At 38.1% G+C, this 72,089-nt stretch overlaps 1 protein-coding gene and 1 long non-coding RNA gene across 5 annotated transcripts; one reads left to right on the forward strand and one right to left on the reverse strand.

Moving 5' to 3' along the window:
* The first annotated feature begins 6,260 nt into the window (after nucleotides 1-6,260).
* LOC132791560 (uncharacterized) lies at nucleotides 6,261-50,066 on the forward strand. Of its 4 annotated transcripts, XR_009632911.1 has the most exons (8): nucleotides 6,261-7,440; nucleotides 31,862-32,517; nucleotides 44,804-44,905; nucleotides 44,978-45,086; nucleotides 46,507-46,683; nucleotides 46,781-46,894; nucleotides 48,320-49,671; nucleotides 49,739-50,066. XR_009632911.1 is itself a non-coding variant. In XM_060800525.1 (7 exons), exons 1-7 carry the CDS (start codon nucleotides 7,329-7,331, stop codon nucleotides 48,457-48,459), a joined length of 1,407 nt encoding a protein of 468 aa, XP_060656508.1. In that variant the 5' UTR covers nucleotides 6,261-7,328; the 3' UTR covers nucleotides 48,460-50,066. The 4 variants fall into 4 exon arrangements, 3 of the variants coding, with proteins under 3 accessions (XP_060656508.1, XP_060656507.1, XP_060656509.1); XM_060800525.1 differs by having other exon boundaries at nucleotides 46,510-46,683; nucleotides 48,320-50,066; XM_060800524.1 differs by having other exon boundaries at nucleotides 48,320-50,065.
* On the reverse strand, nucleotides 19,235-19,655 carry LOC132791561 (uncharacterized). Its single transcript, XR_009632912.1, has 3 exons — nucleotides 19,610-19,655; nucleotides 19,450-19,527; nucleotides 19,235-19,356 (listed from the first exon to the last, which is right to left on the reverse strand). It is a non-coding gene; the product is annotated as an uncharacterized LOC132791561 (long non-coding RNA).
* Nucleotides 50,067-72,089: the final 22,023 nt, after the last annotated feature.

Raw genomic sequence — 72,089 nt, forward strand, 5'->3', positions numbered from 1 at the left:
CAGCCTGGCAGGCTGGCAGGCGTTGGCAGCATTTTAAATTAAATCACAGAATTATGGCCCATAATTGGCCGTCAGGCGGGACTCAGACACAGGCACACACACACAAACACACACTGTAGATATTGTGTGTGTGTAAAAATAATTAACGACATTGCACTGAAATGGATTTCACGTAAAAGTGAAAAAGGAATCAATGCAATGGATCGGCGACAGAGGAGGCGAAACAACAAGAGCAGACGAACGATCAAGGAAAGCGAGCCATTGTTATACCTTTTGTTGACGTTGCGTATACGCAACGTTGACCAAATGGCAATACCACAACCTGACATTTACACTTGCAATTACGTTCGTGTAATGGCAAAACGATTTTAATTTGTGATTTAAAAACGCCCCACAAACTTACAGCCATTACGTGCTCCAACAAAAGGGGGAGGAAGAAGTGGTCGAAGGATTCTTCCTACTTTATTAGAGTTTAATCTTTTGCGCTCTGATTTGGCAACTTATTACTTAAGTTTTTTCGGGCTAAATATTTCAATAAACTTTGCGGCCACGCCAAACTTGGCTATCTACTTAACTTCGAATAGGGAATGGGCGATGGGCAGCTGCTAAAAAAACACACAAATGAACAAGAGAGAAAGTAGCAGAAGAAGGGAAAAAATAAAAAGGAAAATCGATGCCAAATGCCGTTCGGCGAAAAGAATCTAATTTCATTGTTTTGAGTCAGACCACGACTGCCTTTCAATATAAATAATCGACAAAAATTACAATAAAAATCAATTTCCATATTCAATTTGGCTAAGTGGCGCCCACACACACACACAAAGCCACGCACTCTAGAATATCCAGAGCGGGATAGAACAAACTTTGACAACGGCTGAAAAATGAAAATGAGCAACGACTGTTTGAGTGCGAGTGTGGAAAAAAGTACGGAAAAGTGCTTCGCTGCTATTTTCAGCTGGTCATTTGATCTGTGGGAGGAGTAAAAGAAGAAAATGAGAAGGAGGGAAAGGGAGGCAGCACCACACTCTATAAATAATACGCAGATTTTGGTGTGTTTGTCCGAAATGAAGTTAAACTATTGCCAGTTCGTCAACGTCAGCAATTTAGAAGCCATAGCCATGCAATTTCACTTGACTGTAGCTCATTTATGTGTTTAGCACATTTTTTGGCTAGAGCGGGGAAACTCTGCCAACGACATCGTGTGACACATTTCCCTCTTCTTTTCGGTTTTTCTTTTTGTTTGAGTGTGGAAGTAAGAGAATGGTGAACACATTTCTTCATTCTTTGCTTTTGCTGTTGTGCTTTTTATTTACTGCGGCAACAACGACAACAAAGCCGAAACGAAAGTGAAAAGTGAAAAGCAGCAGCAACAGCAGCAGAGAATGTTTACCAGAAAATAGTGCAAGTTTTTCCTTGATGATGCTTTTTTTTCTTCTTCGTCGTTGTTGTTGTTGTGTTCGTCTGTTTCTTTCGCACTCATTTTGTTTTGTTTGAGTGAAAAATACCAGCACGTTAAATTGAATTTAACGTGAAATGCAATGAAACGTAATGAAATTTTCGCTGTCAGTCAGTCAGTCAGCGGCTCAGAGTCAGTCTCTCTCAGTTTGGAGGCCAAATGTTTCGCAAAATTATGCTTAGCTCAGTGCTTCAGTGCTAAGAGTGCGAGAGACGAACGAGTCAAATTATAATACAACCTTTTGCTTGCGAAAATACTGCAAATATCCGGAATTTACTTCGTACATTTCAGCTTCAAGGATTCGATTTGAATCGAATCGAATCGCATCGAATATTTATTACCTTTATTAGCGAGTCGATTGAAAAATTTACTGCGTTCGAAATTCTATCTGGAACGCTTCAATTCACTTGCTGCTGCCGCTTGCTCTCTGACACTGAGTCTCTGCCTCTGAGTCTGCCTCTGACTCTTCCTCTGACTGTTGGCGTTGCCTCCATGGCTCGTCAGACATCGACATCGACATCGATATGGTGGAAGTGTGAGTCTTTCAGTCTTCTTCAAGACGCCCAACAATTCATCTTCCAGCGAGCGAGCGAGCGAGAAAATTTCTCAGGAAGCGGAGCAGCGTCTTTCGCTCGCTTTTATTTTCATCTTGGCAATTTTTGGCATGCAGCTCGCTAAAGGTGGCACAAGTATGAAATTCATTCAATTGCCATTTGTTGGCTGCTACTGCTGCAGCTATCAGCTTCCAGTGTACTTCCCATTTTCACTTTTCACTTTTTTCCACTTTCACATCCACATTCAATTGCCACGCAATTTACCGTCATGCTGTTATTCTTGTTAAGCATTTTGTTATTGTTTGCTTTACATTGGCCTTTGTGTTGTATTTGTTTTCAATTTCAACAGCAGCAGCAGCAGTTCGGTTCACTATAAAAAATGTTTTTATCATGTGATGTCAGCGTGCCATTAGCTCAGGTACAGCTTGAACTTTAACAACGCATCGACCTCGACCATGCACTGCGCTCTGTGCTGAGCAATTGTACCACATGGCGTATGAGTAATCAGCCAATTTTCAATTTGCAGCTGCAGTTTCGCTTTTATATCCTGTAAATGTGAGAGCTGGGGTATTCCCACATTTAATGTTCACTAATGTTGTGTTGACTGAGTAACTCGAAGTTGTTCACATAACTTACTGAAGTTATCTATTGAGATATTTTCACCACGTATTTTCGCGCTATTTCGCATCAAATGCAATTTGCGCAGCCATAAGTCGCAAATAATTGCCAGCTCTTGCTCTTGCTCTTGCCCTTTGTTTGGCTCAATAAACTTCGTGGTATTCCGTTTTCCACCAAATATTTTCAACTAATGTTAATTCTATTGATTTTCTGTTGTGCCAATTTGTTGCTATTTTCGTTGTTCCTGTTGTTGTTGTTGATGTTGCTCTCTGTGTCAAGAGCAATTAAGCGAAAGAGAAAAAGCAGAACCCTGACCCATTGTAAACTCATGAATTGCAATAACAACCACAATTAAACGATGTTATACACAATGTGCTACAACAATAAACAAAAGGGGAACAACAATTTTCGTATATTGCACATAACGAGCTTGAAATACACTTTGCTTTCAATTGCTGCTTTATTCAGGGTGATCGATTTTTCCTTTTGGCTTTAAAGTGGCGCAAAACTAATTAAGTTACTTTAAGGGTTTCCTTTTAAGTGGTTTTAGTAAATTCATTAGAATATTTTTTTTTGAATATTTTATGATTTTCATTTATTATTTAAGCCTTTCTTTAATTTCTAAACTAATTTCTTGGTAAGGTTTCTTTTGTCAGAAATTTGCGCAAATTTAAAATCATCAAACATTTGAAGGATATTCTTTTAAGCACTTTTAGTAATTTTAGTAATAATATATTTTTAAATATTTTATAATTTGCATTTATTTTGCAAACCTTTTTTCTCATATATAATGAGAATTTCTTGGAATGTAATTTTAGTAATTTTATTAAAATATTTTATTATATATTATGTCATTTGCATTGACATAACCCTTTCCCATTCCTAACTAATTTTATTGCAGATTTATACTTTCCAAATTTATTAAAAATTTTTAAGGATTTTCGATTGAGAGATTTAATTTATTTCATAATTTACATTTATTATGTAAACCTTTTTTAATTTCAACTAATTTCTTGGTAAGATTAAATCCTTTATTATGTTTTCAAACAAATTTCATGGCAAGGTTTCAATTCTCAGAAATTTGTGCAAATTTAAAAAGACTTTAAACATAATATAGCTCTGCTTTTATAAGAGTATTAAAAGTTCAGTAACAGCTACGTCCAGGCGAAGGAAATATGTACACATTAACAAGCCGACTGGCAGCTGGCAGACAAATAAACTTGAGCCGCCGCCAGACACATGAGAGCAGCAGACAACAACAGTTTGTGTGCAAGCCACGCCCTTTAATGCCCACGCCCCCTCGAATCCAAACAACTCGTTACCTCTAGCCGCAATTGTAGTTGTTGTTGTCTCACATGCACATTGTAATACTATGTCATAAGAGACATTAGCATGAGCTCGTAAAGAATACTTTGTGTCTGAGTGTGTGTGTGTGTGTGGAAAAATGTCCTTTCGTTGAGCTTTGAGCTGCATACGCAAACTGTCTGCGTATTTCCGGCCTCACTCTTTCTCTCTCTGTCTCAGTGTATGTGTGTGTGTGTGTTTACCTAATTACATTCCGGAAATAAAACGTTGACTGATTGTGCCAATAAATGAAAATAATGACGTAGCATTGACTGACTGCAAACTGGCCAAAGTGACGGAAGCAACAAAACTGAGCAAACGCTTGGCGTCAGCAGCCCAGCAAACTTTTACCCGCACAATGGCTGCCCGTCCGTCCGTCTGTCTATATGTCACTGCGTCCGTCTCTCTGTCTCCATGTCCTTCACACTCTCTTGTGTCGCTCCTCCAGCGTAACTTTTATTCTGCCGCATGCTCTTTGGCCTGGACTGAAACTCTTGACGAGTTTATTTCCTACGCAGCGTTAACTGATTGTCTGTGATTTTCTTGTTTTTAGATAATGAAAGCACACACACACACACACACCCAGAGAGAACGAGGGAGATTATTTGAGGCTAGCATGTAACTTTTTATGTGCTTTGGCTCTGAAATTGTGGCCCATTTATTTGGCAATGGGCAAAAAATTAACGTTCTTCGAAATTGAGCTGCTGGTTTTAGGCCGAGCGAAAAGGCAAAAAGCAATAAGAAAATTAATGTTGTATCAGGCATGCAGGAGATTTATAAAAACTTTGTTGCTCCAAATTCGTGGTCCGTTCGATCTTCTGTTTGGCTAACGCATTGCCTGCCAGCCACGTCTAAACAGTGTCAATTTATTTTGCGCCAATGCAATGCAGCTGCAGGTTTTTGCCATCCCAAAAAGTGGAAAAGTGGAATGCTAAACATTCGGCTATTTACCTAAATCTTCAGACTATGCGTGTTACACAGGTAACACAAGGGAGGCGCAGATTGTTGGTGCAGTGCACGAGGATGGCCAAGCAAAGAAAAACTTGGCCCTTTACTAATTTCAGCACAATAACCCAAATTAAAGCGGTTTTTGGGGTTTGTTTGCAGCTGCCTCGAAACACGAGGCGAACAAACGCAAACGACACGCGACACGAGAGCGAACCGGAAACGAGTGATAAAACTGAGCAACATTTATGGCAAGTTACAGTGCGCAAAAGCGAAGCAGAGAGCGTTGGAAGAGAGTGAGAACAGAGTCAGAGAGAACTTCAAATGTTTGCTATAAAAAAGGGAAACAGCTGTTTGTATTGTACTCAAACAGCACAGCATCAATTAAGTGCACAAAAGCAAACTGAAAGACAGCTTGTTAATAATATTACTAGACACTTTGGCTTTTTCCCTATCGATAAGGCCAATTAAGAAGATATTAAGAACAAAAGCTAATAAGGATTTATGAATATATAGCATTCAATATTAAACTTAAAGTGGAAAGGAAATTTTGCATAATTAAAATATAAATGAAAGAAAGGAAAATGAATTTGATATTTAATATTCCTTTCTTTCTAGAAATATAATGCAACAATATTATATTATAAAATTTGTTTGAATAATAAGAAATAGTTTAACTTTTTAGTTTAATAACAAATTTATACAATTTAAGCAAAATAAAAAAATAAGAATAGCTCTTCAAACTCGAGCATATTACTGACAAAGTTATTTGCTTATAAATAAGAAATAAATACAAAATATTATTTTTCTTAAATTTAATGTAGGGAAATATAAAACTTTACCATTCAATACGAGTAAATGCACGAAAACACAACTTTAATGATGACGAAAAATGTATGGCAAGATAATGCGAAGCAACTTTATGCGTAGTTGATATTGGCATGGTAAAGTTTTCGTAATTATAAATAATAAAGTAAAGTTCATTTTGGCGACAGACCGCCAAATAAGTAAGTGGAACGTGGCTTATCACGATGCTTGTCAACGTTATCCTCCGTGGACCAATTTCACGCACTTCGAGCGCAACGAAGTGGAGCTGCTGCCATAAATCGAGAGAGAACAACAAACAAACAAGCCGAGAGCGGCGAGAATGAGAGTGAGAGAACAAAAACGAGAGAGCGAGCGCTGTTGACGTCGACGTCGCTGTCTGTGCAGACGCAGACCATGACGTTTGCTGCCGACGACGCTACTGCTGCTGTCGCTGCTGCTGCTGCTGCGTCGGCAGTGACCGTGTCCTCGCCAACGCCAACGCCAGTCGCCATCGCCAGTCGCTTGCGAAAGCGTAAAGTAAACAGACAAGCGTCGTCCGAGCAGCAGAAGCGCGCCGAAGTTTGAAAACGTCGCCAACGACAACCACAACACAGCAGCAGCAGCAACAACAAGCCGGAACAGCAGCAGCAACTCCGCTGGCAGTAAAAGTGACGCAGCTGCTGGCAGCGACGCAAACAGCGCCGCCTTTAATCGGTTGCCCGACTGCCAGCTGCCTGGCTCTGGCTGGCTGCTGCCTGCTTGCCACATCCTTTGACGCCGCATGCAGTCAGTTAATTTCTGACCACAGCGGCAAACGCGTTGCGTGCGCTCTGACTGAATTGTCTCTCGTTTATCTCTGTGTGTATATTGTTGCCCCTTTTGGTAATCGAACTGAAACTGAATGTACGAACTGTGTAATCTTTGGCGGCATTTAACGCGCGTCGTAAACGCAATGTGAAATTTTTACAATCTCGACTGGTCACGTGAAATATGAGTGTTGTCGGGGTTATGCGGCAAATGTTGCAAGTGGCATATGGCAGCTGCCTCGTGCAACTCGTGCGGAAAGCGAGAGCCAAATAAACTGGCAATGTGACAGCCAAAAAAAAGTACCCTAAAAAAAGAGAAAATACACAAAAGTTATACAAAAGATAAATGAAATAGAAGGCTACTAAAACCAAGTGCAAAACTGTCGCCAAAAGTTAAAAGAGAAGAGCACAATGCGGCACATTGTGTGTATGTGTGTGTGTCATAGTGTGTGGGCATATTAAATGAGATTAAATTGAAACAGAATTGGCAATTAATCAATTCACAAACGACTCAATCAATTAACAACAATTACCGCAGCAAAATAAGTGAATTATTTAGAAAACATTTCAATTACACTTAAATCAATAAAGATATATTTAAATACCAAGAAAAAGTGAACAAGTTAAGCATACGCCGCGTGGGCTTGTCAAGTGAGAATATGGGAGAATTAAATTAAACATTGTTCAAATTGATTTACATATGCAAAACAATTGAAAGCAATTGAGTTTAAAAATAAAAACACCAACAACAAAAACCATAACAAACATCAGCGGCAGAGGCAGCAGCGAGACAACAAAATGCCGGCATCAAGTGGATTATATCGCATCAAGCACGGGCGTGTCCTTCGCACTCTGCAAAAAACCTCGGCATTCATTTTTATAGCATACATTGCGGCATGCAGCACTTGCGGTAAATATGACACGTCCTCAAACTCCTTTCTGTGTCTCAATAAATCGAAAAATAAAACCAACAAATGCCACAAGAAACTCAACAGCGAAAAAAAACTTCTCTGTACAATTTATATTCATGACAATTATGACATATCAAATTTTCATTGCGGTTTCCCATTGTCCCACGAGCGGGAAATGCATACGGATAATTAAATTCCGAATGATTCGCCAAAACTGTCAAAGGCACGCATTCTGCTGAATGATAAAACTAATTTAATCGGTATAAATATGTTTTTTTGTCTCACTAGAATGCATAAACTTAAAACGAGTTGCTTTTAGTTTTAAACATGTTTAGTAACAATTTAACTTAGAAAGATAAACAGTAATCAAATAAGGGTCAAATGATTAATTAAAAATCACATTGCTTTTAGGTTATTTAGCGTTTTCTTTCATTCGCCTTTCGTCGTTAATTTAAAGTTCATTTGTATCAGTCTGTGTCTGGCTTAATGTTTTCTTGAGCTTTACTTCTCCAGCTGCTGCTTATTCTTTCAACAGCTTAGCTCGCTAACTGATTCCTACTCGATGCTTCTGGCTGCTCTTGAGTTGTTCTTTTCTTCATCTGGATTGTAGCAGTTCGCTTTGATTTTTTTTTATTGTTGCTTTGTTTGTTTAGTCGGAAACCTTTGAATAGTTCATGCACTACCAAGGCAGACAGTAGAAGCTCTTTCTTCACTGAAGTAATTGAAATGCATTGCACATTCTTCTGCAATCATAATGAATTTTATATATGAAGGCATTCACGCCTTAGCTGTCAGTGGAACAGAGAATGTTGCTAATCGAAAATAGTTAATATAATGCATATTTGCACGTTGAATAAACTCGTTTTTGTTGAGGTACTTGCAGTAAAAAAGCAAACTAAAGCAATGTGAGGTAGGGCATCGTAAATGTGTTGTATTTTATTGGCAATGTCGCTTACTGACAGGTCAACGATGGCGCGGAAATCGTGCATCACTTGTCAGTGACTGACAGAGCAACAACGGCAACAACATGAAAAAGACAAAGCACAACATGAACAACTACAAAACGAACAAGAATGCGAACACTTGTCTGCAGGGCAAACTGTATGCTGCTGCTGCTGCTCCAGAGCCGCGCCGCCGTCGCTGCTGTTGGCAATTTGTCAAGCAATCAACAAAGCCAGAAATTGCCCTCAGCTTATGCGCAGAGGGGGCGTGGCAACGAGGGCGAGAGACTACGGATAAGGGATGAGGGACGAGCGATGAGGTGTAGAATAGCCCCAAGGTGGCAGCGCTTGAGCTATGCGAATGTTTGTTGCCAAATCATTGAAACAAATAAAAGCAAAGTATAGAAAACAAAAAGAACGAGCAAAACCGATCAAAGAACTGACATCAGTATTTGTGTTAGTGTGTCTGTGTTGCGTGTGTGTGTGGTTTTTGCTGGCCCTCAGAATAACTGGAGCACTTGGGTTTGGCGTTGGCGCATCTACTACTCGTTGAGCGCTGAGCTTTCTCTCACTCTATGTATGTGTGTGTGTGTGTGTGTGGCACATTTGTGCGTGCAACACAACACGACACACAGTCAACGTCGCCGTTGCCGTCGACGCCCTTGCCGTACTCCCTTGGGCCACAAAACGGTCTGTAAAATCGTCAAATAAACCGACCCAGTTGCTGGCCCTGGAGCTGTGCACTTCTGGCACATCTAGCACATCCATTGTTGCATGTTATGCCAACTTATGTAGCCTGCTTCTCTTTTTTTTTTGGGCTCACACACACAATCTCACTTCAACTGTCACTGTCAATGTTGTAATGAAAAATTCACTGAGCAACAAAAAACAAAAACGAGAGAAAAAAAAGAAATATATATGAAAGAATAAAACTGCATAGAGGCGCACAATAACAAAGCAAACAAGGGCTTACTTTTTAAATAAAAACAATTTTGTGCCATGTTCATTGCTTTTTCTCTTTCTGTTTCTCTTTCTGTTTCTGCTACTGCCGTATTCTTTCGTGTTTCTCGTTTTTATTCTTCATTTTTTCGTATTCAGAGCACATTAATATTTAGCTAGCGAACATGCTCACAAATCAATATTTATGCATGTCACACAGCTTTGGGGAATTGAAGGACAACAAGAAACAACTGAGCATACCCCTCATATTTTCTCATTTAAATGCATTTGCATTCAGCTCCAAATCTGCAGCAGATCAATGCAAACATTCACCTGATTTCGATGCGACAACTGCAAAATGTATAAATGCTATAAATAAATATCTGCACACAAAAATAAAAATACTGAAAATTGTCATAGAGCATGCAAGATAGAGTTTTAATTTATACCCTGGCAAACTGTTTACAAAATATGCTTATTTATATATGAAATGTGATATCCAAATACATTTTTATTTAGTATTTAAAACAACTTTGTAGTTTTTATTTAATTTGAGTGTGATTTTTTTAATGTTATGCACTTTATTGTGCCTTTTAAATATTCAGCTTGTTAAATTCTTGCATATATAAATTTTCTTTTTTATGTTTAATAATAGCTTTTAACATATTTCGTATTTTTTACTATAGGCGCGAAATTCCCATAAATTAAATAATTTATAAAAGCTGTTTGTAAAACACATCTATGCTTTTTTAACCTTAACCTTTCATCCGAACCAGGAAGTCGATTAACCCGCTTCAACTGTCTTAGTATGATTACATTTTAAATTTCGAATTTATTGTTTTCATACTAAAGATTGTAGCTAAACTGGCAAATAAAAAAGCAAAGAAGATATTTTATATAATTTGTATTGCTTATCCTTTTTTTCTTCATAGAACGGTCGATTAACCGGATTAAACTGATTTTTAAATGGCATTAATGGTTTTATTTAAACATGTCATAATTAAATAATTGTCATAAATATAATTGTTTTAATACTGAATATTTAAGCTAAGTAATAGGAAAATAAAAATGCGAATAAATTAAATAAAAATATTACATAATTTTATATTTACTGCACGAATAATTTATAACAATGTAATATAGCAGGTACTTGCCTCGTCTATCATATCCCACGCTAAAATGTGTATATAGACAATTACCTAAGCGACAGTCACAGGTGTTGTGGCAGCTACGTGCAGACATTTTGATACATTGACAGCAGCTTGGCGTCAATATGCAACCTGCATAACATGCAGATAAACAAATCCTCTCGCTGTCTCCCTTTCAATGTCTGTCACTGCGAACGTGTGGTAAACTGTCAAAAAAAGGTTGGAATGAAAAAAGCAGACAAAATCCTCTATTTGATGTATGTAACATATACGTATCTATATGTGTGTGAACAACGATTAGTTTGTTCAATTTGGTGGGGAAAATGCAGCTAATTGGGCACGTGAAAAGGCTGCAGCGCAAATCGAGCCCATTTGATTGGCCTGCTCCGCTGCAATGTGTTGCTAATTGCCAAGATCGAGTGTGCCCTTGGGGCGGATACTTAATGTACGCGAAGGCTGCGAATTTAATTGAAACTGTCAAATAAATGGGGGAGAAAAGAAGCAATTGCGTAAGAGTATTAACTGCACAGCATAGGGGGAATGCCACACACATGCTCACTGGTTGCACGTACTTCAATATTTCTTCATCTCAAGCGTAATAATTTTAAATAAACTCAAGTCCGCCTGTCAGCGATGCATTCAGGTAATGGTTACTGCAAAAGGGGGCGACCAAAGCGGTTGGGGTTAAGCCCTTGCACGGGTCAAGGCCTACAAGCAGAGCAAAGCAAAGAGTAAAGAGAGAGCAGAGCAGGGTGAAGCAGCTCAGAGCAGAGCATACTGAAGCAGAGCACACATAACTTACGAGCACGCTCACTTACAACCGATATGCGCGTTGGCAAGCATAATTTAATAGCAACATACCCACGCACACACACTCACACACACACACACACAGTTGCATTCACTGTTGGCAACTGCAACAGAGCCATAAAGTTCACCTGTTACAAATGCAACGACACGTGGGCGTCGCTGCCGACCATGACAGCCATAATAATCAGCACAAAAACTAATGGTCGCACACACACATATACGCGGAGCACACACACACTCATCACCTTCTCCACATGTGTGTGCTGGATGTGTCTTCGAGCTGAGCCTGCACTTTGGCATGCATTTTGCTGGCGCTGAAAGCACGTAAATTCAACATAATTCAGCATCGAGCGGCGCAGGCGAAAACGAAGGCGACGCCGCTATTTTGGGTGAAATCTGAATTGTGGGATGCGAATGCGGATGATGCGAGTAGTGGAAACGGGATTGGGATTGAGATTGAGATTGCGGATACGTTCATGTGCCATAAAAGTATATTATAAGCTTACAATTCACGCAGCGCAAACGCAAGTCTTTAATGCACGCTCGATTTGCAAAGGTATTCGCTGTTAAACATTCTTGTCTGCCTCTTTGATCCTTGCAAATATTTGCGCGAGAATTATTAACATAAATTGTTGATACATTGCCTACGAGTTCAAGTCAAACTTTAATGTACATTTTCAACAAGAATTAAATGCTAAATACCTTTAAAAGGATTTGTGATTAAAGGTAGAAGTTGAATTAAAAGTTAAAATCATGCAAATTTATTGACAAGTAAAGAGAAATTGTCCAAATTTAATGAACATTTTAAACTTAAATTAATGGCTGAATACATTTCACAGATTTTATATTAAAGGTAGCCAGGCATTTGTCAAATTACCTAAAATAGAAAGAATTTAAAATGCAAAATAAAAGATAGTCATCTTAGCTTAATAACGATTATTTCAGAGAGTACGTATGATCGACTGCTATCTATTTTAATTAAATCAAAATAGAATGAAAATATACCAGAAATATTATTAATATACCGAAATGAGCGAAATTAAATAGAGCAGTATTATTTTCAAAATATATCAGTACTCATATCTGTCACCGCTCTACCCCATAATTAGCTGGTATAAAAATATGGTCTATAAATAAATATGTATAATGGGTTGGTTGATGTTAAAATTGAAGACGAAATAAAATCATGCAAATTTATGAACAAGCAAAGCTTTGTCTATTTTTATTATAACACAGCTGAAAGTATTAAGACAACTTTCTGCAGCATGTTTTCCAATTTATAACTGATCTTATTAAGAATATGATGGCACAAGTATTAAGTGCTAAGTCGCTTAGTTGGCGATGCATTTCTTGCTATTTCTTCCCACTCTCGACTTGAGAATGTCGTCGAATTTATTTTGGTTGGCTTCAGCAGCGAGAACTGAACTTTTGTGGTTTTTTGTTCGTTCGTTCTTTTGGTTTCGTTTTTTTTTTTTTTTTTTTCTTTTACGAATCATGCAAATCCATTAAAGACAAGTAAAGAGTCAACTTACCTGCCTGACAGGCACTTCAACTTTGCCTGCTTATCGTATATGCAAATGATTTTCTGATTTACCTAACATCCTGCCAGTTACAGAGAGCAGAGCAGAGCGTCTATTTCGTTGTCGTCTTCGTCGTCCACTTTTGTACTTCGAGACTTCTTTCTTTCTTCTGCTTTTTTGCGAGTTTGCGAGTATTTTTTTTTTTTGGGTCAAACTTTCAGTCGAACCGCCAAAGTTGCGCATCATCGCTGATGTGGATGTTGATGATGATGGTGATGATGATGACGACGGTGATGATGATGAAGATGCTGTGCATAGTAGTTAAATGGGTTTGGCCAAAAACCCTTTTGGACTCTAACGAGCTGTTGTTGTGCGGACAACTTTGACAAGTGGCTAGTCCCAGCCCCATTCAACTCTCGGCGATACGCTGTAATTATCAGAGACGAAAGGGTTTGACTGGCTTGAGTGAAACTTCTTCTGCCTCTCTCTGGGGAATGTCACTTTATTTGCGCAATTAATTTGCCTGAAATGCGCGCCTGATTTCATTTGCTCGCCTCTGTGTGTGTGTGTGTTTGAGTGTGTTTCATGTCACTTTTGACATGATGTTGTTGTTACGTAGTTCTTGTTGTTGTTGCGTTTGCTTAAAGTTAAATGCAGAGACAGGACAGGCGGCAAACTGAAAGAAAATCCCGCTGACACAATTTCATTACGAAAGTTGTCAGCGCTAAAATAAAAACGAAAAACGAAAAACGGGAACGGAAAAACGAAACGGAACGAAACGAAGACGAAGACGATGACGAGGAGGATGTAGCTGAAACAGAATTTGCCTATCATTTGTCTCAACGTGGCGCGGCAGCAACTCGAAACTCGGGGAAAGTCGAGCTCTGTGGCAGCTCACAACTTGCAACACGCAACTGGCAACTGGCAACTCGCAACTGGTTACTGGCAAGTCGCAGCTTACAGCTCGAGCAGCTCGCAGAAATTGAAACTTTTCAAAAGCAATTGCTTGAATTTCAAGTAAAAACTTTCTGGTTTTGCTTTTTTCTTTTCGCTAACTTTATTTTTTGTTAGAGACGCACACACACGCATATATTTTTGGAGCTTGTTGTGCGAGTGTGTGTGTGCGTATACTAAGTAATTGCGAGCTGTAGCAACTGGAGCAAACTGTCTGCGTTTTAAATGCCAACGAGCACATTGACGCCAAAATGCAAAGCTAAAAGCCAAATGGCGTCAGCAAATGCTCTCGCTGGCTGACGTATCCTTATAAGCAGCAGCAGCAGCAGCAGTGGAAGTCATCAGGATAACGTATTGCATGCGTTGCAACAACAACAAATTCCGAAATTGAAATTATGTTGCATGCAACCAAAGCTCTGCCAAAGACATATGCGTTACACTTTGTCTTCCAGCCTGCTGTCGGCGTATACGAATGAATTTGCTTTGCCTCTCCACACACATTCCATTCAGCGCACACCCCGTCGTATACTTGTTGTACTAAGCATATACTATAGTAGTATACTCCTAGTTGTTTTCGCCCAAACTTCTGACTGTGTGGATTAAACGACTTCAAGAGTTTGCCACAGTTTTCTTGGTAGCAAGTTTTCGACATACTTATGGCTTGACAATTAAGTTTTAAACACATCATGGAACGCTGGTGAAACACATTCATTTAGTTTCTGCTTTGAAATAAACTATTTAATGGAACTGGGAATATGCATTAATTAAGGATATGCATCTTGCTGATCACATTGATTAAATATATTGTTATAGAAAATTGTGTTTAGATGGGATCATAACAAGATAAGGGACTCGCTTGCTTTAGCTTTTGCCAACGTTAATAATTCCTTTAATTTATTTGTTATAAGTTAAATTTAATTTGTAGACTTTAAACACACTTCACACGATGCTACCGTAGCTTTGATTCTTGTATTGCTATTTATTACCCACTATCTTATAGTAGTTTATCATTCCCTCTCTTCGCTTTAATAAACTTCTATATTTGTTACATGCGTTTTTACTTTCCTATTATTTTACTTCTCGTTGACTTCTGTTTTTAATTTTTCAGTAATTTTTATCTCATATCTTCTTTAGCTTTAGCATAATTTTTCTACATTTCTACTCCACACGCTTCGCACATTGAGGGGATGCCACTGTAACCACGACTGCACAATATTCACTTTTCGTTTAGTTTGAATTCAACTAATTTTACCCCTTCTATGTCTGTATCACTTTCCCCAAAACATTTTGATCTTTTTGACACTTTTTCTACTTTTTGGTTTCGAATAATTTTTTACCCTCCTATTTCATATGCCGGACATTGAGTCGACGCTACTGTAACCAATATTGTTAAGTATAACTCTCACTTTAGCTCTCAAATTCATGCGATTTATGATTTTTGCGCGGTTAATGCATTTTACGGGGTCTCTTGTAGTCATATATTTTGTTTACTATTCTTTTCATTCTTCCATTATCTTCCATTTCTGAAAACACTTTGATCTTTCTACTTTTTTTCTTTTTGGCTCTGCATAATTTCTTTCACTCCTATTCCATATATCGGACATTAAGTGGACGCTACTATAACTACGACTGTTTAGAACAACAGTCACTTTGGTTTTCAGTTTCCAATAGACATAAATTTAATTTATGCGATTAAAGATTTCTGCGCGCTCAATGCATTTCACGGAGTATCCCGGGGCCGTATCCTTGGCCAGTGAACTGCGAAAAACTGCTGGTAAGGCTCACCTTGGGATTGTGCCTTAAGTAACTGTAACTCACGGCTGTCTTGTCTGTCTAAAGCTCCCTGCTTAGCAGTCCTTTAATGCGCCTTTTCGGCAACGCCCCATATCAAACGAAGCGCGCTTTACACATAAAGCCGGATTATGGTTTTAAGTGTAATTACAATTTACATGGCTTCCATTCGCTACCCGCTGCCTCGAGGTTCCGGTTCCTCACTGCCTCTGTTCCAGCCATCTTACCTTCCTTCGGTTCCCCAACAGAGGCAACGAAATCAGAATCATAAGAGCAGATGGGGAGTGGTTTATATATGGCCCAACAACTGAAGCTTGTATTAAAAACTTAAACACAAAATGATAAGCGCCTGCCAGTACACATTACCTCAGTGTTTCCCACTTTGTTGCTGCCTCTCCCCTCTCTGCCCTTTCTGTTGTAAGTGAATAAAAAACCGCCAGCCGGTTTCACGGTCGTAATTAGAAACTTTTTAGTTGGCAGCGCACAAAAGTTAGACATGACTTTTGAGGCATTAGCGAACGCGGCGGCCATTTTCGCGCCATGATGCGGTAATTAATTTTCTACCAGCGTTTTTTTCCAGCCCTCCAACCTTCCTCTTTTTTTGTGTACCTTACATTGTGGCAGGGGCAGCAGTTGCTACATAACATTGCTCTGGACACTGTGGCCTCAGCTGTAGGAATAGTTTTCAAGGTTACCACGCCACTTAATATTCATGTCGAGGCATTCTGCGCAGCATTCGGATCATAATGATCTGAACTCGGTAGGTTTATTGAAATTTGGCTCTTAAATTTGCAGCGAGGAATTTGAAGCAATAGAGATATGTGGGGAAAAACATTAGGAATATGAATAGATACATACATAGGTACTCTGTTAGTAGCAAGGAAGCTTGAAACATTCTGAAAACAAAAATAAGTGAGTGACTATAGAAAAATGTTTTTTTAAAAAAAATGTATCTTAAAGAATATGATCAATTGAAAAAAATTCTGTGTAATAACAAGATTTAAAAAGAAAGAATAAGAGAGTGATTTCTGTAAATTGTATTTAAAAATTCCAATTTTAAAATACAATTTTCCATATTATTTTATAAAATTATACACAAAACATAGAATAATTAAGTGACATTTGGAAAAGTTTTTGAAACTAGAATTTCAATGTTAAAAGAAGGTTTTCATTTTGAAAGTAAAAATGTTAATCAAAAAAACAAGACTATTAAAGATTGTCAGAAAATAAAATAAGAGAAAGAAAACCTCTCAAGGCAGTTATATTCCCCAATTAGATGAAGCGATGAAAATCGATATAGTTCTCACCAAGTAATGGATTTGTGGGAGTTAATGAAATTTAATATAGCTGCGTTTACTTATTCAGCCTAGTTCTAAATGAGCTATAAAAACAATCGATATGAAGCTGTCGAAAACATTTCTCAATTTGTGGAGTTTGCAACATTTACGCTCTGATCTCTGACTTTGCCAAATTTGCATTAATTTGAACAAAAAATCCGGTCAAGCGAAAAATTAATTAATTCATTTTAATTGCGCAGCGCAGCTTGCATTTTTTCTGTTTTTTTATGTTTATTGATTAATTCGTTCATTTTATGAACATTTCTCTTAATTTTTTTTTGTGTATTTGTGTGCAAGCAAAAGCCGCAACTTTGGCATGATTTGAATGTTGTTTTGTGCGGTTTATGCGCTTGTCTTTGGAATTAAATTTGAAATTTATAGTCAATGCGATACGCGGGCTACACATTTAATGGCCTAAGCACAAAGAGAGAGGGGAGAAGGAGACACACGCATATGCATGCTAGGCTTTACTTAATTACCGTTGATAATTTACACTTGGGCTGGGAAAGGGGTTTCGCTTTAACTTTTGGCCCATTTGCTGGCTGCACATTTGGCAGCCTCTCTGTGTGTTTGTGCTCTACATAAATTAAAGTTTAAAGCGCAGTAAATTTGACTCCCCCAACTACCCACACTACTCACACTCCTCCGTCTTTCTCAGCCCACTTCTAAACATGGCAGTTGCCATACGACAACGAGAACGACGCCCACGCAGAAATTGTAACTAAAAAGCAAATTCAGTTGCTTGCCTTAAGGGCGCATATATATTTAAGTGTGTGTACGAGAATGTGTGTGTATGTATGTGAGTAGACCTTGCGTAACAATTTGGATTACAGTTGAAGTAGTTGACAGTTGAGAGAAGAGGCTGTAGAGAGAGCTTAGCGTGGTGGGAAGTGCGCGCGGAGCGTGTGACAAGCTAATTTATGAAAATTGCTCTCGAAATTATTGGCAAGGCATGGCAAGGGGTGTTTGCAACTGGCACTCGCTCTGCGGTCGGATTACTGACTGACCGACTAACCGACTAACCAACTGACAAACAAACAGAGACAGACGGACGGACGAAGTGACGCAATTGAAGTGTCGACTTCTGTGATAATGAGCCGAAAACGTATTGAAACTCGCTGGCGCCCAGAAGTATGCAAATATTTGTGTGCTCGGCCCGCTCAAGTGAAAGTGCGGAAAGTGGGGAGGAAAGTGGAAAAGTGGCAAGTGGAAAATAGAAAGTGGAAAGTGCCCAACAAGTGTAATTTATGGCCGACTGCTTAAATTTCAGAGTAGCGCAACGGAACTCAACGCTCACAAAAAAACTAAGGGAAAACCGCAAATTATAAATATATATAGATGTATATATATGGAGAGTATAAATGCGTATATGGCACATAAAGCATGCCAGATAAATTTAGTCTGGCAGCCGACTAAGCAAAAAAAAAAGCAAGAGCCAAACAGAAAAAACTGCGAACGAAGAATGGGAAAGAAAAGTGGCGTATTTCTTTGGCTGCCTTCTTATTTGTTGCCTTTAATCTTTGGACTAAGGCAGTTGACAGAGGGAGCAGCGGGCAGGGGGCAGGCCAGAAATTTACGCGATTTCAGTTTCAGCGCACAAAAGACTTGAGCGCAACTCAAGGACAACAAATGATAACGGTTAACACACAGCAGAGCCAGCAGCAAGCAGCAGCAATGCCTAATGATACTGTCAACAAAAGCCAAAAGGGTGTTCAGCAGGGGGAAGTGGAGGGTAAGAAGTTCGTAGCGGGGTCGTTGGCAGAAAAAAAAATACAGAAAACACAGAAAAAAAATATATAACTTGGCAAAGCGAAAAGACAACAGCAAACGGCAGCGGCAACGAAGAATATGATGATGACAGCAAAGACTCTGTTCTGTGACTCTGCGAGACTGTGCCACAGAGCAAACTTGCTACATGTCGCACTCTCTGCGACTCTCGCGCTTTGCAACTGCGACAACAAAATTTTGCCATTAGATACTGTAAGCAAGCATGTATTGTAAAAGTATATCTGCTTGCCTGCGGTGGCAAGCGCAGGGGCACAAGGGGGCAAGTGATGCGACAGACACCGCATAAGACAAACACGCGATGAGACAGCAGCCAGAATTTGCCACAGCAAAAGGCAGTTTCTTTCCAGCGCACTATGGTCCCAAATCCCGATTTGGTGGCATAAAATCGAATATTGCATCTATCGAGCTGAAACTTGGCATACTTCATTAATAGACCACTCTAAATATTTAAGCAAACTTTCAAGCAAGTTTGACCACGCCTACTCCAATGCCCATATAGACATCATGACGTATACGTGATATTTTATTTAAATTTTTTTTTTTTTTTTTATTAATTGCTCTCTTTTTTGTCGTCACTCAGTGTACATTCATCTATTTGACCAAATACAAGTTCAACCAGTGCGGAAGAGTGGCGCCCGCTGTCCATCCACACGTCCAGCAACGTGGCGTGACAGAATTCAAGCACATCTAAATAATTAAAGCATCGGAAAAGCCGCAAAAAGCCGCAAACCAAACTATTATTAAAATTTAATATAAAGTGTCTACTATTGTTTAACATACATTAAACAACGCACAAATACGCAGAACACCTTTTTTTCCTCTACAGAAGACGAACACTTTTGTCAGCTTTTTGATTTCCTTGGACAACACAAACAGTACAAATATATAACGTTAAACAAATTACCACACAAACTGTGTTTATTATTCGTAATTTACATACCTCCAACTTCAATATCCATTTTAAATAATAGAAAAATATTGTTTAGTTTATATTTGCCAAGCGCTCAAAGTTATTAAAAATATCCCGCCAATTTTGTCACAAAAATCAGCTGCTCAATCACCTGACTTTAAACATCTGTAAAAATTGCAAGGTTGCATTTTTGACAAAAATATTTATTGATACTTTCTATCTAGGGTATCTAGTTTAAATATATAAAAAAAAAATTCAGATTTTCTTCCATGAAATTTTGGACTTTATGCCACCAAATCGGGATTTGGGACCATAGTGCAGCGCCTCAGTTGCCTCAGTATCTCATTCGAATATAGGCGAGGCGAGTCGAGTGGAGTCAAGTCGAGTACTCACTCGCATACCCACAATCCGCATTCATTTTGCCTTCCCCAACTGCTTTGCATTTATTCACTTGACTTTGCTTTAACAATGAGGTAACTCCCCCGTCTCCATCTCTATGTGTGCATGTGTGTGTAGGTAGGTATGTGTGTGTGCGTTTTGTGTGTGTTGCGTATATTTCACATACCGCATAGATTGAATATTTCCTGCCTCAGACGCAGATTTGCCAGCATATCGCGAAAATATAAGCAAACATTATTTTGAAAAAGCTTGCACGACTGCAGCATACCCAGCACAAATTATAATTGTCCTGAAATATGTTGGATAGATGTCACTGAGCTATAATACTTAGATAAAAAGAGCACTTATATATTTTCTATTGTTTAAATTGCTTCGATTATTAAATCATAGATGCTAAGAATAAATTGGAAAACGAACAAGATTTATTAATGTTTCAATAATTATTATATAAAAATAAATCATCCTGTGATAATTTATCTCAATAATCTATTAATAAATGATATAAAAATAGATCATCCTGGGATAATTTATCTCAATAATCTATTAATAAATGATATATTAGCTTAAAGTAAATTGGGAAATGAATACAGCCGAAAATTTTTGTATTTCATAATCACATTCCTAATTTTATTTAAATTTAAAAATATTTAAAATATTCAAGTAGAGCACAAAATTGTTTATTCCAATATATAATATTACAAAATATTCTAAATTGGGCACTGAATGCCTCTTATTTGTCACTAATTCAGCCTAGCCTGTTCAAGTTCATTTTAATATGCAGGGTATCATAAACGTCATGTTGAAATGTTTGTGTCAGCCACATGCCTTTCATTCATTTCATTCATTTTTGCAATGTTGCCCGCAAAAATTTATGCTTTTTGCGTAGATATCATGGCTAAAATGTCTCTGTCTATGACTATGTCTATGTCGCTGTCTGTATCTGTGTGTGTATGCATGAATGTGGGTGCCGACGTGGGCGTGGGCGTGGCATTGGTACGCAAATAGAATTGCAAACAAGTAAATCTTAAATAAAATTAATTTCCAATGCGCCAGCTTTATGTTTATGCTTAACAATTTTGGTTGTAGTCTGCCCTACTCTTCTTCCCCTTTTCTGTCTTTCTCTTTCTCTCCGTCTCTCTCTCTCTCGGTGTCTCACACTCTGTATGTGTTTGTGAGAATGTCCTTTGCTGCTGTTAAAAACTCAAAAGTGGAAAAGTTTGTTGCTTAACTCAGTTAAGTCCAAACTTGGCATTATTATTATACCCGCTGGCTTTTTCGCTTGATTCTTGTAATGCAATGCTTCTTCCCTCTCCTCCTGCTCTTCTCTTTCCTTTTGGGAATGAGTGATGATGGCACGAGGCATGTGGCAAGCACTGTGGATACAACAATCGTAGACGTATTTAGTCATGATTTTTCTTCTTTTTTTTTGTCGTGGCTAATAAACTGATTTATTGATCGGGAATTGCTGTTGTGCGCAGCGAAACGTATAAATTACTCTTAGCATTTGTGACAGGCATTCATTAGGCATTTTGTGACTTAATTATCATAATTCATTATGAATGCCTTTGGCAAATCAATAAATTTATGACAGCGAGAGCGGGAATCCCAGTCCTGCGGCTCTTTCCCATTCTTCTTCTGCTTATCACTTAGTCAATGATAATAATTTCTTGAAATTGCTTTGGCTAATTTGGCGAATGCAGAGAGAGAGGGAAAACGAAAAAAAAGAGAAAAAATGGCAGCCAATGGTGGAGCGGGAATTGCGGATATTGTGTGTTGTCGAGTGGGGATTTTGTGGAGGCAATAATAATGCCACAAACGCTTACTTGATGAAGCCCGCCACAACACAATAGCAATAGCAATAGCAATACAAGAAGCAACAGCAATTCACGTTTCACCAAATGCAATGAAGTCACCTGCTTCCAATAGCATAGAGAGCATAGTTTCAAGCCGCAAAACGACCAAAATCCAGCTGAGTCTTTCAATGCGAACCAAAACTCACGCACTGAGCAGATAGAGAAAGGTAATGGCAGTAAAACAGAGAGATATACAGAAAGAGAGAGAGGGAGTTATGTGTGTGTGTGTGTGTGTATATTTGGCAAGTGGAAATGTGGAAATGTTTGCATTGGCCTTGCCTTGACTTGCTGCGAATCAAAGAGCACCGCGGGCGCACTTTCTGATGAGTTTCTCTGGTAGACTGACTGGACTTGGCACTCCACTGCACACTGCACTTTATTCCGCACTGCACTCGCCACAAAATGTAAAGCATACATTTCAGCGTTGTGTCCTTGCTGCATGTGGCACCGAAGTAGAAGTTGCACCAAATTGATTACTGCAACGGAAACTTGTGCAATTAACTTGTCTGCGAAAAGGTTTACCTTTAACCGTCTAAGCAAAATGTTGTCCAGTCACGAATGCGCAAAATACACACAAAACACAACATCACGTCAGGCCCAATCATGGCTCAATCATTGGGCTAACAAACATAATGGACGGAAGTCATGCAAAGTGCACTGGCGCCAGTTGCTGTTTGTTGTTTGCTGCAAAAATTAAAGTCAATTTGTTTAAGATAATAAGCGCCAAGGCAAGTACAACAAGAAAACAAGAGGTGGAGCATGAGAAATAACTGCAATTGCATGTGAAAGCAAGTTTAGCAACTAAATCCACAGACGACTAACTTATATTACGCACGAGTCAAAAAGTTTCTGTGAATGCAGTCAGCCAATGTTGCTTTTGCTTTTGCTTTGCTTTTGCTTTTGCTACTCCTAAAATTGGCTACTTGTGCTGCCTGTTGCTAAACTCCAGGTGCACACACACCTCGCCCCCTGAAGGCAGCGAAAGTGTGTGTGTGTTTGTTAGATTGAACTGCCAATCAGCAACACAATTTTAACCACAGAAAAAATTGCTTAATTTTAAACAAAGATACTTCTCTCTTTTTCACATTCACATTGCATTGCACAAAACACACACAAATTTTGTGGTTTGAAATTCTTCAGGTCCACATAGAGAGAGAGAGATTCAGATTTTGAAGCCAAAAAAACAATTGTGGCCTGCTGAGACCTCAAGTTGTGAACTCGCACTATAATTGAATTCCTGCTGGCATTTTAATTGCAAAAAGAGGACCACAAAACCGAAACGAACTCACCTGTGTTAAATCTGTCAGCAAAATCGGGTGAACGCATATCACAGTAAATTGACAAAATACTCAAATATAACCGCAATTTGATTTTGCGATTTTTGGGCTGAAAACATTTTGGCAAAAAGCGAATGTTGGACATCCGGTGGGTAAAGCCAAAATGCCAATGCCATTTGCGATTTGGGCTTAGCTTAGCGTGTGGAAATGTCAACGGCATCAAATGGATAAGGGCAAACACTCGCCGTTTGCTCATCCCCATCACTCAACAAAGAGTCAGCTAGTCCCTATCCCCGTGTCAGGTTGACTTTATGTAGTACAAAATGTGACAGTTCACAGTGGCGCATAAAAATGTGTTAAGAAGCAGCAACAACAAACAACTGGTACATAAAAGCCAGGATGAGATTTGGCCAATCTGAAGAGCCCAATGTCACATTTGAAATGCGAATTGCGTTTGGAAATGGGCCACAGAGAGAGTAGAAGAGAAAGAAGGGGAAACAGGAAGTGGCATAAGGAATGAAGATTGAGATGGAGATGAAGATGGGCAGGAGAATCGATCAATGGCATTCGTTTAGATGTCCTTTCGGCCGCAAAATAAATTGAACTTAAATAGGTGACGTCCAAGGGCATTAAATGTAATATGCGCCCAAGCCGAAGAAAAGGTATGACTTGTGCGATAAAGCTGAATACACTACTTATTGAACAACAAATGAACTTAATTGAAGGATTTAAAAATCATATTTTATGAATCTCTGGAGACTCTGATAAAAATATTTTATATTTATATAACTTTTTATTTTTGTTAAATATGTAACATATATATAATATTTTTTTAAGTTATACTCTTCGTATATTTTAAAACTTTGTATTGGATAGCTTACAAAGCTGCTTCCAAATCGACATACTCTATTTTGAAAGTGAAATTAATGGAAATGATATTTCTATTCAATCAGTTGCTCTATAGCAAATCCGCAATACGAAAAAAGATAAATATGAAAAGATAAAAAATGAATTAAAATAGATTCTGTATTTCACAAATCGCTGCACAATGATGAAGTGCAGACCCATCACACACCTTTGAAAGTCAACTAAAACTATACTTAAATGAGAAAGCACTTAAAAAAAGGACTGCTCATTTTGAGATACATTTACGCAGTTATTAAAAAAAAGAAATCTGGCAGAGCGTAGGCAAAAAGTGTTTAGCTTTGATTACGTCTGAACCCCAAATTGCCACATCCGGTGAAGCAGTTTATATCCTCTCTGTTCGCTCTATATATATATATACATTATGGCCAGAGGGCTAGGTTTGGGACAGCGATTGAGATTGAGTTTGAGACTCAACTGAGTTTGAGAGTGGACTGCGACGCGACGTCGCCTGCTTTGTATAAAATGTCAAGTGTGTCTGGACTGCGGAGCTGCTGGGAGCCGAATTAAGTGGACTGCCAAAAAGTTCCTTTTCCAATTGTGGTCCTTGTTGCTGTGTTTGTTATTTTATACATACATACATATATATTTGAAATTTGGTTTTTCGTTTTTCTTTTTTTTTCGAGTTTGTGTTGCTTTTTTGTTTCTGCTTTATTTCGCTTTTAATAATATTTTCACTTTGATGCTCGGCCACTTTGGTCAGGCACATGGCAGAGTGTTTTGGCTCCGCAGTTTGTGTGTTTATGCGCCGCATTACGGAAGTTGACAATTTAATTTTATGTACTGAAAGACAGTCGAGTCAAGTCTAGAGTCTAAGAAACGAGTCGAGGGCCGGAACTTAGTTCGGTTGTCGGTTCACTCTCGCTTCTAGCATCGGCTTTTGGCACATTTTGACGGGGCAGAGATACTAAACATTTATTGAAGTCGTTGCCGTCGTTGCCGTTGTTGCCCTTTTACCCCGAGGTCGGACTATTCAAAGTGCTTAGTCAAGCATGGAAAGCGGCAGTGGCAGCGGCAGCGGCACTCGTTGTATTCAGCGTTCGTAGACGTATTCGTATTTGTATTCTAATTTGCACGTGCTTGCAATTTGCCCAAATGCGGCGCATTGCAAAGCCTCTAATGGTATGTGTGGGTTAGTGTGTGTCTGTGTGTATCTGTGTGTGAGCTATAGAAAATATAAATCTTCATTAGAGGCCACACTCAACAGACAGCAGCAGACGGTAAGGATTCACATGCCTCCCCGCTCTAACGCAAAGCCAAAGTCGTGCCACACTTGCCACATGACGCACTTAACTTATGCTCTTTTATATTTTCCTCTTTTGCTGACTTTTCCGTTTGATTTCACACCCGCACACACACACAAACACACACCCAAGCCCAGCTCAATGGCTTTGCAGATATAAAAGCTCACTGTAGCATATTTGTACCTTATTTATTTTGTTCGCATAATTTATTAATGTTGCGCATACTTTTTGCTTTTGCCTTCGCTCTTTCGATTTTTTGCCAGTCTCCCATGGATTTGGATGCTGCGCATTGCTTAAATAAATGGGGTATATTGTCAATGTGCAATTTATGAAACAAATTGTGTGGGGTTTGATTTAATGAGACTCGGTAAAAGCGAACCGTTTATCACACGCTTTAGATGACAGTAAAGTAAAGTTTGAGAGTATGAGAAAAATAAGTGTAGTGTTACTAAATAGAATTTCATTTAAAAAGAGCCTTCATTCAATGCCTTAAATATTGATTCTAAATCTTGTATACAATTAAGGAATTATGAAGCTCTTGATTTTACGGATTAAAATGAAGTATGCAGTCTTTTCAACTAACAGTTGTTATTTATAAAAACTTGTCCTAGTGCTTTACATTACTTCAACGTTATCTGATCTCTTGCCAGATATTCAATTACATTAATTTAAAATAACAGTGTTAGATATAGGATATCGTCAAGTCGTTTCGTCTGGTAGTATTGCTTTCTGTAGGCATTCCTGGAAATATGATGCCAAAAACGTTAACAATGTTGCGCCAGCAAAGCTTACACTGACGCCATTTATTGACAAAAAACAGCGACGCGAGAGTGTGTGTTGATGCCTCATTTGATGAAGTGGCAGAAAAAATCAGAATTTGATACTTATGACAAGCATTACATGTTGCCAAATATAGAACTTGACTGATGAATTGCTTGAACAGTCAAGAAGCGACGACAACAACGACGACGACGACAACAAACAGCAGCAATCGCATAATAAAAACGCACTGGAATTTCGATTAGCCAACAAACTAATTAAATTCTTGGTGCTGCGGCTAATTAGCCAAGTTTTTGCTGTTGTCTCTTTTAAGCAATTTGAACTATGCAAAGTTAAGAATGCTTTTATATAAACACGAGTACGATTCTGGCATTTGGCATATTGTAGACTCAAAGTTGAGCACTTAGACACGCATTGAAATAAAATAAATAAAATTAGAAGAATCGCAGAATCGCGTCGCTTGAAAGGACTTGGCAGGACTTGCCACAGTCGTTGCTTTGCGTAGCCTTGCTTTGCCTTACTTTCGCTGCCATTTGCCAGATAGAAAGCCAATTTTATGACTCAACTTAAATAGGCACTTTACTTTAGTCTTAATGCCTTTTTATGTGTGCCTCCTCCACGCGCAGTTAGTGGCCCTTTTGTGAAGTCTGCCAGCTGTTTACTAGAAGAGAGAGCGAGAGGATGTAGCATTAATGATTGTTAAGAACGCAGCTCGGTGACGCTTTATTGGAAAATAAATGGCAAATAGTCGCTAGTTGCAAGTTGCCGCCGCCGCCACCGCCGCGTAGAACACTTATCTGATTTTACACTTGTACTTGACGTCGAGGCCGAGACCGGGAACGAGTCGAGATAGAATCCTGGATCTGACATCTGGAATACACTGGATACTCTCGGGTGGTCGAGACCATTGTTCAACTTGACTGTTGGCTGTTAATGTTAACGTCCTATAAAAATTATGACAGTCGCAAAGTTAAACGCTCTGGCGTCCATTTTTGTGTACGCGTGGGCGTGCCCCAATTAAATGTTGCCTCATCTCTCCATGGATTGTTACAGTTACTGTTTTGTTGGTGGAGTTGTTGCCAGTTCATGGCCAGAGGCCAGTTGACGCATTTACACAAAATTACCACCAAGTGTCAAATGCAAACATTTAGCTTGAACAATATTTGCAATAAAAACAACTTGGCGAGTTTTCGCCGCTGCTGCTGGAAAACTTCTTTGGCCGCCACCGCGTTTCATAGAACTTTTCCCGTAATGAACAGCAGCTCGAAAACTCGAAAACTTGGCAACAACAACGGCAACGGCAACAGCAACAGCCTTGGCAACGGCAGCGACAAGAGCCATCCTTTTTGTTTCCGTTAGCAGAATGCGAATGCTCATTTTGTTCCAAAACCAAAATTTTCAAATTTTGCGTTGCAAAATTGAAAACCAAATACCGCGGGAAATAGACAGAGAAAGCTGGCGATAGACAGAGTTTAGAAGTGAGATAGCATTAGGAAGGAGGAAAGGCAACAGCAACATATTCAGCATACGAACTAATTGATAAATTTTAAGCATTTAATTAAAACTTTTCAATTTGCAGCTCAACTAAGCAACTTGCGGGCCATTGTCGCAAATTTGTTGAACGAAAAATTTGTGTCAATTGTTTGCTGCATGCTTTAAATTACAGCAAAAAAAAAACCGCAAATTTAGTTAACAGCGACAAATAAATTATGTACAGCAAATTAGGGACAAGAGGAAGACAGAAAAGCAAAGAACGAATCGGAAATGTACATGACATATATTTTCACAATGCTCTATCTAAGGGTATATCGATATACTAAGGAAAATAAATATAGATATAGACAACTATAAATGTAGAAAAATCGAAATATGGAAATATAAAAAATATAGAAATATCGAATATGGAAATATGTATGTTTATATGGTAAATATAGAAATATAAAAATGAAATAATATATAAAAAAATATAAAATATAGTATTATAGGAATGTAGAGATATATAAATATAGAAATTGAAACATGAAAATATGGAAACATGTTAGCAATATAGAAATATAAATATATTCTAATATAGAGAATTACAGCTTCAACAAATACTTCATTTTGAAACTCTCTTTTACTATATTTAATTAGATTTTTATTGGATTACATGAAAAACGAACTCGAACGTAAATTATGTGAGCACAGGAAGCATCTAAATACATCTGCAGATAAATGAAGCAGTATAATTCATATTTGTTGGCTAGCAAACACACAATCAAATTAGAGATGATTTAGTTAATGTTGCAATTGAATAATATTAATAGCATCACATACTAAATTTATTAGTTTTATAGTATGGCATTAAATTATTGCTTGTTGAGCATTACACATACGCACTGTTGACACAAACAGACGTATGAGTAATTATTTGACATTAAGTTGAGAAACTGCAAGCAAAAAAACTTTTGATTAAAATGTCATGAGAGACTCACATGCTGTGTTTGCTTGGGTGAGTTGCATTTGCCGAGCTCGGTGAATGTTGCAGCGTTAATAATCAGAAATACACACACTCACAAGCGACGTAGAAAATAGAAATTGTTGTTGTCTTTGGTGCAGAATGTTTGCGGCATAATGCGCGCCTTTGCCATTTTGTTGTTGTTCTTGTTGTTGTTGTTGTTGCAAGTGCACCTCACTGAGCTGACAATGCGCAGTGCTTGTAAATCCACAACGCGGCAACATAACGAACCACAGCAGCAGCAGCAGTGGCAACTACACCATCACTACCAGCCGCAACACGAATAACAACAACAACAGCCACTCGCTGTGAAAAATTCAATTACAAAGTCGCCCAACTGCAGCCGAAGAATGCAAATTTTCTTCTATTTTTCTCTTCTATATTTTCTTTTTTTTGTGCTTTCTATCTGGGATTGGGGCAAATGCAAATGCAAATGCCGCAACAACACAACACACAGCAACAGAGCGAAGCGCAGAATAGAACAGAGCAGACCCAACAAGAGACAGCAGCCAGTTTTGGTGGTGCGTTGCGGTTATATTGCAACAGACCCAACTGTTGTTGTTGTTGTGGTTGTTGTTGTTGCTGGTATTGCTGCTTCACCGAGTTGAGTTGAAGCGAACTATGCGAGGAGAACTGCGAGAAACTGGGAAATATTCGCTGAATTCCGTTCACAGTCACGTGCGAACGTGACAAAACTGCCACGATGATGCGTTTCGGCCGGAATGAGCCAGGACAATGTGAACTTGCATTGTCCTCACGCAGTTGGTTATTTGCTGCCTTTGCTGCTCCTGCTGTTGTGTTGTTGTTGTTGTTGTTGTCGATGCGCCTCAGTCGGGTCGAGTGAAGAACCGCAAATGCGATATGCTCAGACCCATAGTTGGTTGAGAATGCAAGTGTCGGTGGGGGCTGCTAAATTTCTTATTCACAGACAGCAATTTCTGTAGATTCCAACTGCAAATAGATTGACAATTGATGCACTGCCAACTGCGAACAATTGTGTCAACATCAGCAGCTCTATTCACACACTTGATCCTCCGCATTTCATCTACCATTTGTCTGGCAATATTGACACTATGTCATTATTATTTTAATTACATTACTTATTTGTTTACCCCATACAAATTGTATGTTTAAATTCAACTTATGTTGCATGTCTTTCGACCAAGTAAATATCGTAATTTAATAGATCTGTAAACTTTAATTAATAATTGAAAGGTATTTTGTGCAAACATGATAAAAACACTCCACAGACTTGTAAGCTGCTTAAATCAATTAGAGAAATTTTCGAAAAGCTAAGAGCTTTCATTTACTCGTACTTATTGTAAATTGAAATACGTAAAACATAAATTTCGTAAATTAACTACTGAGTGAGAATGAGAATTGACAGCCCTTGATGATGGCAGTAATTAATGTGAAAGTTATTCCCATATCGATTTTGAATTTCAATTTCAAACAATGGCCAAATACTAAACCTATTTGCTGTGAAGTACTTACACAGGTCTCTCAGGACAACCCAAAAAACACGACAATGCCATTTGCAATGCCATCACGAAAATCAAAATCTCTAATATTCTACACAATTTTGTGGCTTAAGAGTGGGCGAGAGAGAGCGGAAGAGAGAGATTTGGAGGAATGGGTGTTAAATTCGTATGCGTGACCAATTGAAATGTAACATTTGACTTAATTGACTTGCCGGTAAATGCCAATCAAGGCCAAAAAGCAAACCAAATGAAACCAAAACCAAATCCGTTTGCCCAATGCAATTATGTTTAATTGTGAAATATTATTTGGTTTACACAAATTACGCACTGCAAATGAGATTCACCGAAGCACAGACGTGTTATGCGGTTGCTTTAATGGCAAAATGCGCCATGTCCCTTGTTTAGCAGAACCTGAAAATCAACTAAAAACAAACCACAGACTTCTAAAGTGTACTCCGACAATCCCTTTCTCTCACTCTTTCTCTCTCTCTCTTTCTCTCTCTCTCTCTGTTTTAATATGAAATGAACATATTTTTTTCCTGCGTAAACAGCGAATGAAAAAGTACGTACTTATTTTATTTGCATACTCTTATTCGGAGCAACTCGAATTATATATAACATATGATATGATAATTACAAACTTTAAATAAATAAGAAATAAACTTAAAAAATATTTTTCTATTCCATTTTATTTGTGGATTAAATAGGCGTCCAACAATTCCAAGAAATTAAATGAATCTTATCTTAACACAGCAAAAAGGCATTAAATAGCTTCATAAATGAAATAAATATTTGTATACTTCATTTTATTATTTTATTTTGAGATTAAAACGGCGTCAAACAATATATATGAAACTTATCTTTAAACAGCAGCAAAGCATTAAATAACTCCATAGGGCAATTGCACTCACAATTATCAGTGCTTATCGCCGAATAATTAAAATCAATTGCGTCATTAATATTTAATTGTATGCGATATGAAATTCAACTGGTTATTTATAGCAAAGTGATAAAGCAAGGTGTGGCGTATACGTAATATGTATATACCATAAGCAGAGTATTTGATAGTTACCGGGACGCATAGCGCAGTAGATTAAATAGCAGTTGCTGCCATAAATGTGCACTACATGTACAATGTTTATTATCAATATTTGTGCAGATTTAATAAAGTATTCTCTGCAAAAAAAAGTGAGCTACTCATTTTGATGTCATTAAAAAGAGTAAATTAACTTCGGTCAGCAAATAACACAAGGAAAATGTTAATATACATTAATGTTTTTTGTGTTATTTGTGCTTTGTTGTATTTGTTAACAACACGTGTGTCAACAATTTCCAGAAAAACGTGTAATAAACAAGACAATATTTACATATTTATCCTCTTTTTTGTTGTTGTTGGTACGAGAAAGACAACAAATTTGATGAAAATTATGCGCAGATTTTTGGGCAAATAAGTACAACTGAGATTGCTCAAGGCCAAAGCAACATCAACAGCACCAGCATCAGCTGAGAGGAGGAAGGCAGGCTGGATGCAGGGGTTAGCGCATCATAATAACGTTATATAGGAGCCTTAATTAGCTGTGTCATTTTATGCAAATGGGTGGTAAGGGGCGAGCAATAGGACTGAGGCTGTGCGAGTATTCAGCAGCGCTGTTCTGCCCGCCTGCTGCTAATGAAAATCCCAATGAAAAGATATTACGATATTACGTATACGCAACGCTTATGCGCATTCAAATTAATTGACTTCATGCTGTTATTGTTTATCCGTCGACAGACAGCGCATATATTAACACATTTTAAAATGTGCTCTTCTCTCTCTTTCTCTTGCAGGCGGCACTGTGGCAGCCACAACAGCACCAGCAACAGCCGCAGCAACAGCAGTAGAAGAAGCATCCGCAATGGCAACAGCCACAACAATGGCGCCAGGACAACAAGAGCACAGCGCGACGTCGTCGTTGTCGTTGTCGTCAGGCAGCCAAAGTGAGGCATTACAGCGGCATATAAATCAAAATTTAATTATGTCACAAGCGCACGGGCTCGGCTCGAGCTTTGCCGCCGCCTCGGCGGCCGCACTGACAGCGCCCGAGCAACGCTCGACAGTCTCCTTGCAGTCGTCATCGTTATCTAGTGGTGGCAGTGGAAGTAGTGCTAGTGGCAGCAGCATAACAAGCTTCGATTCCAACAATTTGATCGATGACAAACGGCAGCAGCAGCAGCAACAGCACGAGCTGCCTCAGCTGCATCACCAGCAGCAACAGCAGCAGCAGCAACAGCATTCGCGCATTCAAGCCAAAGACACAGCTGGCCCGTATCCAATACCTGTGCACGTCGAGAACCATTTGGAGGCGACGCATGGCATCGATGGCGCGGATAATGTGTTCGGCACGCCCATGTACTTTGGCACCGAGAACTCAACCGTGGTGACGACACAGATTGGCGCCACAGCGCACGTTCCCTGCACGGTGCATCACATTGGCGAGGGTGTGGTAAGTAAACACATGCCATTCACTGCTGAGGTGTATATTACTCTGTCCCTCTCTCGCTCTATCTCTGTCTCTTGATTGAGTCACTCCAGCCACCATTCGCCCATTGTTTTAATATTTTATTTAAAATCAATTCATCAGCTGCTTTGTTTGACTTGTGGCCGACTGTCGAGTACACCGAGCTTCAGTCTCTCGATTCTCTGTTTCCCACTTGCAGTCGATTCATCTCAGTTCCTGCTCTGTCGTTTACCTCAGCTCCTGGCGCATAAATTAATAAAGTGTCTTTCACATTGGCAAATAGATCGCATTTGGCTTTTTAATTGAAAATGGAAATCTATAAAGATTGAGCGAGCAAAAAGAAAAATAGAGTTTGTATATATAATATAATTGCAATTTTTATTATGCGGAAATATTAAAATTTAACACACACGAATTTCGGATGCTTTTTAGCAAATGTTTATTTGATAGTAACGTATTTATTTTATTTCCATTAATATACAACATTCTCTCTTGAGTGCAGTGCGGTCTCTTTAATTAAAAGTAAACCAATTTCATTTCAAATTGTCATCAATTTCTGAGCAAAGTCTTCTTTAATTGCAAATAACAGCTAGCACGAAAATTCATTCAATGTGAAGTTCAAGTTTATTTACCACTTCCAAGTGCTGCTTCTCTCACATACAATTTGCTGAAAGTTAATTAAATTTTTTGCTCAATGAGTGCACTCTAGTGTGTTATCGTAACTATATAGAGCGTTTGGCAAAGCTAATATTATGCTAGACAGAGCCAGGTGAGGGAAGAGACAAGAGGACAAGAGTTTGATGAGAATCCTTTTGCCATTTGCCAGCTGCAAAACAAATTACACCTTAAGGTAATGCACATTAACTACAAATAATCGAGTAGATGACATAAGGGTAAGAGGTTGACAGAGAGATAGAGCAGAAAAGATATGAGCGAGAGGCGGATTGGCATTGCAAGGCCTCAAGTGTTATTAATTTTCCGCTTGTCTAGAGTTATTACTCATACGCAGCGTCTGCCGCACGCACGTCTCGCATATTTGTATATGAGACCTAGACGTTGTTCTGGGAATTCTCTGGGCCTCCTCATATGTGTTTATGTCTTGTCATGCTGGACACGATTATGACCGTGTCTTGTCCGCCCAGTCTTCCTACTCTCGATGAGTGTGTGCGTGTCTGGTTTAAATTGACGATTTCATAATTGTGCCTTCAAGTGTGCAGAAGTTAATAAGCACTTAAGCGCCTGTAGGCCTTTGCTGGTTTTGGTCGTCCTATAGGCTCGTAACTCCGTTCATCGTTTCAAGCCACACAACAGTGCGGCCTTTTGGGCCACACTCGACATAGTGTGTTAATACGCTCTCTGCGCTGCTGTGTGCGAGTGTGTTTGGTTAGCCAGTTTGCACTCCACTTCAGCAGTACAATCCCAGCCCAGCACAAACCCAACTCGAGCTCGTGCTCAAGTGTCTTTGGGGTTGGCTGAACTGAAGTTGGCCCTAGTGTCAGCAGTTGCTTAATAAGTCAGCAGTTAGTTGAGATTCCTAATGACCCTCACATGCATTGCACACTCTGCTGTGTGTGTGTGGCAATTGCAGTTGATGATATTGCTTCTAGGGGTTTATTTACTTATAGAGAAGATATTGCTGGAAACTTGCTGGAGCAATGAGGCGTGAGCATTGTGCAATGCTGATGAAATTCATTACCGAAAACATGCATAGCATACTTTGAGGCGACAAAATGGCACATTACACATACGCCACGTAATTTCCAAACATTCAAATTAGAAACACACGCTAAGCAAATTTCACAGATAACTACGCACACACACCGAACGCAATCATTACAGTTATCGGTTCGGGTTTTCCATTCACATACCGTGTTCGAAGCCTTGATTTTGCCATTTGGCACTGTTGCTTGTGTCGACAGTTGCGTATTGATATAAATGCATTTACATATTGTTGCATTTTCCTATGCATTCTCATTTATATACGCTTTAGTGCGTTGTTTCAGTCACTTCTCCACACCTGCTGCCTGCATTGCATTAATAACGACTGAAATTTATGAACAGGCATTAAGTGCACGACAGTAAAATGAAAATGTAGTATGCGAAAAGGAAGTTAAATGAATAGGAAACTTGTATGCACAAGGAAGATACACATATTGATATTGAAGGCAACTCCTTTTCATGTAAAAATTTTAACTCTACCATCTAAAAAAACCCTGTAAAACGAGCTGTGAGTGCTTTAAGTAGCAACTCAGCGATAACTTTCCACTTTGTTTAATCGAGAAAATCAGCTAGTCGAGTTCATTTAACTAATGCATTGCTGTTTTTTGAGAGCTCTTTGCTCTATTGTCTTGGGCTCGGCAAAGGTTTGCGCCCCTTTGAGTTTGCTTTGGGTTTCATGTTTGTTTGTTTGTTGCACCCCGAAATGAAGACTCTTTTGGGGGTTGCTGCCAACTCTAAACATTTCCGCGCATTTTCCAGCCCCTTGCCCGTTATTGTTGTTGCTCTTGGTATTGTCGTAAATTTTGTTCAGCTTCAGACGACAATAAAATGCAGGAAACATTAAATAAATGAATTGCTTCCGCGAGAAGAAAATGTGCGCCTTTTGTTTCAACCATTTTGCTGCAATTTTAATTTTAGTCGCGCCGTGATTTTCCACTAACTCACCCCCCGCAAGTCAAATTTGTAAATTGTTATTGCCGCACAAATAAATTGTTTGCCGCTTTTAGTCAGATTTCTTCTAAATTGATTTGCATCTTTAAAAGCTTTTAAATTTTGCACTTTAAATTAATATCAGTTTTCACAAAGCATTCTTTCAATTAAAAATGGAAGTCGCTTTATTATCAGATTTTAAATGAAATTAAGTTATTAAGTTTGCAATTGGCATGACATACAATGCTGTTGCAGTTCAACACGCAATAAAACAAATCTGCGATAGTCAAAGACAGCAGTAGTAGCAGCTGCAGCTGCAGATGCAACAGCAACAGCAAATATCAGTAAATTTTGGAGCAAATTTAAAGCACATAAATCAAATTGCAGTCATGTGCACAGCAAAAACAAAGCAGCAAGCTCAAAATGTTATGTGCTGCTGCACAGAAAGAGAAAGAGCGAGAGAACGAGGTTGCAGTCGAGAAGAGTGGGAGAAAAAGAGTATAAGAGAAAGAGAGAGAGGCAAAACCCAGTGGAAATTAGAAATTACGACACATTTTGGCCAGACAGAGTCGACATTAAAATATGTCATTAGAGAATTAGTCCATTTCAGTGTGTGAGTGCAGCTTAAATGGCATTTAAAATAAACTAAGCAAATACACATATGTCGTATACGTAACGTCCGTCGTGTATGCTCTGTGCCGAATAACGTTTACGTAGCTCGGTCGGTCTCGTCTAAGCTGAGCAAATACGTGAACGCTGTCAGCTATCAAGCGTGCTGCTGCCTTTAGCATTCACTTTGACCGAGTTACCAACCGGTTACCAGTCTCTCCACCTCTTTCTATGTTACTCTTTGTTGCCCCGTCACTTGGTACATATAAATTGAACTAAATCAGCAGCTACAACAAATGTAGCAACAGAATGGGGCAAGCAGCAGCATCATCAGCAGTTGCAACTAAAAATTGTTTGTGTATATTCGTATGTGTGTGTGTGTGTGTTGTGTGCGGCATCCTGTGCGACTTGAGCACTTAATTACTTGCTAGATAAATTGTCGTTTTTTAATGTCTAGACTTCTAGATATTTTCATAGAGAAAAGTGGCAGTAATTAAATGTGCTTACAGCATGACATAAAGTTGCAGCAATAGCAGCAATAGCAAATGCCAAAAGCAGCAGCTTTAATTCGAAAAAGTAGAAAGCAAAAATGTCAAATAGCATTACATTTGGAAAAAACGTAATTTATACCCTGTAGCTAAGGCACAAGAGCTTAAGAGAGTATTCTTTAATTGAATGTGGAAAGTGAGTTTGTTACTCAGCAGCTATTATTAGCGAAAAAATATATATATTTATAAGAAACCCTGGATACATGTATATATTATTTTGATGTTACTAACAAATTAAAGCAAAATAAAAGAACTTTTATTAATTGATGGTATTGCGTAATAAACTAGGTCAAATTAAATTTATTCTTTACTAGTAATTATTGACTAACAAACGGTTTATTTTTTTAACATTTTTAATAATTTTTAAGAAAGTTTAATAACGATTAAGCTTAAAGCTAGGTGCAGTCGCTCATTTATTTCTCTGTTAAATATTTCCAGATTAGCTAAAGAAAATATAATTATATTTTAGCTAAAGGTGAGTCTTGACTAGCCTAGACAAGCGTGCCGCTTCTTCTCTTCTTTCTTTTCTGCACATACACATACCCATCACACTCACACACACCCAACTCATTCAAGAGTGCAAATATTTTCCAAGCAACTTGCAGATAAAAATGCCGAAATTGGTATTTTATGAAAATTAACGCTCAAGGGTTTCCTCTCTTGCTCAACTTGGTCGGGTGACTGTCGCCTGGATTTGCTGGTTAGCCCGCAGTTAGATAAGTCGTTAAGATAAAAAAAGGTTACGCAAATATTTAAGCCCCAGCCCTGGCACATATTCACTCTCCTTCTCTTCTCCTCATCGTTTCTATCTCTATCTCTCTATGCACAATAACTTGTCTGTGTTTGCTTGTTAGAATTTTAAAAGTTCAAGATCAGATATGACGGCAAATGGCATTGTCCAAGGCACAAACCGAAAACAGTAATAACAATTTAGAAAGAACTGCTAGATTCGAAAAGACTGGCCAAATACCCTGTAGAGCTGGCAAGCAAAATTCGCAGGAAAAAATTGTTAAAATCAAAGTCAATTGCGGTAATGAAGAATTCTAGGAAAACTTCAAATTTTAATTTGAATTTGTACTTCCACATGACACGAATACATTTACATGGAATTTAATTTAATTACATTGAAAATAACGTTTAATTCTAAAAATAGCTTTGATTCTGTCTTTGCACAAATATGTTATATAAAATAGAATTGTTTGGAATCCTTTTATTGTTCTCAGCTTATAAATTTGTTACAAACTTTATGTACAATAATTTAGAAATGAATTTCATGTTGTAAAAGCGGAAATTAATTTTTCCACTTAACTGTTTTAACTTTTCGCGACTGCAAACTATATCACATCCTTCTTTTCGGATTCATTCTACACAGGATATACGAGACAGGCATACATTGATGAGGGTTGCCACTAAATTTGCCACATTTGCCGCTGTTGCTGTTGCTGTTGGGAATATCTAAACACTCGTCTAACTGGATATTCTACAAGATAGAACGAGAGTTCGCGTTTTTAATCAAAACAAGCACATAATTTTGTGCCTAATAATTTGTATTTATTTAGACAACAACGGGGCAAAAAATAAAATAGAATTTTGTCTAGAGCAAGCAATTGTTTTTCTGGCTCCGTTTTCCTTTAGATGTCCATAAATTATTGTTATTATTTTTCGTGCACATGAATTACGTTTTATATGCATGCCGAGAGGCGCAGAAAAAGAAAGAGAAATAGGCCATATAATAATGCTATACACCCGTACAGTCACATATATATTCTATATATATTTGTATGCGAGTATTTCGTACCATTTTTATTTGAAGTTTGTTTATTGTTGCGTCGAGTTTTGCTTCAGGCTGTTGTTGTTATTCTTGTGGCTATTGTTGCCTGTTTTTATTGCTCACATTTTTGTTCTGTGCCAGCTTTAAGGCACACTTGCACTCATGTGACACACACACACTAGTACAAACACACATCGAGTGAGACCAACAATAAGCCCTGCAACATGCCTCCGACGAAGACGACTTCTTCGTCAGTGAAAAAACATAAAATTATAAATTATATAATATTTGTACTGCTTGCCATTTGACTGGGCGAAGTCACCACAGTCTCTGCCATATGTTTGCGCCCACTGGCATTGCCTGTTATTGTACCAAGTGACCTCCAAGTTTTTCCTAGTGTGTGTCTCTTACATAATGCCATAACAATTTATAACTTTTAAATAAGACATACTAAATCAAAATCTTAAAATGATTTCGAGTTTTCAAATGCTTAAAGCATAAATGACAAAAAGTCCCGAAAATACTAATATAATGTCAGCTATATATTTGAATTTGAATGCTTAATCTCATATGATATCTCAGAAAGATATGAAGATTTACCAGAAGCTTGGTTTTTGCATTGCTTTTGAATAAATTATTAAAGTGCAGTTCAGACTCTAGAAGACTCATTTATAATTCAAAACAGTGGCAAATGTTCAAATATAAAATCTTGGTGTTTCAACTTAGAGAACTTCAAATTTATCATTCAATAATTAAATTACAAATAATTTATATTTACGTTATACATTTGCCAACAATAAAAACTTTTGTTTAGAGTAGTATTAGTATCTTAGATAGTTTCTTTATTCATTAAAATGTGATTACATGAATTATTCTCAACTGCTTCAAGTGCTCAAGCATGGAAATTAAGCAGTCCATTTTGTGTGTTTTGTTTTTATGCATTTTTAAGTGTTCATTAAAATGTTTGTTGTTGATAATGAAGTCGAGTCCAAACGCAGCGCCTGCTTTACATAATATAATATAATTTGTAATTCCCAACTGTTTGCTATATACGCAGTCAAATATACTCGCATCGTAGTAGGCATTGAGTGAGCCATCTTGTTGGTTAGACCAAAAGTTTCTAACAAGCAATTAGCCTGGATTCTCTAGTCTCTTGATTGTGTGCTGCAACACTTGCATTTCATCATAAAGCATGTAACTTCAGGAATTTGTCGAGTCTTGAGCTGGCAATTAAATGGCTAAAACTTGGATGCCAGCAACCACATTGTCAGCTCACATCCTTTGTGTGTGTGTTTTGGATGCGCTCTCTGGTGTCTGGTCTCTGGGTTTATACAGCATTAACTAAGCATCAGCCACTTAGCCTTTTTCTGTGTGGATGAAGGCGTGGCCGACGCAGACCGAAAAGTAAATGTTGCTAGAAATTGCCATAAACCTTTTTAATGAATACAAATCATTATCACTTTGTTCACTAGCATCCCTCAACCGTAATTACACCAAGTGAGGGACGGTCTCGCAGTTTGTCAGCTAATAAGGCATTCCTTCGCTGGCCAAGACACACAACTTGATAAAGGCTCGAGAATCAGGCTGAGGCTGATGTTGTTGATGTTGATGTTTGAAGCTGCTCGCCCGCAGTGAGTAAATGAGTGAATGAGTGAATCTTTTGTTCTGGCCTGTCGTTGCCTGTCACAATGTTTATTAAAACAAATGCTACAACAAAAGGCAACAATTTTTGACCCAGATTTTCATTTACTTGTTCGTCTGTGTGTGTGTGAGAGTGTTTGTGTGTGGGCTAAATGGCTTCATCATTTCTATAAAGTTCAGTGTGTTTTGCGACAAAAGACGTCAGGGTAGAGCTGAAACAATTAAGCATCGCTGCAAGTTTTCATGATGTGGGTCCCAGTTGGAACTGAGGCTGGTGTGGCAAAGGTGAAGGTTCAATGCCGACAAATAAATTAAGAAAGCCTCAGCCTCCGTCCATGCATTCCTCTTCCCTTTTCACCCAGCTTCAACCCCAGAGGCCGCACACAAAAGTTGAGAAATGTTTTGCGCTGTGTTGCATTTAAATTTTAATTATTTTAATTGCAATGCAATTACGATGACTACAACAATTATTGTTGAGCATAAATAAGCGACCAAAGGAAATGGAAAAACATAATGAAGAGGAGAAGAGTCTAAAGGGCCAGATAGCGTGTAAAGTGTTAAGGGTCACACCACATTTAATTGATTTATGCATGTAGAACAAGACAGTTTCTTTTACTTTGCACATTTTGATTGTAATGCGCGCTCTTTGTGCCCTTCATCATGCTACCCTAAATCCCAACTCATTGCAGCCCTCAGGCACACATAACTCACACTCAAGCCATGCCAAACCGATTACATCACATCTCGCAGTTAATGAGCTGACAGCTGCGCTGAAAAGTAGGCTATGATAATTTACATTTTCAAGTTTCGGCCCTTTTTATTGAGCAGCGCAAAAATATGTGTACATATTTAATGACGACCTTCGTTTTTAATTAGACAGGCTAATTTGCGGTACAATTAGCAAATGCTCAGTGTTTAATTATGCATTAATTGCATTTAATGCGCACTTCCGCTCAAATAATAATGAGTAATGCGCAAAGTTCATTCGAAGGCTGTCAAATTGCACCGAGCATGAGTATTTTCCCCAAGCAAGATTTTCGCGCTTCAAATCATTTATTAATTCACAAGCACACAGCGCGCCAATTCCCTTCAGATACGTAACACAATGCAAAAGGAAGAAAAATACAAAACAATAAGCAGATTCGTTTGGTTGAACTTGAAAAAGACGCACAAAGTTGGAATTTACCCAAAAAGTTGTAGCTGGGGGAAAGTTTTCTGCTTGGTTTTTTTTTTTTTTTTTTTGCTGTTTTTATGGCACGGTTGTTGACCCAATTTGGGGCAATAGTTTGTTATGGATATGCGAGCACTTGAATGCCCATTTACACACACACACATATTTAGTTAGTGTTCATGTACAGTCGCTGCAAAATATTTTCGTTCATTTGTGCAACAATGGCAATTTTCGACGAAGACCAGGGACAGAACTGCTGCAGCATTGCCGAGCACAACAAAATAGTTATCAACATGCGCAGACAAACACATAAGCAATAAACACACACTCACACACACACACATACACATATCGCACACAGTGCGCACTAAATTGAGCGTATTTGTGTGCAAAGTTTTTTACACTTAAAACTCCGCAAAAAACTTGTGTAAATGTGTATACAGAAACATGTGTGCGACTCTGTGTGTGTGTGATGTGTGTATGTGTGTGTGCTATTCGAATGGCTGCCAAAAAGCAGCATCTAAATAGAATTTTATTAAAATCGCTTGTTAAAAACTTTTTGCTGTTTTTTATGGTAAAAAGAGTTGTTGCCAATTTTTACCTTCGCTTTGGCTGGTTTTGTTGTTTGACCGTTTGCTACGGCTTGTGGCAACGGAAATTGGTTAGACAGAGCGAAATAAAGCATACAAAATGCTCGTCAATAACATGCAACAACACCACCAGCAACAACAACAACAACAATGGCAACAAAAGGCAATCTAAAGTTTGTAGTGCAGAAACAACAAAATGCGTATTGTAAAACTCTCTGCAAATCGGTTTGTGTATCGAATGTGAGTGTGTGCGCGTGTGTGTTTTTTGTTTGTATGCCGCGGCATGGCTCCGCCCACTTTGAACGCCCAATTCTCCTGCAGTTAGACAGTTTGCATATGTGCCCAGCTGTCGAAAGATGGCAAGCTGATAAGCGCCAACTCTCCTTCTCCTTTCCACTTATTTTACCTTTGCCGCCGCATAAAAAAGCGCAGACAAATCGCAGCGTAAATAAGTATGCCAAATTCTTTTTTTGGTTTGCATTGGCAGAAGTCGGAAGGATTGGCTAGAGGCGCTGCTGTTGGCACTTAGGGGAGGCAAAGCGACAGACAGGACTACAGACAGGACATGTAGTTAGCATAAATTTGCCATAAATTTGCTAACAAGTGATTTGTGGCTGGGGCGAAGCGACGCTGCTTTTTGGCCATAAATTAAATGTAACTTTTTATTTTGCATCTTTTCTGTTTGGTGTTTAAAACAAGCAGAGAAAAAGGTAAAAATGTAAACAATTATCTGCGCGCTCGCAGCTGCAACACACAAACACAGACACTGACACAGCTTCACGCACTCGAATCGAGGCAGCGGCAAAGTCAACAGACAACCGCAGCAGGCAGCCGCAGGAGGCGCCACGCATGCACACGTGACAGGCGCTGAGATTTATGCGGCATACACACGCACAGCAAACACATACGGACTACTCACTTACACACACATAAACATCACACACACACACATTCACATGCCATGCAAAGACACTTTGGCAAAGGAATTCGTATGCTTTTGATTAATTGCCGCAACATTTTATATTCGCTTCGTTTTTTTCTTTCGTTTTTTGGTTTTGCTTTTGCTTTGCAGACACATTTTTGCCCGTGATGGCTTCACTTTGGCAAGACTCCACACTCCCTTCTTCTCCCCTCCCCCGCCTGATCACACACACAAACACACACTCTTTACATGCTACAAGCTCATCCTTTCGCATTCCGCTTTACGGTTTTTGCCATATTTTTCGCTGGCTGCACGGTTCAGGGTTTATTTGCAGACACGTAGCAGTCCCAGTCTCGCAGTCGCAGTCACAGACAGAGAACTCCAGCAATCATAAATACCAAAAAAAAATCATAAAAAAATCAAGAAAAAAAAGGTTGTTTGTTAGCCTGCCGAAGACTCTTATATACACTTTCTTTTTGAACTAAAGTTTATCTTTGACCTACTTCAACTACGTTCTGAAGTGCTTTAATCCAACATCGCTCCTCACATGAAACATTGGCAGCAAACAAATTAAGACAGCAGCGAAGGCCGACAGACATTTGATGTAATTCTTTGATCAAACAACTGCTTAATTTATAAGTTCCTTTTCCTCCCAATGCGTAACACATTGCTTGCATAAATTAAAGTACTCTTTTGCCAGAGCATCTCAGATCTATCCATACATAGATATATCTGCGAAAAAGGTATATGAGAGCAAAAGAAGAGTAGCTTCGGCTGCTGTCCCAGTTTTTGGTTCACATTGAATTTATGCGCAATTTATGCCTCACACTTGTGTTTTACTGTTGCAGATTGTATTGAATAGATATATTGATTTCATAACGTATGCGGGCCAGGCTTCCTCTAACCTTCCTCTAGTCGAAAAAAAAATCTAGATAATAAATGATTGCAGCACAACTCGCTCTTGTTGTTCAACGATTCAATTGTAAATTTACCAAGGCGTAAAATATTTTTAATATAAATGAACACACGCACACAATAAAGTATAAGTATTTTTCGACAAGAGTCAAGCACAGATTTTCAAGGAATTTATGTAATTCGATTGAGGCAACTTGCTTGTAGACAGGCACGTGAAGCATTTAAACAGCAATTGAACAAGTGATTGCTGCCCAAGTACTATATATTGCTGACGATTTAACAATTCGCTTTCAACTTAATTTCAACTTTTACTTTCACTTTCACTTTCGCTTTTGCTTTCACTTTTCCTTTGCTCTTGTCATGTGCGTGTGTCAATATTTGCGCTGCGAGTGAAAGTTGCTACAAAGCTTTTTGCTTGCTTTTCTATTTCATTGCGCGTTTTGCTATTTCTTATACTTCGTTTTTTTTTTGGCTGGCAATAAATAAAATTTTCTATCAATTGAAAATTGATTGATACACGCGCGCGTACTTGGAGCAAAGCAGACTCGAAGAACCAACCAGCAGATTCGTTCGCTGGGCACATCCTTTATGGCCTGGCCAAAAGAACACCATATGAAGCAGCATAACGCTAATAGATGTGGGCGTTCATCTGTGTGTGTGAGTAAGTGTGTGAGTAAGTTTGTGAGTTTTCGACTGTGTGTGTGTGTGTGCGTAGGTGATGCTTGGCAAACGTAGCATAGACGATGTCGAAATCGAAATGATTAATGGTCATTTGAGATTAGCTAAAGTCGATACACAAGCGAAAGTGAGATGGCAAATGGAAGGAGGGGCGGGGAGTTATGGGCGTGGCATTTTGGGCTCAACATGTTTGTTGTGCTGCTGCTGCTGTGTGCGTTTGTTTGCCTGTCTATTTACAGTTAAGCAGCCAATTTGAACTTTGAACCGTGGATCAATCAATCTGCTATTATGTTTATTATACTTTGTCCTGCTGCTGCCGCTCGCATTGTTATTGCTGCTTACAAGTAATTGCTTTTTGATTTTTTTCCTCCTTTTTTCCACGTTTTTTCAGTTTATTTTTATGGGCTACGGGCCTTAAGTTGTATCTGCGTTTTTTCTTTTGTTGTTGTTGTTGCTCTTTTTGAAAAATTGCAACATCATCGTGTTGTCGTTGTCGTCGTTGGAGTAGCAAATGGATTGATGAATTGACAAACATTTGTAGAGGACGAACGTTGGCACGCACGAATGGCCAATGCGGCGTTCTGCTCTGGCCATATGTTAAACATTTGCAGCTTTAGCAGGACTAATGTCCTGGACAAATGCGAGAAAGAGAAAGAGAGGGTGAACGTTGCGTTGCTATTTGACTAATGGCACCGCATTTGCGCCCTTTGGCCTCTATTTTCCATTTCCTTCGAGTTGCCATTTCTAACAAACATTTCGCAATTTTTTTTTTCGTAGGTATCCTGGATACGCAAAAAGGATTATCATCTGCTTACAGTCGGCTTAACCACCTACAGCAGCGATGAACGTTTTAGTGCAACGCATTTGAAGCATTCCGAGGTGAGTCGAAGTTCCACCTACATTGCGTATACGTAACGTGCTAGCAACTAATGTTTCGTTTGCTTCCCCTAGGACTGGACGCTGCAAATCAAATTTGTGCAACAGCGCGATGCTGGCGTCTACGAGTGTCAAGTGTCCACGCATCCGCCCACCTCGATTTTCTTGCATCTGAGTGTTGTCGGTAAGTTGAAACATCACTTGACTTTTTGCCTCAATTGAGTTGCTGTCTGTCTATCTGTCTGACTGTCTGGCAGTGTGTATCCAGTCAAATGGTTTCTCCTCTGTTTTTTATGTATAATTTCACGCTTTGATGATTTGCCCATTGAAACTATTTACTTGCTGAAGCAAAAATAAATTGCTGGACAAGCTCTTAAAAAATCTCGACAAACTTCACTTTTGGGGCCAACAGAAAAACCGAATGAAAAAAAAAAACTCAAGTTAAATTGTCAACTCTCTCGCTCCGGCGATTCTGGTCAGGTCAACACAGACGTCTCCACACTCTTTCCCTTAGTTGACATTTTTGGTGCCGTTGCCTTTCGATGCGCTCATGCTGAAATTAGAAATGTCCATATGCCAGTTTGCCCAGAGTTGGCAAGCGAAACAAGTCAAGAAAAATAAAGAGAGATGAAAATGAAAAAACGAAAAGAAAAACGAAGATTGCTGCACCTGCCCAAAATGCTCAAAATGGCAGCGACTCAGCAACTTAGACGTCCTCAGCTCTCAGTCCTCTCTTGTTCTATTGGCCAAAAACGTTAACTGACACACATTATTCTGAATTTAACAAACAATTTACTTTGAATGTGCTGCGCCTAATGGCGTTTTCCTGCACAAAAACAAAAGGCTATATCGCAAAACACACACGCATCAGATATAAAAAAAAGTATGTTAGACATTTGGGTAACGCCCCGCATGAATTTGCACAGGCGACACACTTAATCAGATGCGTCCTTTTAACGCAGGATACACGTACATTATGAGGCATATTTAGCAGCTCAGCCAGAGCTGACTTGACAGTATTCATATGTGACTTGCGCTTGAGAGTAGCTTAAAAGAAGGCTGGACATTGAATTATTCATTTGCAGTTAAACGACTGTTGATCAATTCATCATTATTTGGAGTAATTCATTTGCAAAATCTGTTTTTAATAGACACTTGACTGCAGATTGCTTAAAAGTAGAAGCATAGAAATAGAAAATAAAAATAAAATTTAACTTTTTGAGTATTAAATTTGTGAAATTATTCTTGACTAAATTCTACTAACAGCTATGCAAGAAAGTAACTAAAATAAAGAAAAATAGAAAGTGTTAGGACCTAAATAGTGATTTGGCAAAGATCTGATATGGCGTACAACATGTCGTATACGTAACATGCATATATCAAGTGTCGGCTTTAGTTTATGGCACTTGTGACACGTATTTGCATTTACATTTGATTAAATTTTGAATCTTTCATCTCAACTGCTCTTCCCCCCTCTCTCTCTCTCTCTCCCCTCGCACACCAAATAATACGCACTCGTACACACAACAACAACAACCGACAACGACAACCGATTGTGGCGGGAACGGCAATTCAATTTCCAAAATGTCATTCAATTCGGTTAGAAGCGCGCGCCGAAATATCAGGACCGCCAATACGTTATCTGACGCCGGGCTCAACGCTGCGACTGCAATGCCGTGTGGTGCAGAATACCGAGGCATCTGAATATATATTCTGGTATCACGATAACCGCATGATTAATTATGACATTGATCGGGGCATTAATGTGTCAACCGAACCAGGTGAGTGAATCGCTCTCTCTCTCTCTCTCTCTCTTTCGTACACTTTCTGCATTTATTCACATTGCATTCTTTTGCGTCCATCATCATCCCGTTGCAGACTTTCAATCATCGGAGCTTACAATTCAACGCACCCGTCGCGAGCACTCGGGCAATTTCACCTGCGTGGCCAGCAACACGCAGCCTGCCAGCGTTTTGGTGCACATTTTCAAAGGTGAGTTTACTACATTTATTATCATTACGCGCGCTCACTTTTTATAGCGAATAACACATCTACATATATGTATGAATGATGTGTATGCATGCATGGGGATTTCGCTGGCAGCGCTTCAATCAACACGGCTATTAAATTTATTTACATTTCATTTGCTGCCGTTTTATTAAATAAAGCAAATGCACAAATGCAATTCACGCAACACAACAAAAATTTGCAAATAAAATTAAAGTTTTCAATAAAAGCGCCAGTCGAAGTAAACAACTGCTCGACTAGTTGATGACCTGGTTAACAGGCATACATTTATTAACTCTTTAGGCAACATTGTCGTTAGTGTGATAAATAAGTAAGAAAGTTACAGTCGATTGTTACATACCCGCTACCCATTTTCAATTAATGTAATATTGTAGTATTATTCTAAAAAGATACCAAATTAATATACCTATACCCGGTTTAGCTATGGACCTCCATTTGTCTATGCTCTGCTCTTCTAGGGCAGCAGGTTTAACCTACCTATCTAATATACCGAAAAATATAAAAAAAAAACAGCAAAGGCAATTTCTGGAGTATCTGTATACTACTAAGTTCAAAATATACCATAGATTAGAAAAATACCAGATACTAAAAGCTATAATTGGGAGAACTATCTACGACTAATTTCAAAATATACCATTGAATAAAAAATACCTGGTTTTTAACAAATGCAAGTAACTTTCGACTGCGGAAGCCGTTTTTTGATATTTTTTTAAAATTTTTCTGTTTTTTTTTTTTAGATTTTTCTTCAGATTAATTGTGTTCTTTGACTTTAAGTATTGTCAAATTGTCGTATGGTATATATTTTTATATTACTTGTAAAATAACCTCAACAATTTTATATATTTCCGAAATTTAATTTCGAGTCGAAAGGGTTAACATGTATTCTACGCTCTTAAGCACAGCCTTTTCATACAGATGTAAAGGGTATTATGGTGCAAAATATACACGTGTATACTGTATGCATATTTGTTTTCGCCTATCTGTTACTGTATCTGTGGATTGTAGCTCTTTGGCAGTTCATATATCAAGTGGTGCACAAAAAATAAAGAGAACAATAAAAGTAATTTATGAAAATTACAGAGCCGCAGGCGTGCGGATTAAAAATGCTCGCACCACCCACGTCGAGGCAGGCCATTAAAGTCAGGCAATAAACACTAAACCGCACACACACATACAGATGCAGGCTTAAAAGGAGCAAAGCTCGTAACTTATAAGGCAGCCAACATAAGTTGTGGAGACACTGCAAACGTTCATTAGCATGTGTTGTTGTTGTTGTCTCTGCTACCTGCTAGCTTAATTAATTTTAACACATTTTCTCGTGATATTCATATTGTGTTTTCTTTTTTTCTCTTCTCTTCGATTCTCTTGTTGCCTTTTTCATGCATTCAGGCGATAATCCTGCGGCCATGTATCACGGACATGTGGGTGGCTCAACAAAAACGACGCAACGTCAGCTGCACAATCTGATGGTATTAATTGCCATCGGCTATCGGATATTCCACACAAATGTTTATATCAAGATTGTCTAAGTCTAAGACGAGGAAGGTCTCGAACCAATTAACAAAGCTCTGGCGCATTTGTAACTAAATTCATCAACAACAACAACAAAAAATGGAATCAGTAGAATTACAAGTATAAGAAGAGATCCTTTCGCAGCAGATAACATACATATGTATTATTAACAATGCAAATGAAACTAGGATATCAACTATTCAACTAACTTCGGCGTGAGTGTCAGTGTGCGTGTCTGTTTGTCTGTCTGTGTGTACAACTACTTTTATATGTATGTGTGCATGTTTGTAATGTTTTTGATGAAAAGCAAGTGTCACAGGATAATACTACCAGAACTACAAACAAATATATCGTATATAGAGACAAAAAACGTATCCCTTGACAGCACTTTTTTCGGGTCTTTCATTTGCTTGCTTGCTTTTTGTATGGAGAGGCATGTCAAACATTTGCCACTGCGCTTTTTCCATTCTTTACCAAACCAAAAACAATCCAAGTTCGTATATTTATAAAAGCATTATAATAAAATACCCAAAAGAAGAAAACCAAAAAAATAAATAAATAAATATTTCCTGTGCATTTATTACTTGAAAGTGTATTAAAAAATTCAAAACTAAAAGCGTTAAGAGCCTTTATGTAAGTGATTTTAAGTCAACTTAGCATTAAACATCAACATAAAATACTAGTAATAATATTTAATTATAATCTTAATATACAATCTATATAAATATTTAACTAATTAGAATGCAAATCTAACTAAATCTCTTTTATAAAACAAATTAGTTTTACAATCGAATAATAGAAAGGAAAAACTTCACTTCGGTTCCCCGAAGACGGATTATTTCTGCAGTATCATTTGGAATTTATATCTTTAATAACCTACGAGAAGAGTCTAAATATCAAGGACAAACCTCTATTCTTCATTTTATTTAAATTGCATTCTTCACACTTTTACTTCCACTGCAGAAATATTTCTCAAATTTTGTCACCTACAACTTGTAAATAAATTTCTAGTTTTGTTACTAAGCTTAAAATTTAATTTCGATAAAGAAAAAGTTCCACAAAATTGTTGAGAAATAAGTTATTGTAAATATATTTTTGTTAACAAGTAATAATATAGCAAGAATAAAAAAGATTAAATAATAAAATAAAAAAGAATCTGAAAAGACAAATAGTGTTAAACATCACCAAAAGAAAAAGTAGAAGACATTTGGCCATACGGAAATGTGTTGGTAATCAAAAGAACAAACAAAAGCAGCAGCAAACGAAACAGAGTAATCAAAATAAACTATTATTTAGCATAAGCCTAAGATGACAACAGTTTTTAGTGCTCGTATTTTGGACGAAGGACTAAACTCTGAATATCGAACTAAGAAACTTCAAGGAATTCTGAAGTTTGCCCTAAAACAATTGCAGTGTAAATAATAATTATAATTGATGTGTACAAGAAATTAAATCGAAAATTCATTCAAGATCTAGAGAAATGAAAAGGCAAATGGTAAATGGAAAAGGAAAAAATAATATAATATCTAGCGATTAAGTATGTGTAGTTAAATGTAATAAAAATTACAAAAATCAACAAGATGAACAAACAAATAAAACATAATAAAATTATGCAAAACCAATATTTATTGATTTATGAATGCTGCACTGATAGCTCTACCACACCGTCAATCTTTAAGCTCACATTTTGATTAGGTTTGCAGTTTGAAGTGTCTGTCGAGTGTGCAGATTGGCTTATGCAGGATGGCCAACAATGGTTCCCGGCTAGACGCGACTGGGTGGGGCCAAACGGAGGAGGAGGAGGCACATTGTTTGCACCACCAAGCTGCTGTCAACAGGCAGAGCCAATAGCAACGACAACGACAACGGCGTCAGCATCAACAGCAGCAGCATCAGCAGCCATCAACATCAGCAACTGGGGACCAACAAGAGCAACACGAAGTGCAGTTCATTTTTCTTCTTGGTGCCATTTTCTGCCAGAGCATCCTCCTCTTGTCTCTCCCATTGTGTCCTGTTGTAGCTTCAGTTAATAAAACTAAATTGTGTGCTGAGAATGATGACAGCGTGGAGACAACGCCGACGATGACGACGATGACGATGACAATGAACAGCCTGAGCAGCATTCTTATGTTCATGGTGTTGAGACCCAAGATGATGTTGCATACCCTGAGACGAGCGAAGCTTGGCAAACTTGTCATTGATGCTCCAGCACCACAGCTCCTATTCCAAAAGGCACTTGACTCACTTATCGCTCTGTGCTTAGGGCTAAAGTCTAAAGACAAGTTAATAGCAATCGAAGTAATTGCGTTTTAAATTTCTAAGCTAATCAACAAACTGCAAGTTCAAAGTGCAGCATTGAAAAGTTTCACCCACAAAAACCATAGAACCAATATGCAAAATAGTTCTCGCTACGAAAAACTTTTGACCATTTAGCTATGCCAAGCATCCGATAAGCCCACAAAATAGTTCAATTAGTGTGGGTTTTCGATAGACTTCAACTTAATTTGCCAGCGTAATTAAATATACATTAAAGATACAAGCAAAGATAAACATTGGCTGGAGAAACTTCTGAATTCTTTATAAAATATGTAGGCAGACTTTCAAGACCTGTCACACTCAAGAGTTAATAATAAGGTTCTAATTTTATATTGTTTTCAACATAATTTGGGAAGACAGTTGACAAGACACGTTTGTTGCACGAATGTAAAGTTCAGGTCCTGTAGGAAATACAATTTTAAAGTACTCACAAATAAACTTTTTATATATGCAAAAGACGCCCAGAAATTGTGGGTAGAGCAATGTATTATACGCATATTCATATCCGGCCCAAAGGTTAATATTTGTATTAAAGGTAAGAGAATAAAGCAAACATCTTGCGGAAGTACGCCTTTAAGGCAATTTAACTTTGCTTCGCTTGAGACAATTTTACAAAAATTACAAAAAATTTATAAATGTTTTCTTCGTCCTGCGAACTGTCTAACTAAACTTGATCTTGTCATATAAAAATTTTCTTAAAAACATATTAAGCTAATAAAATATTCATCCACAAAATTCTTTACATATTTGAGAGACTTTGCACGCACAAAATGTAAGTTTTTGATTTTTACTACGACAAAGAAAAGTCAATTAAAATTGCAATATGCCAAGAAACAGTCAATAATGAAAATGATACGTAGCCTGTGTGTATTGTGCGTCATTCTGTATGTCTCTGTTTGCGCAATCTTGAGCTCAAATTAATTGCATTATTTGCGCTGAGCATACAAAATTCCGCATTGACAAACGAAACCGCACAAAATGCTTTGCATTTGCCCAAACCCAGAAAGCCAGAAACCAAAAACCGAAAACCCGAAAGCCAAAAATCAACATGAGATGCAGAAAAGTTGCTGTAAGGCAACAACAACAACAACAAAGACTACAAAAATTGCACAGGGTATATAAAAAGGGAGAAAAGCGAGGCGGTAAACGGGAACAGCAGCAGCAGATTGTGGCAAAGTGTTTGTGAATGTGTCAATAGCTCAAAGGCAATTGCAGGCAGCAAAAATAGTTAACAGGAAATAAGACATACACGTTCATAGGGAGCAAAATCTGGCAACAGTTTAAACACACTTGCACACACACACAGAGACAAACATGTTGATAATATGTGCATAAGTATTTATCAAAAGCCAAGCACACACAAACTCGTTTTTACTGCAGATTTGCCGAAGGCAAAAAGCGCAGCTCTTTCTATGCGCCACTGTAGCAGCAGCAGCAGCAAACTGTGTGTTTGTCCTTTTCAGGCAAGTCCTTTTCATAGCACACATCCTTTGGATCTGGCAGTATTACTGCCAACCCGCCCCGCCTTGCTTTCCCTGCCAGCTATGCAAATTCCTTCGTCTATTGACTGCGCGGCATTCATTTATTGAATCTAAGCGGCAAACAAGAACTTGCTACAGTTGAAAGCACGCCACATCAATAATGCAATTTGTGTCTGAAAAAGTTAGTTTTATCTTTTATTACAATGCCAAAACAAGTAAGAAAGTTACAGTCGAGTGTGCTCGACTGTGAGATACCCGCTACCCATTTTTAATAAAAGCAAAATATTGCGGTATATTTTCAAAATATACCAAAAATACAAATACACTATAAATATACCAAACGGTATATTTGTTTTATCGATATAGTACCACATTCAAAATATACCATAGACGGCTCAATATACTAGATTGTCAGCCAAAGCAACTAAGACCCCTAGTAAATAGGCGTTTTTGCCCATACAAAAGTATTTCTTTAATAACTTCCACAATTTTTATCTGATCGCAATCAAATTTTCAGAAATCATAAATACTGTAATAATTATTGTACACACCATACAAATTCGCCGCTGTAGCTTGAACATTACGCTTGTTATTCGATTTGATCAAGAATATATATACTTTATAGGGTCGGAGATGCCTCGTTCTACCTGTTACATACATTTCCTGCCGGCACAAAGTTATAATACCCTTCTACCCTATGGGGACCGGGTATAAAAAATAGTTCAAGGAAAGGGTAAGGTCTACTAGTAAATACTCTTTACAGCAAATAACGAAACAAGCAAACAGATGCAAGTGAAGGAATATAAAAGATTCGATTTTCCTTTCATTTTTAATAACAAAAAGTATAGCAGAATAATAATATAAGTATTATATTTATTTGCTTTTAGTAATTAAAATATTTATTTAAATACGAAATTTTAGAAATATACTTTGCAACAATCGAAAAAATGAAATTTATAAAAAAAAAAACTTATAAATTCCTTGAACACCTTTTTTTTTGCATGCACTCACTTTCACGGCATTTTAAAATCCTTGTAGATTGCAGATTTCAACACCTAATGTGACAACATACATTAATGTATTCATAACATATTACAGCATTTATCCCCTCAAAAATCCCATTGGTTAGCATATTATACAAACTTAGTCTACAAACACGAAGAGAGAGAGAAGGCACTGAATAGCATGTCTAATTCATGCTGTGAAATGACACTTGTTGATTCATTTGTGTGGAACCAAGTGATTTGAATAATTTGCATTTATTTATGACCAAAATGCAAGTTAATTTTTAATTTTCCATATTTGTAACGTATTTCCTTCTTTCCTTCGGGTTTTTTTTGTCGCATTTTGCGGCACATTTAAGCCAAACAATATTTTCATTTAGTCATTTTTGGGACTGACAGCTTTGCATGGTCGACTAAGCAGCGGCCAAGTCAGGCGTGAATTTTAGCAGCGTCAACATTTAATTCATTCAAACGAGAACCGAAACGGACAAGAGTGATAGCGTGAGAGCAAAATAGAGAGAGAGAGAGAGAGAGAGACAGAGAACGAGAACGGGGCCTAAGGGAAATTTTACAAATGTTCACATGCATCAGCAGGAGCATTATGTGAAAATGTTTGCTGTTGTTGTTGAGCTGTTGCTGTCGGTCAAATGCGCACACACAATAAGAGCACACACACACACGTATATTATATAGTATGTTATAGTACTAATGCCCCGCTTTACCCCGAGCTATTGTGCTGAGTTGCTGAGCTGAGCTTCTTGATGCCTGTCGTAAAAATTCCAATTTAGTTTCCAATTGCTTGAGTTAAAGTGCGCCTTTTGCACATTAAAATTGCGTGTGTGTGCGAGTGTGCGTGTGTGTGTGTGAAGGGCACACTTCATAATCAAGTTAACGACGCACAATTATGCTACAAGCTGACAGTTTGGGCGACGCGCACACGGCCCCCATCCAAATGCAAAGCAAAGCAATTTACAAGACGTTGCTCATACGCCATGTCTGCCCGGCTGTCTGTGTGCCATCGTCTTTGCCATTGCAGGACATTTTACATTCGCTTGCGTCGAAAAGTAATTCCACATGACAGACACGTACAAGCGGCAACGGCCTGTTGAAAACGTTTTGCCAATGGTTTTATTATGGCCAAGCCAAATGAAATGAATTGAAATCGATAGTCGATTGTATGTAATTCCCTTGAATTTAAAGATGAGTTGAAACTTCACCTGCCTGTTCAGTCGTCCATTCAATTTAAGAGAGCAAGAGAGAGAGAGAGGCGAGCAGTCAATTAGCTGACATTTGAGCATGACTCAAGCACACGATAGAAACCACTTGGAAATTATTGGCTCGGAGAGTGCAGCCAGGCGCTACGGTCAAGAGTTTTAAGCGTGAAGTCAACGTTAAAGTGCAACTTATGGCCAGAAGAGGCAATCGCGATGCCCCATTAAATGCTATCACCTCAAACTCGAGCAATGCATTTGATTAATAAGCATTGATTCCGCTTACGGATGATTGCCACAGCGATTACAGCTCTAATTGAAAACGATTATGTAGATGGTCAACTATTCAAGCACACACACACATTCACTCATTGAGATGCGGCGCTCAATAACAGATTAACAGTGCGCATAACTAAAGCGTTTGAATATTACGTATACGCACAAAAGGTAACCCAGCTTTGCATGTTTGTCGTTCTGCCTGTTACCTATACTATATATAGAAAAATCTATATTTAGTATGAACAGACGTTGTTCTGGTCAAGCTGGACAGATTGAAACTCATTACCATGGTCGAAGGGGGAACTACCAACAGCATATGAGTTTTATATGTACTTAGAATTCCCCACGCAAAACTCTTTGACATAATGAGGACCAATTAGGCCAGCTTACAACACAGAACTCAAGCGGTCTTTGTTGTACAAGTTGGAAGTTAAAGGAAATGCCTGCTTGTCTCTCTCTTCAGTTTTTTTTTTGCTCTGGGCTATACTTGAAGGGTTTGTGGCATTAGCAGCGAAACACACACGAGAGCATCTGTTGTGGGCATATTGAATTGTTATTGTTATTATTGCAATTTTGTAGCCAATTACTTGTGTGCCTAAGTGCCAGGGTGTGTGTGTGAGTGTGGATAACTAGTGTGCAGCATACATGTTTCTAACGTTTATTTTTTTTTTTTGTTCGCCGCTCGCACGAATTGTAGCCAATTATTGTGACGGTCACAGTTTTCGCCTGGCTGGCATTTTTGCTTCTGCTTTTTTGTTGGCCTGTTGCATTCAGTTTATTCAGTTTGTTGGAGAGGCCAGACAAACAGTCGGACAGGCCACATAGCGAAGAGAAGGGAAGAAAATATTTTGCGAGCGCACGAAAGTATGCTACGCATTTGGTGCTGGACGAAGCGTCGCTTTGTTTGCGGCCTATAAACAACTTGGCGAGTGCGGGCTTTAAAAATAAATTAAATGCCATAAAACAAAAGGATTAGCTCGATGGCGCATGTACACTCACACACACACAAACACTTATACAGTTGGAGAACAAAGCGAGGTAAAGGGCAGGAGGGCAATAAACAAAGCGTGGCAATGACAAAACTTAACCCAAAGCAAAGGACAATAAAAACACTTAAAGCAGCCACACTCACATACATGCATGAAATGCCGCTTGAAATGACCCAGCTAAACATAAACAAAAACGCAAAATGGCGCAAACATGCCACACACACACACACACATCCTAACGCACGCACACAGACACCCAACACTCACATACAGCCAGAGAAGAGAAAGGCTGAGCAGAGAAAGAAACAAGTGTAGCGCACATGAGAGATATGAACTAGAAATAAACAAATATTTCGTATTCACTCGCCATGCATGTGTAGCTAAGTGTGTGTGTATGTTTGTATGTAAGTGTGTGCTGGTATATGTTTACTTATTCCTTTGCGTTGAATGCCTCCATCTCTCTCCACCGCTGTGAAATTAGTTGGCAATGATAAAGATAAGTAACGTAAAATATGCGGCCTTCGCAATGTTTCAGCAAGCGCCATTGAATTTCCTTGCGCCATTTTCCTGCTATTCTTTTTTGTTTGATACCCTGTAAAAAGAGTAAGATGGGAAAAATGATATACGTCTATATATATTTGCTTTCATTTCGTTATATTACTTATTGTTATCCGCACTATACAAACGTAGTATAAAACAAAACAAATTTGCATCTTAAATGTAAACTAAACCTTTCAATATAATCAAAATCATTATCGACCCTTAACTTTAATGACTTTAAAGTGCAATTGTTTTTCCACACTCTTAATTATTTTAGCCTCATTTATGAACTGGCGGGAAGCGTTTCAATATTATAATTCTTAAACCTAATTAACGAAATTGAGAAAGTATTTACTAAATAGAAGAATATTTCCTTCTACTTTGCAAGTAGTATCTGCAAGTCGAGAACAATCTGCTGCAGTGTTCTCTTCTTTTTTTTTTTTGGCTTATTTTGCTTTTTTGGTGTGGGCTTTGCTGTCGCCATATTTGTTTTGTCTGGTTAGCAACAATACGGCTTGGGCTCGGATTTGGATTTCGGGTTTACCCAGCGGAAGGAGACAACATACAATTTTATTATGCTTATTTGTGTGTGTTTGTATGCACACACACACATTTGCACACACTATGTACTCGAAGTTATTTGCATAGAAAGACCATAAGCGCTACTTGAAACTATAGAGAAGTGCCCAGTTAGATATACTAAAATATTATTTATTAGAAGCGACCCATTCGCGAAGAACCCAAAAAGAGTTTCGAGTAAAGAGTGAGAGCGACTCTCTCTTTGCCATCTTTTTGTTTGGCAGTTCAACACAATTTAAATAAAAATTATATTATTCAATAAATTTGGCATTGCATTCAACAGAACAATTTATAAATTGAATAAATTAAACATTTCTTTCATCGTAATCATCATCATGAAAATGAACAAATTGAGTGTGTGCATAACAGAGATTGCATTCGGGTTTTCAATCAATTGTGAAATTAAACTGTCTAAATTCATGCCAAATGCGTGGAGAATCAACAAAACAAGTCAAAGTACACACCCTAAAAAAAAAAAACAAAACAAAAGCAATACATTTATTGTATATTTTTACACATGTAGATACAAGAACAATTGTTGTCTAAAAATTGCATTTTGTGCCGCACTTTGCAGCAGCTGCAATCGCACACACACTCAACAACAATACGCACACATATTTGCATATTGCAATACATTAAAATTGAATTTTGTCTAACCAAACATACAAACTATTCAGGCGGCATGTAAAAAAAAAAAGATTGAGAATAGATTATCTGATTCGCAAACCAAAATAGCTTAGCTATTGATTTGTTTTCGGTATCGGTCTAATAAAAACCTATAAATTTGTCTAAGCCTCGTGAATTTGTAAAAGCAAGTGAACATTTCAATTGAATAAATTGTGTAAACTTTAAAGTTGAGCGAGTAATTGCAGGTTGTATAAAAACGTATACTATAATGTAAATTTTGAATATAGTAGTATATAGATATACCAAGTATACCCATCGGTATATTTTGAAGCTAATAGTATTTCGATATACCAAATATAACCATCGGCATATTTTAGTTTTTGGTTGCAGTTTATTAATTTGGTACTGTTATGTCTATTTTTGAAAACGGCTAGCGGGTATCTCATAGTCGGACACATTCGAATGTGGCCTTCCTACTTACTTCATCTTAATATCTTTTACATTAAGAGCATATTTTTCCGCCAGATTACAATGTCAAACATGAAGAGTTTTTATAATTTTGACAGCAGCTGCTAAATACTCAAATGCAAATATTTTAAATTCTTTTGAATGGTATTTCAAGCGACTGTTGTTTAGAAATTGATTTACACAAGACAAAAGCAGGCATTGTTACATACGTTTCTGACAATACCATTACATGCTGTTCACATTGATTGAATTTAATTTTGGTATAAAGACGAAAACAAGCGCTTTGCCAAATGAATTTTGAAATAGTTCTGGCTGTCTTAACACCTGATGGACAGAGAGAAAGAGACAAGCAGACAAGCAGACAGCTCAGCTTGATTGCTAATTGCTCAACACTTTAGTATTGTTGAATAACTAAATGGACTTAAGCGATAAATGTTGCAATTGTGTTTGCTGTTGCTGTTGCTACAACTATCGCTGGCCACATTGAAATGCTGAATTGCATTGATTTTCCATATGCATGTCGGTGTGTCAACGTAAACGTGAGTGTGCCGATGTGTGTGTGTATATTTTGATGGTTTTTAGGCATCAACAGATTTTCCATTTGGGTTGTTTGTCATGCACATTGTGCAGTCGTAGTTGTTGTTGTTGTTTTTGCTGTTGCCGTTCCTGTTGTTATTATTATTGTTATTGTTATTGCTGGTGCGTTTGTTTTTCCATGTCGACGTCGTCGTCATCATCATCAATGTGCGTAGTTCACTTGTTGTTGCTTGTGGCACATTGCATATTTGCCATGTGAAGTGTCCTTGTGGCATACATATGTCCAATCTACTCTCTCTCTCTCTTCGCTCTTTGTGGTGATTCTAACAACTCTGGTCTATTCTTGGTTTTGCATAGCTCTGTGTGTATACAAATACATATATTTGAATGTGGATGCATTATTATGCGAGTGTTAGTTAAATTGCAATTACAACGCAAATCACATTGTAAGATTGTCCAGCATTGTTGCATGCAACAGCTCAGCTGACCCCGATGAAGCTTATGGCAATAATCACAATGACAACCACACACACACATGCACACATACACACTAAGCCAGCTAGTAGGTGTTTTATTTATTTTCTGCCCAGTCTAGTTGTTGCTTGGTCTTCGCCTTGGCTAGTCCGTCTCATTAAGCGTTCTGTCCCAGTAATCCCTGCCATTAAGGACATGCATTATTAACGCTTCAGCTGTAGCGGCTCTTCTCCATGTCGAAGGCAACTAAATGTTTGTATTATATGTTCTGCATTTAAGCTGCTCACAGATTGCCAAATTATTTATGGCCATTTTGGGAAAGTGCGATTGTCATTATTACTTGCATTGTGTGGTAAAACTCTACTTGAACACTAGAAATCAATTTGCTTATGGCATTTACATTTTCCGCACTTTTTGTTTTCATTTTGCATTTTCCCTCGAACTCACTCTCTCACAATATTGACTTTTGAAGGATTGTTAAGTGCGTTCGCATCATTTTGCAGTTGCGAACTTTAAGCATCGATATTTACCATTCGCATTTGTATTTGCATTTGCGCTCGAATTTCTCGCAAGCATTGTGCAAATACACTTGCTGACTTTTGAAGTTATTGCAACGAGTTTTAACCATGCCACAATCACAATCACACAATCATATCATATTGTAAATAATGAAAACTCTGTAACTTGATGAGATTCACACATGTCCGGCAAACGGCAAATCGAATTCGAAATATGCACGCATCTGGTGGGAGTTTATATAAGAAAGAGTGTGCTAAAGTTGAGGTTGCTTGACTTAAAGATACCCTGTGAAAAGTTGCTTATTTAAAGCTCCACTAAGTTGGCTGCAAACTTCCAGAAAAATGATAAAGTGAGTCAAAAATCATCTAGATTCTATACAAAGCTCCTCTTCATACGAGTTCCAGTTTAAAGGGTATTCAGTTAGCGAACTTCCTGCAGCTAAAAAGTATTGAACACTAAAATCAACCAGAGAGTGAGACAGAGAGAAAGTTCGATTTGTCAGCCGAGTTGCTGCAGTTGCTGCACTTCATTTATTTAGATAACTTTTGAATCAGATTGGTTTATATATATATATATATATATATATATATATATATATATATAAGTGCTAAATTCTGCAATAATATTTTTATGCAATGCTGAAAGTCAGAGAGTGTGTGCATTGGCATTTCATAAAGGCAAGTTTTAAGCACAGAGAAATACGGTTAATACTGCTTAAGCTGAAAGTTAAACAAACCGGGTTGAGGAGCATGCTCGAGGAATGCATTTTGAGTGCGGATGGCAGAAGGAAGGGTGAAGGAAACGAAACAAAAAGCAACAATTTTGCAGTGCATACTTTGGGGGCGCACTAACAAGCGTTGCTGCGTGCCGGCAAACAAAAAAGTGGAGACGCCACAACAAAGCATAAGCATTGGCCAACACCCAGCGAGCGAGCAAGCGAGCAAACGCAGCTAGGCAAAGTGTGCTCCAAATAGCAGCGCAACTATTTTTAGAGACAGGAGCACAGGAAGCGGATATAAAACGGGGGATGCGGATGCGAAGCTGAAGCTGGAGCTGCCGCTGTTGCAAAAAATCTGCAGTGCAAGACCATAAAGCAGGCGGAACTCAGACCGACTTAAAGATTGAGACTTGCAGCTAAGCGAGAAAGGTGTGAAAAACGTGTAACTGAGTTTGCTCTGGGTGTGTCTGATAAAGGAGTAAACGACCAAACGCTTTTGGCACCTTAACATCTGCAAACAGCTGCACAACAGCACCGAGCTACAAAATACTTATTGTTGTATGAAAAATAGCAAATAAATAGAAGAGAATGGCAAAAAATAAAGATGAAATACGCATAAAATGAAAAGCAAAGTTTTTTATGCGCCTTTTTCTTTGGCTCTTTTGTGCACAAATAAAAATGCTCGTAAAAGTGCTGACCAGACATTGCATTACATTTATCACGATACATACATATACATATATACCCTATACTCAGGCCCCGGTAGGTCATTGGCTGTCGTCCCCTCTTTATCCATTTGACTTTTGTGGGCTTTGCTGCTGCTCATTATGACTGCCATTCGTAGTTGTACATCCGATTGCTGTTTGTTTCTGAAGTGCAGCAGCTCAGATATCCGCTTTGTATTATGAGAAGAAGACCAAATTGAAGGCGAGGCTTGACTGCATTTGCCTTTGACTCGAAAATGTGCAATTTTTGTCAGAGCAGCTTTGCGGCAGCATTGAAAATGCTTTCAACTAAGAGATACCACATAAGCAAGACTTCAATTATAGTTTGGTAAAAATCTTAAAATTTGTAGCCTACTTTTAGGCTGTATTTTTGGAAAGAGGATATCAATGAAGTCGCGAAAGTTTCAGAGTTAAAGTTTTTCATTCGCTTTGCATAAGTTTAAAATTTTTGCAAGTACCATTTGTTGGTGTCGCCAAACAAAAAGCGTATAAACATCACAACATAAATTGCAGCAAAAGTTTGTTGCGAACAGCAAAAGAATTAAAGATATTTACTGTAACTGAAACAGTTGCTGTGCACTCTACGGCTTGTAAATAAATTAAATTGCGCGTTAAAGCGTTAATGAGCAACGACGGCCAAAAGGCCTGCTGGCTGACAAGGGCTTGGCAGCGGCATGTGGCATTGCGGCGTGAGGCAGGTGGCGGCTGCAACGTCAATGTGGCACAGTTTTTGACCCGACAACTGACCGCGCTATCCGCAACTATCCACACCAAAAACCATGATTGATAACATCTCAACATAAATACACATACACAGCAGGAAAGCAACAGAAGGCAAGGCTCGCTCACAGGACTAGCAGGACTCCAGCAGGACACGTGTGGTATATATTTTACGCGACCGAGACACATGATGGTTTTTTTGTTGTATTTTTAAAAGCAGAAACCTGCGGCCAATGCTTCGGTTTGTTGCCCTTATCGCAGTCAGGCGAAACACGTGTAGCTGTTGGCCAGACTATGAACGGTGAACTGTGAACTCGCCGTTGTCGTTGTTTGCATTTTGTCACCTGATTATTGTTGCATGTTGCATGCGCCTCAATAATTGCAAAACATTAAAGCTCAGTGGCAGCAAGCGTTAGCTTGCGTTAAGTATACGTCGCATATAACACAAAGAGCAATTGCATGCCAGTTTAAGCTCAAAAGTAGCATGAAAAATCTCTGACAGAGCAAACAAATTACGAAAGGACGGACGGCAAAAGCGAGAAAGCGAAGTTCACTTTGGCTTGTGCTCTGTTTCAGCTTTCAGCTTTTTAGTTGCGATATTTTTGGGGCATGAAAAACAATGCGGCAAGTGTAATAAAAACTAAGTAGCTTACAAGCCCATTGCTTGCTCTCTCTGTTTTCCCAGAGATGAAGGAAAACATTATGCAAAATTGTGTCCTGTCCAACGTTGCTTACTTAACGTACCCCTCTATCTCTCTTTTACTCTCTGCTTCTCTTCTCCTGTTGTCTGTGTGTGTGAGTGGGCGTGATTGTTTTACATGCTGCAACAACATGGCAACAGTGGCAGGCAGCAGCGCCACTTGCAACACTCTCGGCAAATGCCATGGTGAGAATGTGTCTCTAATAACCTAACGTGCCGCTCGCATTAAATATGCTAATTTTTACAGTGAATACATTTTAAGGCAGCAGGCGACACAGACCCGGACATGCCACCTGACTGCCTCACTTCTCCTTTTGCCTCTTCACTCCCCTCTCTAACACTCACCGACACATCCTCGGGTCCCGCTCCTTCATCAGGCATATTATTTGCAAGCGAGGCAGCCGCGCGCATATTAAGTACATCTTGCCTCATGTACGTGTTGTATGCCGCCATGTTGCACAGGCCGCCCGTTGACATTTAGCGCGACAGCGACAACAACCAACAACCAACACCCAACAACAACAGCACCAACAACAGCCATGAGAGCAGCTGCGAGTAACAACAACAGCAACAACAATCAAGCGGCAAGAACCAAGAGCAGCAGCAAAACTGGAATTGAGAAAAATTATGCTGCAAATGCCAGGAGAAAAATTATGAAAATTTTTGTCTTGTGACAAGATTTTTGCTTACGCTCATTTGTTGTTCTTGTTGTCATTCCTTGACGTTTACAGTGTAGTGTGGGCTATTTTTGTTTTCACATGCTGATTGACGCAGTACACATAAATTATACACTCTTTTTGTAAGGTGTAGTTGAGTGTAAGTACTTTTCTGAAGATGTAAATTGGCAGTAAATTAAATATGTAGAAGTTTATTGATGCGCAGAAAAATTTTGAAACATAATAATATATAATAAACAACACATATATTTTAAATATCTAAAAAAAAACTTAGCAACTAAATAAACAGAAACACAAAACGTGTAAGTATACGTTTCAATTCAATATTCTTCTTTTTAAATGAGTACTCTTATTGAGTGCAAGTTCTTTGCTGAAAAAGTTAACTGTGAGTAAAGTTAATATTTTAAAGTTTATTATACTTAAGTTAAACGTATTTGTGTTCTAAAAATTATATTTGATATTTCTGCTTTAAATTAAAAATAAGTTTGTTGATTTGTAGTTTTCTAAATATACTTAGCAGATAAACACTTGAATACATAAAGAATTTATTTAGCTTTCTATTTTAAACTCCTTTCTGAATATGTAGTTGAGTGCAAATGCTTTATTAAAGACGAAATCTTTCATCGTTGCAAGGAAATGAAATAAAAATAAGTATATTAAATAAATAAGTACAAAAACAAGTTCAATCGTTAAATCTTTATCTTTAAATTTAACTTACATTTATTGTTTATTGTATTTATTTTAAAAGGGTATTTAAATGTTGTCTTGCTCTTGCCACATATGTTTCATCATTGTCAGCATGAAAACCTTTTCGTTGTTATTTTTGTTGTACTTGTTGTTTGTTGATTTTGTTTGTTGTGTTGTTATTTTTATGTTCAAAATATTCAAATTACTCTACGCGCAATGTCGTCAGCATTTGCTTGGCAACCAGGCGACGACTGACTCACCTGTCTGGCAGGCAGCCAGGCAGCCTCACAGCACCAGCTATCCAGCCAGCCTCTGCTCTCTCCCCTGACTGTCGTCATTGTCAGTGAATTAAAAACGTCATAAGGGCTTATTTAAATAAATTATGAACATGCAGAACCTCCAAACTGCGTCTGACACACTGAATCGCGTCGACTCGCGAGTCAAGGCAACATTTGCCAGGGATTTTCAATAAATGTAAATAATTCAGGGCATAAGTGAGCTATATTAGCCCAAGCAGCAGCTTTAGACATTAGAAAGCCATGTGAGAGAAACAACAGCAGCCGCCGTGCTCTTGCCACCTATTCTCATCGCCCCTTGCCTCCTTCCTGCCTTATGCATTCTGCCTGATATATCCCAACTTATTCCTAAAGGAAATTAAAACAATCTACACAGCCGCAAAGTTCAAAGTTTTGTGCTCTTAATATATTTTTGTTTTCCTTCACATACCCTGCACTTGCGCCAGACTAAGTTGGTATTACAATCCATTGCATAGTTTATGTAAATTTAACTTCACGTTTTCGTTTATCTTATATTTAAAGTGATAAAATGTAAATTTTTTTTAGTGAGCATTTAAAGTAACCATTAATGTATACCTATATTTATGTATAATAATATAAGGATACCTTAATTTACATAAATTTAGGTGTTTACAAAATCAAAACTCAGCAATGATATGAACGAACTCAAATGTTGCAGTTAATAAGATGAAGAATAAGGCAATTGCTGCTAGCTGTAGAGGATAATTGCTCGTTGAGCACAGTCTTTGCTTATAGCATTCATTCCCCTGTTATCTTTGTTTCCTTGTTTTGTGTTTTTTTTTCTGTTATATTCAGCAGATTCCATTGCTGCTAAATGAAAAGTTGTTGCGCAGCACTTTTGTGCCCGGGGTGCTGTCAAAGTTTTTGTACTTATTTTTTTCTGTTTTTTTTTTTTGTTGTGTGTTAAAACAAACGAAATAACTTGGCCTAAAGCAAATGAGTAGCCGAGCGTTAACGATCAAAACAAACCATAAAAAGTAGTTGCAGATGGAAGCATACAACAGAGGAAAGTATGTGAGAAAACAACACACAAAATATACAGAGGAAAAGAGAATGAGAATTTGGAGAATTTGATTCGTTTCAATTTCGATTGTTGCAATTTAGTCGTCTGGTGTATGCAACGAGGTGAAACTAACACTTAAAGTGGCAATAATCAGCAGCCGAAAATGCAAACGAAATGCAAAACGTGCCTGGCTTAAGATGCAGGTGCTGCCTGTTGTCTGTTGTCTGTAGCCTGTTGCCTGTTGCATTGGCTGACAGCCACTCGGTTTCGGCTCGGGCAACAAGAGAAGGCTCTTTGTGCCACAGGAAGAGGCAAGTGGGAGGCATCCAAGAGGCAGCGTGAGTATGTGAGTGTGAATGGGCTAAACGAAGATGCGGATGCAGATAGAAAATGGGGCAACGACAGGTACTTGCTGCTTGGGGGAATGGATTGAGTTGGGGCAATGCCACCAGCAGCTGGTGGCAGCAAACAAAGACGAAAGGCGAAAGACGAAACGAAACGAAGCGAAAGGCGAACAGCGAAATGGGAGAAAGTGAGAGTGAAAGCAAACGCTTCATTGTTATCCTGAACGACTGCTCGACGTCCTGTTACTTGTCTGCTTCCTTTGCTTCTAGCCCAAACACACAATTGTTAAAAGATAAACTCTTCTAGTTGCAGCTGAAGCCAAATGGGGCAAGGGGTTTGGGGCTGCTGTTTCTGTTTTCAGTTTTCTGTTGCATACAAAATGCTGCAAAGCAAATCTCACAACAATTTGGGTCAAACAAGCAAATTGCATTCTGTTTAGTGGCTCCACTTGTTATTGCTGCTGTTGTTGTTGCAATTGCATTGCCTCCTTTGAGGTTAAGCGCCGTCGAGATTTCCATGGGGGGAACGTTCTCTTCAATTCTCTGTGCAATTCTCCCCGATTTCTTCAACTGTGCTCAGCTGACTGCGGGCGCTGCAAACATTTGCTCAATTTTTTTTTTTTTTGTTGATTTAGTTTCTGCTCTCATAGTTACTAGCTGCTCAGATTGCCCTTTACATCAATCCCACCCGCTTTCCTACTCTCTCGCTCCCGTCTCATGCTTCGGTGGAGAAACGAGTGAAAAGTGAAAGTGCAATAACAACTTGAGCGCAAAAGTTTTTGGCTGCCACATTTTTAACTGGCGCTTAGATTTATTCGCAACTTGAACTCATTAAATTGTAAAATGCATTTGAGATATGAGAACGTGACCAAGGCATCCCGCAGGATGCGACGCCTTCAACTTCAACTTGAAGCTCGTCGATGCTCGACAGCTGGCAACTTATGCAAATTTTCCCTGCAATTGAGACGCACTCGCGGCGGTCTCTAAAGCTCTTTCACTCAGTGTGTGTGGCATATGTAAAATCTTGATAATGTAACCCAGCAAAGAGAAAAAAGGGCCCCTAAACGCTGTCGAGACGAGAGAGCAAAGGATAAAAGTCATAAGTAAATTGCTTTTCAAGCTCAAGTTGGGGATTTAAAGTACAATAACAAACACTCGCCTCAATGGCATCCTCAAAAGATATTTTATTTGTTTATAAGTACAACGTTCTGACGTGTACTTAATGGCGAAGATTCTTAAAATGTTTTGCGGTTAAGTGGCCCGTAACTAAGGCAACGCTACGCTCATATAACATTTACTTTATGGCTTGTTGCAGTTAAAGTAAGTGAAACCAGTTCTCAATTCCAACATATCAAATCAATTCCACAGAACGAAAGGTTTTTCAATAAATATTCCCTTCATTCTGCATCGTCAGATCATATGTCGAAGTGTTTTCTGAAAATTGCGCATAGAAGTGACTAGAATTATGTTTGTTTTATTTGCTTTCAAGTGATTCTTGGATTAAGGTCTGTTTTTTTTTTGTTTTATGTCATATTATTTTGAACTAGTTAACTGCTACTAATGAGCTAGCTTTTAGTAAATTTACGGGAAAATACCAAATTGTGCTTTGTTATATTCACAATAGTGTCTATAAGTGCAACACAGAAAATGCAACGTTCGTTACATATGTTATTTCTTTGTTTTCAGCTAATTACAAAATATATACAATAAATGTTATTTTTTTTTTTGTTTGTCGTTTTATTATTACTCAAATCTTATTTTTGTATGTCATATTATATTCAACTAGTTTATTATTCAAGTAGTTTTATTATTTTTTTTAAGTTTACAGCAAAGTACTGAATTTTACTTTTTATAACCAAATAAAGTTATGTAAAGTAAAGTATCCGTCGATCCATTTAATAGCTTCTTGGATAACAGTATGATTTTCATATTGACATATTTCACTTTAAGGATGCAACGACACTAAGTTTAACAACGAATTAAGAAAACATGTATTTATACATTAAGTTCACAAATGTCTAAGTTCTATGCTTTAAATACGAACTTACAAGAAATCAAGTATACGTCTTAAAGTCATTTCAATTTAACAGCTTTTCATTCCATTAACTAGCTTTGCTTTGTGTTGCAACAAAGATGCACAGAAAGCTCGAATAAAAGCTGCATTTAGCAGCTAATTATTTTATTACAAGTTAATTTAATTTTTGTGCTTTCTCCTTTTTCTTTTCCCATGCTGCATTGCACTTGTGTAAGTAGTTAATTTAATGTGCTGTTTCAAGCTGTTTGCTATTTGTGTCACCGCAGACGAGATTCTCATCTCATTGGGTTCAAAGATTTATGCAGCATTCGATTGAGCTTTTATTAAATTGCCACTAGGGAAGAGGGGGGAAGAAATAATGGTGGACAGAGTGCCACATCCAGCAAACGCAATGTTAAGTAGCTGCCTCACAGCTGCAACACAAAAGTAACGGTTAGTTGCAGCCACCTGCGTTTAGTTGGTATGCGGCAGCAAACAGCAAACATTAACTGTGGCAAAGCGTTGACAGCAACAGCAACAACGACAGCAACATTGACGTCGACAACAAAAAACCACGAGACATGTCAATGAAGGCCAGACGCAGCAACATTCCACCACAACAACGAGGAGTGGCATGCTCTTTAAATTATTTTTTCTATTTTTGTATTACACTTCTGACCCGCAATGACCCAGAATATTAGAAATATATATGTATATGGGTAATTCTCTGAGGGATGTCGCGTGCGACCAGCTTTTCAGTTACAAAAAAAAACATATTCTGAAATAATTTTAAAAATAAGTAAATGTTATTTTTATAGCTTTAACGTAGTACTTTAATAAGAGCTAAGAATGGTTTTGGAATTTTTTTTCTGTTTTGTTTTCTGTTCTGATAATTGCAAAAATTAACAATATATTTTATCGTAAAACAGAATAAGTTACTAAAATCAATCTTAGCTCTAAAAATAGAGCTAATCCAAAGCTTTAAGAAAAACCTTCTCTTAATTTTAAAATTGATTTAGTTTATAGTTTTTTTTTTTTTTGTCACTGAAAAGCTGTTCGCACGCGACATTTACCAGAGAATTACCCATATGCAGATCGAGATCAAAGTAATATGTTATTCAATAAGCACATTTAATCGTCTGCTCTTCACATTTAGTCACAATTTATATGCTGATTATTGTCTGCGCTTTTGACACATTTTGCCAAAAAATACAAAATTTCGATTAAATTGTCAGTGTGTTGACGAATGCGATTAAATTGCCTGTCGAGAGTATGCAGAGGTCGGTGCACTGTAAATGAGCTCTGCTGCCTTCTTCTTTTTTTTTTTGTGTAGCTTTTGATGACTGTCCTTTGGTGTTCGTGTAGTTAAGCACAATTTTAATTGATAAATTGCCACTTGGGCCATTACTTGTCGCTCTGTTGGTGCCTGGCGCAGTTTGCCACTGTCTCTCTCTCGCTCTCTCCGGCTCTGCCTTTGCGACTGTCGACTGTCGACAAGGACGCTTTGAATAATTTGCAAAGTTGCCAGCGAGTTGTCGACGAAGCTTCCCATTCTCTCTTCCCTCTTCTTGCTTACTCCTGCTGGAGGTGGTCTAAGTAACGTTTACATCATCAAATAAAATAAAATGCTTGGACTCATTTAAAAAGCAATTAAATATTAAAAACACTTGTACAATTGTCCCAACGGTTGAGGCTCAGAGGGAGCCTCATGACATGGGCAAAACCGAGGCGGAAGTTGTTGGGGGGAGGCTATGTTATGCCACTGACTTTTGGAATTTTGATTGTTTCTTTGCGTTTCATTTACAAGTTACGCTGCCTCCTCAAAGCAGTTGTACGGATAGCGGAGAGGAGAGCGGCAAGCTGTGGTTTTGTTTGAGTGATTATGCAATTAATTAGAATCTCTTTGGTTGTGGTAAATGTTAAGCGGATTGCCACCAGCAAGAGACGCAGAGGCGACAGCATGACGGAACGGGCAATGTAATTGAATTTTAATACTTACATTGAGCAAAAGCCAACATCGCTGTTGGCCAAGCAAAACACAAAAAAAAAGAAAACACCCGCAAACAACAAAAGACGATGTCGATGAAGCAGAAGAAGGAGAAACTGAAACTGAAACTCAACCAACGATTTGCAATCAAAACGCGTTATGCCACCGACAGAGTTAACGGAATCATTTCCTATGCGGCAGGCAGTTTATTAAAAGCGTTCCGCACACGCGGCAAAAAGCGAATGGGCAAAAACAATGCGCGAGATGATCAAACAGGCAGCTAACAGCAACAGACAACAATAGCAACAACAGGCCAATTTGATACACATCCGCACAACAAAAAAACCTCACTCGCCCTCACACGTAGCGGGAGAAAAAAGCTCACGAGGGTTAAAACGGTTTAACACAACGATATTAAAATGCTCTACTCGAAAGACTTTCAATGCTTAACTCACTTAATCCTGAGTATGAGAAGGCATATGTAAAGATGCGAATTATTGTGATGTAGATAATCGAGGGTATCAAATATTTATAGACACTTTTAAATAATTTGACTATACTATTCTTAAGAGCTCTGCTTATTTGAAAATTTAGTTTCTTTTATTTTCATATTTTAACAAAACTTTAGCCATTATATTTTCGATTTTGATAAAATATTATTCTAACTTACTACTATTCCATTTTTTTTTATATTTAAAGTAAACATTTTAGAATACCGTCAATATAAGTTAATAATAATAATAATATAATATAATATATATATAATATAATTTTTTTTTGTAATTCATTTAACTAATCGATCTTGCTATAAATATTCCAAAAATGTATTTTTTAATAAACTTGGTAATAATAATAAATAATTGGTAATTTATATAACATAAACATATTTTTTTTATACAGTTCTAAAGAGGATGTTAGCTTAATACTTTTTTAAGCATTAGTACATTAAAAAACAACTAAAGTAAATAAGAAAATTAACTTCTGAATCATTTTCCACCTCACAAACCAGTTATTTAGTAAACAAATATTATAAAAAAAATGCTGCTATTCTTAATTTTGTAACTGTATATTTATCGAAAGCTTTTTAAAAATGAACTACTTTTAATTTCTAGACAGTATATAAGAAATTCAAGGAACAAAAAGGAATTCATACATATCGGTCAAGTTTAACTTTTTAATATACGGGAATTTCAGTATTTCCTCAGTATTTACAGACATCTATTCTTAATACTTTTCCACTTTTCTGAAGTCACAACATCACTATATTTTTTTTTCCATTTCTAAACTCTATCATATTTCCGCTATGTTCTAGCAATATTTCCGTAATATTTCAGGCATATTTCCGACAATGCTTCAAGCACTGGCAGAGCCCAATGTAAGGAACGCAGCGAGGAGTCTTTTTGGATGACAATGAATAACTGCGAAAGCACTAAAACGAGGTGACCACAACAAAGCGATAAACAATGAAACCGTGACAATCAAAGCGAGAATACGTAAGCAAAAGCGATGACAGCGGGATAATTAGTGAAAACAGAGATGAAAAAGGCAAAAAACGAAAACAGAGACGTTAAGTGAATGAAAGCTCAGCGCAACAAAAGGCAAAGTAAATATGAAAATGGGATAAGTTTTAAAAAGCTGTAGACCCAAAGACATAATCGTATTCATTTCAAAAAAATAAAATATATTTTGCCGTCACGAAAGCAACGAATAATTGGATGCTTAAATTTGCAATGTTGCCAAACGAAGCAAAACTATTCGAGGCAATTGAGAATGTCTTGACAACTCGTAATACCCTTTCAAAAAGGGAAGCGAAACAGCTTAAGATGGAAGAATGAGAAAAAAAGAGGAAAGCATTTGCAGAAGTAAGCGTGGAAATATTCCATTAATTTGATTAGACTTTCAGACGAGAAGAGCCGTTTGAGGGTTTCTTTCACCTTTACGCTGCGTTGCGAATCGAATGCAAAAGAAATGGGAAGAACGGGGGGAAAGGGGAGACAGAAAGAACATGAGGCAACATCATGTTGCATGTTGGACACACCTCAAAAACAGTTGGCTCGTGGCTTTATGAACTGCCATTATTAACTGTGTGGAGGGGAGGAGAGAAATATGGGGGCAAGTTAACTTTTTCGGAGGCATTATGCCTCATAAGAATTTAACGCACAAATGCTCAAATTGTCAATAAGAAAGTTGGCGCGCCTTCGAGGGGCTAAGCCGAACTTATTTACTTTTTATACCTCGGCGGCGGCACACATACACTTATACGCATTAAATGTCCAGGCCTTCTTCATTAGGCCGCGAGAGCCAAAGCTGCGAGCTGAGAGAGCTGAAAGCTGAAAGCTGGAACTGTTTGCCGGGGCCAAGCATAGCAATCATTTTTTATGAAGGCACTTGGTTGGAGCAGCGCGAGCGAAGCGCATCAAAAACCCATTTGGCTGCCATTAACTTGATTGAGTCGAGCTGCTGCTGCCGCTGCTTTCGTTGCTTGCTCCTGCCACACGGATGTTGCCACACAGTCACTGGAACAGTCACAGTCACAGTCCGTGGTAGCGTTTTTTGAAGGCATTTAAGTTGGAAGGCAACGCATAAATGAAAATTGATCATGTGCTTTGTCTTCTTGGCTCCTAACACAGCGACACTGTGTATGCCTCTTGCCTCATGCCCCATGTTAACAACTAATATTTCAGCTTTTAAGCCGCTTTTTCGACCACCACAAGGTGCGCGCCTTGGCAAC

This window comes from Drosophila nasuta, chromosome 3, assembly GCF_023558535.2.
Source record: "Drosophila nasuta strain 15112-1781.00 chromosome 3, ASM2355853v1, whole genome shotgun sequence".
Taxonomy (NCBI): domain Eukaryota; kingdom Metazoa; phylum Arthropoda; class Insecta; order Diptera; family Drosophilidae; genus Drosophila; species Drosophila nasuta.

Excerpts from the sequence above, each read along its gene's own strand:
- LOC132791560 (XM_060800524.1), top strand. The coding sequence starts at position 7,329 with ATGCCGGCATCAAGTGGATTATATCGCATCAAGCACGGGCGTGTCCTT. Across the intron at positions 7,441-31,861 it reads TGCGGCATGCAGCACTTGCG|GCGGCACTGTGGCAGCCACA; the intron begins GTAAATATGACA and ends TTTCTCTTGCAG. Across the intron at positions 44,906-44,977 it reads CGCATTTGAAGCATTCCGAG|GACTGGACGCTGCAAATCAA; the intron begins GTGAGTCGAAGT and ends TGCTTCCCCTAG.